General features: G+C 41.1%; 2 protein-coding genes across 2 annotated transcripts in view; one reads left to right on the top strand and one right to left on the bottom strand.

Annotated features, from left to right (window-relative positions):
- Positions 1 to 805: 805 nt before the first annotated feature.
- Positions 806 to 46,305, top strand: LOC101831958 (lithocholate 6-beta-hydroxylase-like). The gene is made up of 13 exons (XM_005079909.4): positions 806 to 946; positions 5,729 to 5,822; positions 7,012 to 7,064; positions 9,997 to 10,096; positions 23,940 to 24,053; positions 24,290 to 24,378; positions 24,614 to 24,762; positions 27,056 to 27,183; positions 28,033 to 28,099; positions 36,596 to 36,756; positions 38,120 to 38,346; positions 43,514 to 43,676; positions 45,786 to 46,305. Exons 1-13 carry the CDS (start codon positions 876 to 878, stop codon positions 45,879 to 45,881), a joined length of 1,512 nt encoding a protein of 503 aa, XP_005079966.1. The 5' UTR covers positions 806 to 875; the 3' UTR covers positions 45,882 to 46,305.
- A 5,468-nt stretch (positions 46,306 to 51,773) lies between these two features.
- LOC101836914 (cytochrome P450 3A31-like) overlaps positions 51,774 to 60,948 on the bottom strand; it is an 18,257-nt gene continuing 9,082 nt past the window's right edge. The window contains 6 exon segments of the mRNA NM_001281600.1: positions 51,774 to 52,277; positions 53,390 to 53,552; positions 54,979 to 55,205; positions 56,000 to 56,160; positions 58,113 to 58,176; positions 59,160 to 59,287. Coding sequence (NP_001268529.1) covers positions 52,182 to 52,277; positions 53,390 to 53,552; positions 54,979 to 55,205; positions 56,000 to 56,160; positions 58,113 to 58,176; positions 59,160 to 59,287 — 839 coding nt within the window. The 3' untranslated portion in view covers positions 51,774 to 52,181.

Below are 60,948 nucleotides of genomic sequence, written 5' to 3'. Positions count from 1 at the left end.
TGGACCAGATGTTCTTTTCGATCTGACCTTGTTCCCTGCCTAGGGGACCTTGGGGAATTTTCCACTGGGGCGATCTTCTGAGTCTCCAGGGGGGTGTATTGAGGTCTTTCAGGGGAAAGAGTGTAAGAGCTGGAGGATGGGAGGGAGTGCTGTGAAATGCCACAAAGAGAAAAATACCGTTAGAGTATGGAGAAAAACAATTGAGTTTTGTGCCAAGGAACAAAGTAGTGCAGAGTGGGAAGTGATTTTTAGATGTGGGTTTCACATCTTCCAGAGCACACAGAGGCCTTAAAGGAAGAGAGCCTTGCTGGACGTTGGTGGCGCACACCTTTAATCCCAGCACTCGGGAGGCAGAGGCAGGCGGATCTCTGTGAGTTCAAGACCAGCCTGGACTACCGAGCGAGTTCCAGGACAGAGTCCAAAACAATACAGAGAAACCCTGTCTCAAAAAAACAAAAATCAAAGGAAGAGGGCCTTGCATAGACAAAGATTAGTAGCTATAGTTTTGTTGTATGGACTTAATGTTTTTGGAAAGAGAACAGCCACGGACACAACTGCAAATAAGAAGAAAGTAGTTCCAATCAATATGAGTTTCTGAAAGAACAAATATAGGCAGAATGTAAGCTCAAAGTTCAGATTAGGTGAATTCATGAACCTTTTGGCATTTTAACCAATACCAGTTACCCAAGTTCCTGGAAGCGTGCAAGAGGCCCTTCTACTGGCTGCAGCCCTGACACCTCCTTCTTTCCCAGCACATAAACTCTGCAGTCTGGACTCACTGGGTCTCAGCTGAGCACAGCAGGGGAGCCCTGCAAGACTCTCAGTTGGGAGGGAAACTTGGAGCCAGACCTGCTGAAGGCTGAAGAAAAGCTGCAATGGAGCTGATCCCCAACCTTTCTATAGAAACCTGGGTGCTGCTGGCTATCAGCCTGGTGCTCATCTACATGTGAGTAGCTGTTCCAGCTTCTCCCCTATCTGTTGGGGTGATATGCAGGCTCCCCTTTCATTTTCAAAGAGAACATGGAGGAGAAGTTGAAATCAACACATAGGTAGTGCAGGCCCTACTGACGTTATTGCCACTCCCTTGAGCTCTCACCCTTAATGGCTCCCATCCACTCTTATGGCTCAGAGTTTTGGAAGAGACTTATTCCCATAGTAATAGTGCAGTTGGCTCTCAGTTTGCACCTAGACTAATCAACAATTGTGAGGTATCATTAACAGTTGGCTACTGTACTGGTTAGTTTCTAACTACCAACTTGACAGACACAACCTAGAAATACCTAGGAAGAGAGTTTACATTGAGAAATTGTCTAGGACAGGTTGACCAGTAGGCAACCCTGTGGAGGATTGTTTTGATGGCTAATTGATGCAGGAAGACCCAGCTCTTTGTGGGTGGCAGCAAACCCTATGCAACTATAAAAGACAAAAGAAAACTAGATAAAAACAAACAAGTAAAGACATGTCTATTCTCTCTGTGATCTTAATTGCAACTGGCTACTTGACTTTCTGCCTTGACTTCCCAGAGACAATAGACTGCAACCCAGAGTTATAAGGAAAATAACATTGCTTCCTATGGAGTATTTTAGCACAGCAACTGAAATAAAGCTAGCACTTTAGTAGTCACGGCCATTCCAAGCTTTTGAGAATCCAACATCCTGGTTACTTAGTTTTTTCTCATTTTCTTTTCCTTCTCTCTTTTGTCAGCATAAGTGATGTGTGTATGACTGGTTCCCTGTGAATATGGGTATTTCCTGATTCCAACGAAATTTACACAAAGTCACACAGTGCCTCTGTTCTAATTTGCTTTATACTCCTGTGATAAAGAGCATGCATAACCAAAAGCAACTTGAGGAGGAAAGTTTATTTCACTCTACAGCTTACAGTCCATCATGAAGGGAAGCCAGGACAGGGACTCAAGGCAGGAACCCGGAAGCAGGAACTAAAGTGGAAGCCATGGAGGAACACTGCTTACTGGCTTCCTTTCCATGGCTCACTTAGCCAGCTTTCTTATAAAACATTCACATACACAAAATAATACATTTTAATTTAAAAATAAGGGATGAGGGATTAATTTGCATATCTGGAACATGTACTGTTTCATATTTTGTGTCATTTGCTTCATCTGTCATCAATAGAGAGTGACTTGAAATTCTGAAGGTCCTTTGTCTTGAAAATCAAAGAATTCCTGGTTCAGGCCAAACCTTTATACAAAATATCCATTTCGTCTATAAGTTCTAAACTTTCTGTGATCAGACTCCCCTTGTGTGACTGGCTTGTGAAAGTTAACAATGGTCTCCGGAGTCAGCTTCCATCAGTCTTGCATCTTCTCCCACATCTGGTATGTGTCAGCCACATTGGAGTTGGGAGGTCTGTAGCATCATGAACCCTCATCTATAGGAATCAGGATATGACGTATCATCAGTGATAGTAGCCCTGCCTTAGTAGAACTTTGTACATGCTGAGTTGACACACACAGGTCATAAACTTTCTCCTTTATGATCAACTGTCTTAGCCACTGTTCTACTGCTTTGAAGGGACACCATGACCATGACAACTCTTATATAAAAAAGTATCTAATTGGAGCTGGCTTACAGTTTCAGAGGTTCAGTCCATTATCATCATGGTGGAAAGCGTGGTGGCATATGGGCAGACATGGTTCTGGAAAGGAGCTGAGAGTGCTACATCTTGATCTACAGGCAGCAGGAAGAAAGAGAGACACTGGGCCTTGTTTGAGCATCTGAAACCTCAAAGCCCACCCCTAGTGACAATAAAGTCACACCTACTTCAACAAAGCCACACCTCATAACAATGTCACTCCCTATGCTTCTATGGAGGCTATTTTCATTCAAACCACCACATTCAACTCCCTGGTCCCAATGGTCCAACTTCAAAAGTTCCCAAAATCTGATATCACAATAGCACAGGATAGTGTTGATATCACAGTATCAGCACTATTTTAAAGTCTCCTCTGAGACTCATGTAATCTCTTAACTGCAATCCCCTGTAAAAAGCAAAATGAAAAACAGATCACATACTTCCAACATATAATATACATTACCATTCCAAAAGGGAAGAAAGGGAACATAAAGAGGAAACACTGAACCAAAACAAGACTGAAAACCAGCTGGGAAATCTCCAAACTCTGCATCTCCATGTCTGAGGTCAAAGTGCTCTTCAGATCTCCAACTCCTTTCAGCTTTGTTGACTGCAACACCTTCTATCTCTTGGACTGGTTCCACTCCCTTTTAGCAGCTCTCCTAGGCAGGTATCCCACAACTCTGGCATCTCCAATATTTTGGAGTCCCCATGGCAATCCAGGCTTTACACTCACAGTTTCACAATGGAATCCAGGCTCACACTCACAGTTTCACAATGGAATCCAGGCTTTACACTCACAGTTTCACAATGGAGTCAAAGTCCAAATCTAGCAGGGTTCAGGTCCCAAAGAGGAGGTGTGGAGTCAGAAAGGGTAAAGAGGGGACTGGTGTGATCTGAGAGTGAATTGGGATGGCTGCCATTTTGTAGATTTTCATCCTTTGAAGCCTGAATGAAATTTGCCAAAGGAAAGGCATAAGGGAACTCCCATAATACACCATGAGAATCATTAAAAATGAAAGAAAAATGGTGCTGGAGAATTGTGATCTTCGAAGTAGAAATGCTGGAACTTTGTCAAGCAACAATGGTGGCCATGCAGTCCACGCCGCAATGGCTTCTCTAAACCTCCATGCAGGGACACAATTGACACACACCTGGCCTCAGTGGCTTTCCTTAGCTGTAGAGGGAGATTCCATAACCCTTCTCTTCTATCCTTGACTCTAAAACTAGAACCACACCACTGAAGTTGCCAAGTTCTGTTGCTTCCTGGGGCAGGAACATGGCCCTCTTATTCAAATACATCTTTACCAGCTTTCTGTTTTAAGCATTTTCCTTCACTGCCTAAGCTGTCCTGGAACTTGTTCTGTAGACCAGGCTGCCCTCAAACTCAGAGATCCACCTGCCTCTGCCTTTTGAGTGCTGGGACTAAAGTTGTATGCCACCATGCCTGGCCATAAACTTTTCTTCAATTCCTTTTCCCAATTGGAAGCCTGTCTTGGTGGAATCTTGCTCTGAGGTCACCACTCCCTTTATTCCACTTAGCGTCAGGCTTTTTGTTAACCTGTTTGCACAGCCTGGTGTCCCTTTTCTCCTCAAACTGTACATTTTGTATTTTTCCTTTCTCAGCTTCTTCTTTTTCATTATAAATCTGTGTGTGGCCTCTAATAACCAAGCAACACAGTAAATACTAGGCTGTCTGGAAACTTCCTCTGCCAAAGCTGTTAATACACAACTCTTCAATTTAACCTCAGGCAGATTTTTCAGACAAGTGCAGCCACATTCTTTGCCAAAACATAAGAACAGCCTCTAGGCCATATACTAATATTCTTCTCCTCTGAAACATTTTGAGCCAGACCTCCACAGTTCCAATGACCCCAGTGCTACTGGCTTCCATGTTCCTAGTATGGCCCATTAAGGTCCACTTAAAACATTCAGCTGCTCTTCTAATCCCAAATCCCAAAGTCCATGTGCCTTCAAAGAAAAGCATGGACAGGCCTATCACAGTAATACTCCAGTCCCTGGTATTGATTTCTGTATTAATCAGGGTTTCTATTGCTGTGAAGGGACACCATGACCATGGTAAAAACATTTAATTGGGGCTGGCTTACAGTTTCAGAAGTTTGGTGGATAACCATCATGGTGGCAAGCGTGGTGGAATGCCGGCAGACATGGTGCTGGAGAAGGAGCTGAGAGTTCTACATCTTGATCTACAGGCAGCAGGAAGAAAGAGACACTGGGCCTTGTTTAAGCATCTGAAACCCCAAAGCCCACCCCCAGTGACAAACTTCCTCCAACAAGGCCACACCTCCTAATAGTGCCCCTCCCTCTGGGCCCATGGGGCCATTTTCATTCAAACCACCACACAACCATCATGATAAATAAGAATCTCCCTGATACGCACCCACCAGATGAGCATCACCAGTTGGAGGTCCAGATTAACCTAGGAGGGGAATGGCCTGGAAATGATGCCTTAGTCATTAAGGGAACATACTGGAAGCAGCCTTCCTTATAGCATAAGCCTACCAGATTGCAAGACAGAGAATCTTAGGAGTCTCTGAAAGTTCTCTGAAGCCAGTGGCAGCCTCAAACTTGGTTGTCATTATATGGACATAAGAACTCCATGATGTTTCCAGATTTTTCTAGGAAGGAACTTTTCAGAACAGTTAGAGCCTCTAACAAGCTCATGGCTTAGAGAAAAGGAAAAACACGTCTCTGGCCAATGTGGAAGAACAACACTGTAAGGTCTCCAATGCCCTATGCTGTTAACTGCATTCAGTTATGCAAATAAAACCCATTAGCTAGTGAGAGTCACTGCTTCATGGAATTTTCTAAATGGACAGGAGCAAATGAAACACCCTGGTCGTTTTCATCAATTGTGCTCCCTTGGACTGGAAGCAAGAAAGCCTCCATTGTCCTGACCCCATCGTATAACTAGGGTAGCCTACTTAGAGGACACTGGGAGGAGGCGAGTGATTGCAATTGTAGTTGTTTGGGTTTTTACTGTTATTTGTTGCCTAGATGTTACTTCTGTGGTTTGATTCTTGCAGTTCCTGAGTCAGTGACTGACACGTGTCCATCTGTGTAAAGTTACAATCTCAATCCCAGCATCTTGAACTTCTCTGTTACTTTACAGATATGGTACCTATTCTCATGGGACTTTTAAGAAGCTTGGAATTCCTGGACCAAAACCCCTGCCTTTTTTTGGCACCATTTTAGGCTATCATGATGTGAGTAGGATTTAAGCTCTTTTATTTATTTCTTTTCCTCTTTTTGCTTTTTCAAGAAAGGGTTTCTCTGTGTAGCCTTGGCTGTCCTGGAACTCTCTCTGTAGAGCAGGCTGGCCTCGAACACACAGAGATCCACCTGCCTCTGCCTCCCAAGAACTAGAAGTAAAGATGAACTCTCTGATAAAAGTTCCCCCAAGAGCTAGAACACACTTCCTGTTATGAAACTTCCTTTATTTCCTTAGAGGGTCTCATGTAGCTGAGGCTTATCCTGGAACTCCCTGTGTAGGGAAGGATGACTTGAATTTCTAATCCTTCTACCTCTACCTCCCAAATGCTGGTATTACGGTCAAGAGCCACTATGCCTAGTTAGTGCCATGCAGGAGATGCAAACCAGGGCTTTGTGAGCATGTAGTGGGCACTGTGCATCACAGCTACAACTCAGCTGTAGGAAGTCTGCATCTCTCATCTGTAATATTGAAAACTCAGAGCTAGTGAATTTCCACTCTGCCCTCCACTTTTCTACTATGATTTCCATACTGTCATCATTCATTCTCTCACATTCTGACGTTCTCTGTTGTTTTTTTTCACCTCTTTCTAGAGTTGTTGTTTTCCCTGTTATAATGTTTATTGATCGATTTATTGCTAGTTTATTGTTTATTTATTTATTTTTAATTAATTTATTTATAGTTGTGGGTTCCAGATCTCACTATACAACCCATGCCAGCCATCAAATTTGTGATGCTCCTGCCTCCTCTGAAGTGCTAGGATTTGCAGGCATGTGCCACCAAGCCTGGTTCCACTTTTGCTTTATTTTTAGATGAGTGTTTGCCCGACGCATGTCTGGGCACCATGTGTACACTGCCTGAGGAGGCCAGAAGAGGGCCGGGGATCCCTGGAGCTGGAGTTACTGATGGTTGTGAGCCACCATGTGGGTACTGGGAATTAAACCTAGATCCTCTGCAAGAGCAGCCAGTGCTTTTAACCACTGAGCAACTATAAGAACAGCTTTAAACTCTTTATTACAGACAACTCCTCTTAGTCTCTTCAATCCTTCAAATAAGAATTTGCCTCTGATTTCCAGTGGGATGGGAAGTCTGATTTTGTGAGACTTGAGTCATTTGTGCCCTAGTTAAGAAGGGGTCAGTATGTAACAGAACAATAATGAATTTAATTTTATTTCTCTTCACAGGGTACATGGAAATTTGACGAAACGTGCTATAAAAAGTATGGGAAAATATGGGGGTGAGTCTTCTGAAATCTTCCATTCCGCATACTTAGGCTAATGCACCCCTCCATATGAGAACAACATCAACACACAGTTCTTGGGGTAAAACCCTTGCAGGTTTGTCCTGATAAAGGTGGTACATGTCACAGGCAACAAGCTAAACAGGGTAAATTCAGTTGAGAGTGTTGCTTGTTGTGGAATCCTCTGGGATTTGGTGACCTAAGAGCCCTTAGGCTTGGCTCATTGCCTCTTGCTTCTAATACATCGAGTCTATTATTACAGAACCCTGTAGGCACATGCTCAAAAACACACATCATTTCCTTAGGAAGATTCACTCTTAGATATCGAAAGCCCTATACATCCAGTCATGCCAGTGTCAGTTCAAATGCAGAGCTGCACTGTTGTAACCAGAAAACAGTTTCACTGGAGTAATCCACTGCCTCTGGATCTTACAATCCTTCCACTCCATCTTCCAGGATGACCCCTGAGCCTTGGAGGAGGAGGGGATGCTGCCTAGTTTTATAGCAACTTGGTACAAACTAAAGTCTTCTGAGAGGAGGGAACCTCAATTAAGAAAATGCTGCCATACGATCAAACCGTGTGGCATTTTCTTAATTAGTTATTGATTTGGGAGGGCCCACCCCATTATAGGTGGAACCATCCCTGGCCTGGTAGTTCTGGGTTCTATAAGAAAGCAGGCTGAGCAAGTCAAGAGGAGCAGCTCTCCTCCATGGCCTCTGCATCAGCTCCTGCCTCCAGGTTCCTGCCCTGTTTGAGTTCCTGTCCTGACTTCCCTCAGTGATGAACTGTGATATGTAAATTAAACCAAATAAACCCTTTCCTCCCCAGCTTGCTTTGGCCATGGTGTTTCATCACAAAAGTAGAAACCCTGACTAAGATGGTATGACAGAGATGCCCCATTTAGGAATAAGAGCACTCTACAATATCTTATTCTATGCATGCTGACCAGTTGTGAGTTTCTATGCTAATCACTATCGCCTACTAACAATTCAGTTCTCAACCTGTGGCTCATGACATCAGAAAATATATATTTATGATTGCTTAGGAACCCCCAACCATAGATTTATTTTTGTTGCTATTTTATAACTTTAATTTTGCTACTGAGTGGTGTATCGATTCCTAAGATAATCGGAAATGAGTGTTTCCCAATGATTGCAGCTCATAAGTTGCTGTGCTAAAAGGAGTTTCTCTGATGAGGGTTGAGCCTCATGCTAATCTATGGGAGTAATAAGTCTTTGGGAGTTGGCTTGTTATTATGTCCATTTAGAGCCCCTGACCTCCCTAGCAACACAAGATCAAGCCAGACAAAATCCCAGCATGGAGTGGGGAGATGGTCAGGAAATTCCCATTCCTAGCTGAGAAGTTGGAAAATCATGGCTGATAGGATGAGCTTTCTTCAGGGATGGGACCCCTGAAATGGCTACCTATGCTCCAGGAGATGCCCTACACACATGGGCATACTGGCATCAGTAAGTAGACTCAGTGAGTGTAAAAATAAGAGAACACATGAAATTTGAGGGAAACCGTGATGATGGGGACTGGAGGGGAAGACATGAAAGTGGCCTTCACCCATCACCAATGTCTGGTCGTCAGGGTGGGGCTTCCTGCCCATCTCCCTTCTCCATGTTGACCCCTTTTTCTGGCTTCAGCTTACAAAGGTCTTGTGCATGCTGTCACAACCACTGCAAGTCCATATGTACAACTGCCTCATTGCATTCAGAAGACAGTTTCCTTGTCATCTTCTGCCTCAAGCTCTTAGAATCTTCCTCCTCCCTCTTCTGCAATGATTGTTGAGCCTTGGGAGGAGGATCAACGTCTATTATTCTTCAAAATAGACATAGTATTGAATGGACTCCAGATGACTTGTGGTCAGGCCCAGAGATTAGTTCGCATCTCAGTGCTCATCATCAAAACTCCGTCCTTCAGTAGATCATAGCTAACCCTGGAGATGCACAACTGGCCAACACACAGACAGCAGGAGACTATAGATTGCACAGCTCTAAGGGGGCGTCTGTATCCCAATTTCGCTTTTTGTCCATTATTAATTTCAAGATAAGAACTTTTGCTAGAATATATGGGTATTCCCTGTCCACCTAATTCTGCTTACACTGAAGAAGAAATGCAGGGAATCATTAAGCTATTGTTTACTCCTACAGGGTTAATTCTTCAGCAGTTTTGCTAATGGCTGAGCCTATCACATAGCTCTTCTCTGTCAGAGGCTTGAAGGAGGTGTTACCATTGTGATGTGAGACACAATCAAATGGGAGGAGGCTCTGCCTCTTCATCCCATCTCATCCATCCTCAGAAACCACAGGCCTGGCCACTGGGTCTGCTGAGGTGACACAGCCCATGGAGACCATGTGACCCAATGACAAGCATGCGCTGTGCTATCCTCTGGTGGCCCCAAAGCAACTCCTCTTGCAACATTATCGTGAATACTGAATGGTTTATTTCTAAGTTTCCACTGATACATTTTGTTTTGACTTTGGAATCATTTATTCATTTTCTCTGTATTTTATATATATCTTGGGGGTCAAACTCAGTGCCACACACTTGATAGACAAGGACCCTAACACTGAATCACAGCTCCAACCCAGATATTGAAATATGTAACTATGAAGGATGGTATTAGCAATAACCATGTACATTTGCCTAGATTTAACAGATGTTCCCGTGTTCATTCTTACTAAGGACGTCTTTGAAGAGCTGTGTCATCCACAGTGTCTCTTCCCTGCTTTAGCTCCATCTTATTTCACAAGACTCCAGTGGCTTCTGTGGTCACAACTTGAAATGGGGTTCATGTTCCTGTGATTTCTAGAGCTGGGGGCGTGGCTGTGCAGCCTCAGAGGTGGAGTCTGGAGTGCTGGGTGTAATTCCAGGTGTAGAATCTGGCTGCTGAGGATCAGTCCACCTGTCTTCCCACCTCAGGTTTTATGACGGTCGAGTGCCTGTGCTGGCTATTGCAGATCCAGAGATCATCAAAACAGTGCTGGTGAAAGAATGCTACTCAAACTTCACAAACCGTCGGGTAGGTGTCCTTTTTAGGAAACAAATCTTTACTGTTATCTTAGTAAATGTTTTATTGCTGTGAAGAGACACTATGGCCATGGCAACTCTTAATAAAGAAAGCATTTATTAGTTGGGGATGGCTTGCACTTTCAGAGGTTTAGTTCATTATCATTATGGTGGAAAGCATGGCAGCATGCTGGCAGACATGGTGCTGGAGAGGTAGCTGAGAGTTCTACATCCAGATCCACAGTCAGCAGGAAGAAAGAAACACTGGGCCTGGATTGAGCTTCTTAAACCCCAAGGCTCACCCCTAGTGACATGCTTCCTCCAACAAGGCCACATCTCCCAATCCCTGTCAAACAGCACTGTTCCTTAATGACCAAGTATTCAAAGCTATGAGCCTATGGAGCCCATTACTATTCAAACCACCACAATTATCCACTGTTGTAGAATATTAGTTAAAGATGTGTTACATTTGTTTATACTGTGGAACATTTGTTTAATGATGCAAAGATGTGTTACATTATTTTATGTTGCATTTGTTTAATGTGAAGCTGTGTTACTTTGTCTAAAACACCTGATTGATCTAATAAAGAGCTGAATTGTCAATAGCAAGACAGGAGAAAGAATAGGTGGGACTGCCAGGCAGAGAGAATAAGTAGAAGGAGAAAAAGAGATATAGGGAGTTCAAGCAACAACACAGGAGGAGAGGAGGATGCCAGGAGGTCATCCACCCAGCTACACAGCCAGACACAGAATAAGAAGGAAAGAAAAGATATACAGAAACAGAGAAAGAGAAAATCCCAGAGACAAAAAGATAGATGGGATAATTTAAGAAAAACTGGCAAGAAACAAGCCAAGCTAAGGCCAGTCATTCATAAGAAAGAATAAGATGGGCAGTGGTAATGCTTAGCTTCAATTAAAGCACTCAGGTGGCAGAGGCAGGTAGATCTCTGAGAGTTCAAGACCAGTTTGGTCCACAGAGTGAGTTCCAGGACAGCCAGGGCTACACAGAGAAACCTTGTCTCAAAGAAAAACAGGAAAGAATAAGACTCATTGTGATTTATTTGGGAGCTGGGTGGCAGGGCCCCCAAAAGACACAAAAAGCCAAAAAAGTAAAAATAGTAAAGAGTAAAAACAATCAACAATCCACCACAAAAATGTAAATCTAAATTTTAAAGAGCCACCACCATGCTCAGAGAAGTTCTTGGTGCTCTTCTTGCCTTTTTAAATATAATAGTGATGTCTTGTATAAATATAACATAGTTCTCTTTCTATTCTCATTCCTATTGCTTTGAAGAGACCCTCTGAAAGCAATTTAGCAGAGGACAGGGTTCAGTGGCTGACACTTCCAAGTCACAGTCTATGACTGAATGAAGGCATCACAGGTGCTCAAGCAGGATCTTGAACCAAAATCTGTGAGGAAAATCTACCCGCTGACTTGCAAAGACTCACTCTTAGCTAACTTCCTTATAATACATAAGGCCACCTGCCTGTGAATAGGACTACCCACAGTGGACTGGACCTTACTGCATCAATTTCTAATCAGTACAGTCTCCCACAGACATGCCTGCAGGCCAGTCTGATACAGGCAACTCCTTCTCACACGACTCTAGGCTGTGTCAATTTGACAGGCAAAGTTGCCTACAACTGATACACTAAAAAATAATTGACATGAATACCATCCACAGTTTGTTTATATTTCTCTGATTTCTGTGGGTGTGTGTGCAGCTCTCTGCAATTGTCACATATCTAAATCTGTGTGACACCCACACTGTCAGGACACAGGACTGTCCCTTCATTTGCATGTATGTTACAGTGGCCATGAATCACTTGTCTTTCTTCCTCACAGAGTCCGATCCATTTTTCTTTTTGTGGATGTGCTTTTGGGGTCAAGTCTCATTATATTTTGTTGACAATCTCCTTTTAATAAGGTTTCATATGTCCTCTCAAGTACTGCCGTTACAGGCATATGCCATTCCACCTGACTTATGTAGTGTTGAGGATCAGGCGCCCGGCTTCATGCATGATACGCAAGCACTCTGCCAACTGAACTACATGTACATATCATTTTATACTTTATGTTGACATCTATGATGTGTTTGGAATTTGAGGTATAAAGTATGAAACTTGGGTAAAGTTTCATGATGCGCCATCCATGTCCAGTTCTTTATGTATTATTGGGGCAAACTGTTACTTCCACAGAATTCTTCCTATAGTATTATCAAAAATCTATTCATGGCTAAAAGAGATGACTTAGTGGTTAAGAGCACTGACTGGGCACAACTAGTCGAGGCCAGGGTACTGCGCACTGCAGCTCCCATCCCGGCAGGAGCCCGCCCAGAGACTGCCAGCGTCCAAGTCCCATTCTCCACCAATGGGACAGGCAAGCCTAACTTCCAGTGCCCTGAGCAGAACCACCGGAGACCTGGGGTCTGTGCAAGGTGATCCTATACCAATGGGATTCAGCCCGCCCAGAGACTGCCAGCACCATAGTCACTTTCTCCACCTATGGGGCTAGATAGGCCTGGGTCTGTTTAGAACCCGCCTTCTGGTGATCTGCACACAACTAGCCAAGGCCAGCTCCCATCCCTGCAGGAACCAGCTTGCCCAGAGACTGCCAGCGTCCAAGTTCCACTCACCAACCACAGGACAGGCAAGGTAAGCATGGGACTATTTCCAGTGCCCTGAGCAGAAGCACCAGCGACCTGGGCACACTGGGTGTCCCATCCCAACAAGGTCCAGTACACCCAAAGATTACCAAGGCCCTGGTACTAGGACCACCTATATCCAAGCAAAAGGAAAGCCACCAGAGTATTGGACCTGCTCACACCCACCAGAAAGGAACTGTGGTCACATACCCACCAGGAGAGAAAGAAACTCCTTCTGCACCCAGAGGAAGAAATGATGGGAAGGAGACAATATAAAAACACACCCAGCAATAGAAAAACCAATATGACACCTCCAGAGTCTAGAGAATCTACACCCACAGGACCTGAATAACCCAATGCAGATGAAGCAGATGAGAAACACCTTAAAAACAACTTCATGAAAATGATAGAGACCCTCAAAGAGGATATGAGAAAATCCCTTAAAGAAATGAAAGAAAAAATACCAAAAATCCAACAAATGCCAGAATGAGAGGAAAAAACAAAGCAAAAATTACAAGAAACAATTTAAACAGAGCAAGCGTTGAAAACTGAAATAGAGAAAATTTAAAAAACACAGTCTCAAGGAATACTGGAAATAGAAAAGCTGGGCAAATGGTCAAGTACTACAGATGCAAGCATAACCAACAGAATATAAGAGATGGAAGAAAGAATATCAGGTGTTGAAGATACACTAGGAGAAATGGATTCATCGACCAAAGAAAATCTTAAGTCCAACAAATCCCTAGCACAAAATATCCAGGAAATATGGGACACCATGAAAAGACCAAACCTAAGAATAATAGGTATACAAGAAGGTGAAGAAAACCACCTCAAAGGGGCAGAAAACATATTCAACAAAATCATAGAAGAAAACTTTCCCAACCTAATGAAAGACATGCCAATGAAAGTACAAGAAGCCTACAAAACACCAAATAGAGTGGACCAAAAAAGGAAGTTCCCTTGCCACAAAATAGTAAAAGCCCAAAACATACAGAATAAAGAAAGACTATTAAGAGCAGCAAAGGAAAAAGGCCAAGTAACATACAAAGACAAACCTATCAGAATCACACCTCACTTCTCCATGGAAACTCTGAAAGCCAGAAGGTCCTGGATAGATATTGCAACAACACTAAGAGACCACAGATGCCATCCTAGACTGCTATGCCCAGCAAAGCTTTCAATCACTATAGATGTAGAAAACAAGATATTCCATGACAAAACCAGATTCAAACAATACATATCGACTAACCCAGCCCTACAGAAAGTTCTGGAACAAACACTCCAACCCAAGCAAGTTAACTACAACCAGAAAAACATAGGCAATAGATAATCCCACCTTCCCAACAGCGAAAAGAAAAAAGAGGTGGAAATCCACATACAAGACCACCAATAACAACCATTCCAAAAGAAACAAGAATGAGCAATCAATGGCCATTAATATCCCTCAATATTAATGGTCTTAACTCACCATAAAAAGACACAGGCTAACAGAATGGATTCGAAGACAGAACCCATCCTTCTGCTGCATACAAGAAACACACCTCAGCCTCAAAGACAGACATTACCTCAGAGTTAAGGGTTGGGAAAAATTTTCCAATCATATGAACCCAAGAAAAAAGCTGTGGTAGCAATCCTAAAATCTAACAAATTAGACTTTAAGATGAAATCAATCAAAAGTGATGAAGGAGGTCATTTCATACTCATCACAGGAGAAATCCACCAAGATGAAGTCTCAATTCTAAACATCTATGCCCCAAATAAAAAGGCATCCACGTTTGTAAAAGAAACATTACTGAAACTCAAATCACACATAAAGCCCCACACACTTATAGTGGAATACTTAAACATCCTATTCTCAGCATTAGACAGGTCCATTAGACAGAAACTTAACAAAGAAGCAAAGGAACTAAAAGAAGCTGTGACCCAATTGGGATTGATGGACATCTATAGAACATTCCATCCAAATAAAAAAGAATATACCTTCTTCTCAGTGCCACATGGAACCTTCTTAAAAACTGACCACATACATGGCAACATATCAAAACTCAGCAGCTACAAAAATAATTGGAATAACTCCATGCATCTTATCAGACCACCATGCGTTAAATCTAAAATTCAACAACAATACAAATTGCAGAAACCCTAGAAACTGATGAAAATTGAATAATGCACAATTACACCATCCCTGGGTCAAAGAAGAAATAAAAAAGAAATTAAAGACTTCCTGCAATTCAATGAGAATGAAGACATAATATACCCAAACTTATGGAACACTTTGAAAGCAGTGCTAAGAGGGAAGTTCATAGCACTGAGTGTCCACATGAAGAAACTGGAGAATAGTTACATTAGAAAATTAATAGCACAACTGAAAGCTCTAGAACATAAAAAGCAAACTCACCCAGGAGGAGCAGAAGCCAAGAAATAATTAAATTGAGGGATGAAATCAATAAAGTAGAAACTAGGAAAACAATACAAAGAATCAATGTGACGAAGAGCTGGTTCTTTGAGAAAATCAACAAGATAGACAAACCTTTATCCAAACTTACAAAATGGCAGAGTGTGAACATGCAAATTAACAAAAAAAGAAATGAAAAGGGGGATATAACAACTGACAGTGAAGAAATCCAGAGAATCATCAGGTCATACTTTGAAAGCCTGTATTCCACAAAATTCAAAAATTTAAAGGAAATGGACAATTTTCTGAATATATATCACTTGCCAAAATTAAATCAGGAAGAGATAAGCAATTTAAATAGACTTATAACACCTAAGGAAATAGAAGCAGTCATCAAAAGTCTCCCAACCAATAAAATCCAGGTCCAGATGGCCTCAGTGCAGAACTCTACCAGAAATTCAAAGAAAAGCTTCTACCAATTCTTCTCAAAGTATTCCATGCAATACAAGCAGAAGGGTCTTTGCCAAACTCTTTCTATGAGGCTTCAATAACCTTGATCCCCAAGCCACACAAAGATACAACTAAGAAAGAGAACTGCAGACCAATGTCCCTTATGAACATTCAGGCAAAAATACTCAGTAAAATACTGGCAAATTGGATCCAAGAATACATCAAAACAATCATTCACAATCAAGTAGGTTTCATCCCAGGGATGCAGGGATTGTTCAACATAAGAAAATCCATCAATGTAATCCACCATATAAACAAGTTGAAAAGCAAAAATCACATGATCATCTCACTAGATGCTGAAAAAGCCTTTGACAAAATCTCATTCATGATAAAGGTCTTGGAGAGATCCGGGATAACAGGAACTTACCTTAACATAATAAAAGCTATATACAGCAAACCAACAGCCAACATCAAACTAAATGGACAGAAACTCAACACAATTCCTCTAAAATCAGGAACAAGAAAAGGCTGTCCACTTTCTCCATACCTCTTCAATATTGTACTTGAAGTTCTAGCTAGAGCAATACGACAACAAAAGGAGATCAAGGGGATACAAATTGGAAAGGAAGAGGTCAAACTTTCACTATTTGCAGATGATATGATAGTTTACATAAGTGACCCGAAAAACTCTACCATAGAACTCCTACAGCTGATAAATACCTTCAGCAAAGTGGCAGGATACAAGATCAACTCAAGAAAATCAGCAGCCCACTATATACAGATGATAAAAGCACTGAGAAAGAAATCAGAGAAACATCACCCTTTACAATAGCCACAAACAACATAAAAACCTTGGGGTAACGCTAACTAAACAAGTGAAAGACCTGTATAGCAAGAACTTTGAGTCATTACAGAAAGAAATTAAAGAAGACACCAGAAAATGGAAAGATCTCCCATGCTCTTGGATAGGTAGGATCAATGTATTAAAAATGGCAATCCTGCCAAAAGCAATCTATAGAGTCAATGCAATCCCCATCAAATTCCAGCACAATTCTTCACAGACCTTGAAAGAACAATTCTCAACTTTATATGGAAAAACAAAAAATCCAGGATAGCCAAAACAACCCTGTTCAACAAGGCATCGTCCAGAGGCATCACAATCCCTGACTTCAAGCTCTATTATAGAGCTATAGTCCTGAAAACTGCTTGGTATTGGCACAAAAATGGACAGATAGACCAATGGAATCTAATTGAACACCCCGACATTAACCCATACACATATGAACATCTGATCTTTGACAAAGAAGCTAAAATTATACAATGGAAAAAAGATAGCATCTTCAACAAATGATGCTGGCATAACTGGATATTGGCATGTAGAAGACTGCAGATAGATCCATGTCTATTGCCATGCACAAAACTTAAATCCAAATGGATCAAAGACCTCAACATAAATCTAGCCACACTGAACCTCTTAGAAGAGAAATTGGGAGATACCCTTGAATGAATTGGTACAGGAGACTGCTTCCTGAAAATACCTCCAGTAGCATAAGACACTAATATTGACAACTAATAAATGGGACCTCCTGAAACTGAGTAGCTTCTGTAAGGCAAAGGACACAGTCAACAAGACAAAAAGGCAACCCACAAATTGGGAAAAGATATTCACTAACCCCACATCTGACAGAGGACTGATCTCCAAAATTTACAACGAATTCAAGAAGCAAGTCACCAAAATACCAAAGGTCCAATCAAAAAGTCAGTGTAAGCATGAGCCCATAATACTATCCACGCCCCTTTAGGGCATTGGCAGGTGTACGGGGGGGGGGATGGTGAGGATATAAGCGAAAGAGAAAGCAGAAGCGCCCCTTTTTTTTGGAAGCTGGCCACGCTTCTCATCTAAGAGGTTCAGTGTGGCTGGATTTATGTTGAGGTCTTTGATCCATTTGGACTTATGTTTTGTGCATGGCGATAGACATGGATCAATCCGCATTCTTCTGCATGCCAGCCTCCAGTTATGCCAGTATCATTTGTTGAAGATGCTATCTTTTTTCCATTGTATATTTTTAGCTTCTTTGTCAAAGATCAGATGTTCATACATGTGTGGGTTAATATCAGGGTTTTGAATTCGATTCCATTGGTCTACCTGTATATTTTTGTGCCAATACCAAGCAGTTTTCATGACTATAGCTCTATAATAGAGCTTGAAGTCAGGGATGGTGATGCCTTCAGACGTGCATTGTTTTGATTATCCTGGATTTTTTGTTTTTCCATATAAAGTTGAGAATTGTTCTTTCAAGGTCTGTGAAGAATTGTGCTGGAATTTGATGGGGATTGCATTGACTCTATAGATTGCTTTTGGCAGGATTGCCATTTTTAATACGTTGATCCTACCTATCCAAGAGCATGGGAGATCATCCCATTTTCTAGTGTCTTCTTTAATTTCTTTAAAGACTCAAGTTCTTGCGATATAGATCTTTCACTTGTTTGGTTAGCATTACTCCAAGACATTTTATGTTGTTTGTGGCAATTGTAAAGGGTGATGTTTCTCTGATTTCTTTCTCAGTGCTTTTATGGTCTGTATATTAGGGCTACTGATTTCTTGAGTTGATCTTGTATCCTGCCACTTTTCTGAAAGTATTTATCAGCTTTAGGAGTTCCCTGGTAGAGTATTTTGGATCACTTATGTAAACTAACATATCATCTGCAAATAGTGAAAGTTTGACCTCTTCCTTTCCAATTTGTATCCCCTTTATCTCCTTTTGTTGTCGTATTGCTCTAGCTAGAACTTCAAGTACAATACTGAAAAAGTATGGAGAGAGTGAACAGCCTTGTCTTGTTCAGAATTTTAGCAGAATTGCGTTGAGTTTCTGTCCATTTAGTTTGATGTTGGCTGTTGGTTTGCTGTATATAGCTTTTATTATGTTTAAGTATGTTCCTGTTATCCCAGATCTCTCCAAGACCTTTATCATGAAGGGCTGCTGGATTTTGTCAAAAGCTTTTTCAGCATCTAGTGAGATGATCAAGTGTTTTTTTTTTCAGCTTGTTTATATGGTGGATTACGTTGATGGATTTTCTTATGTTGAACAATCCCTGTATCCCTGGGATGAAGCCTACTTGATCATGGTGAATGATTGTTTTGATGTGTTCTTGGATCTGGTTTGCCAGTATCTTATTGAGTATTTTTGCATCAATGTTCATGAGGGATATTAATCTGAAATTCTCTTTCTTAGTTGTGTCTTTGTATGGCTTGGGGATCAAGGTTATTGAAGTCTTGTAGAAAGAGTTTGACAAAGACCCTTCTGCTCCTATTGCATGGAATACTTTGAGAAGAATTGGTATAAGCTGTTCTTTGAATTTCTGGTAACATTCTGCACTGAGGCCATCTGCAGCTTGGCTATTTTTTTTTTAGTTGGGAGACTTTTGATAACTGCTTCTATTTCCATAGGGGTTATAGGTCTATTTAAATTGCTTATCTGTTCTTGATTTGATTTTGGCAAGTGATAGCTATCCAGGAAGTCATCCATTTCCTTTAAATTTTCACATTTTGTGGAGTACAGGTTTTCAAAGTATGACCTGATGATTCTCTGAATTTCCTCAGAGTCCGTTTTTATGTCCCCCTTTTCATTTCTGATTTTGTTAATTTGCAAGTTCACACTCTGCTGTTTGGTAAGTTTGGACAAAGGTTTGTCTATTTTCTTGATTTTCTCAAAGAACCAACTCTTCTTTGCATTGATTCTTTGTATTGTTTTCCTGGTTTCTACTTTATTGATTTCAGCCTTCAGTTTGATTATTTCCTGGAGTCTACTCCTCGTGGGGGAGTTTGCTTCTTTGTGTTCTAGAGCTTTCAGCTCTGCTGTTAATTCTCTAGTATAACTATTCTCCAGTTTCTCTATGTGGGCACTTAGTGCTGCTTTCAAAGTGTCCCATAGGTTTGGGTATGTTGTGTCTTCATTCTCATTGAATTCTAGGAAGTCTTTAATTTCTTTTTTTATTTCTTCTTTGACCCAGGAATGGTGCAATTGTGCGTTATTCAATTTCCATGAGTTTGTAGGGTTTCTGCAATTTGTGTTGTTGTTGAATTCTAATTTTAATGCATGGTGGTCTGATAAGATGCATGGAATTATTCTAAATTTTTTTGTTGCTGCTGAGGTTTGATATGTTGCCAAGTATGTGGTCGATTTTTGAGAAGGTTCCGTGTGGCACTGAGAAGAAGGTATATTCTTTTTTATGTGGATGAAATATTCTATAGATGTCTCTTAATCCCAATTGGGTCATTACTTCTATTAGACCCTTTGCTTCTTTGTTGAGTTTCTGTCTGGTACTCCTGTCTAGTGGTGATTGTGGGGTGTTGAAGTCTCCCACTATAAGTGTGTGGGGCTTTATACGTGATTTAGTTTTTAGTAATGTTTCTTTTACGAATGCGGATGCCTTTTTATTTGGGGCATAGATGTTCACAATCGAGACTTCATCTTGGTGGATTTTTCCTGTGATGAATATGAAATGACCTCCTTCATCTCTTTTGATTGATTTTATTTTAAAGTCTAATTTGTTAGATATTAGGATTGCTACCCCTGCTTATTTTTTGGGTCCATTTGATGGGAAAATCTTTTCCCAACCTTTAACTCTCAGGTAATGTCTGTCTTTGAGACTGAGGTGTGTTTCTTGTATGCAGCAGAAGGATGGGTTCTGTCTTCGAATCCATTCTGTTAGCCTGTGTCTTTTTATGGGTGAGTTAAGGATATTAAGGTTGAGGGATATTAATGACCATTGATTCATCATTCTTCTTTGATTTGGAATGGTTGGTGGTGGTGGAATTCCACCCCCTTGTTGTTTTAGCTGTTGGTAAAGCGGGATTATCTATTGCCTATGTTTTTCTCGTTGTAGTTAACTTTCTTGGGTTGGAGTTTCTGTTCCAGAACTTTCTGTATGGCTGGGTTTGTGGATATGTATTGCTTGAATCTAGTTTTGTCATGTAATATCTTGTTTTCTCCATCTATAGTGATTGAGAGGTTTGCCGGGTATAGTAGTCTGGGTTGATCTCTTAGTGTTGGTAGAATATCTATCCAGGACCTTCTGGCTTTCAGAGTTTCCATGGAGAAGTCAGGTGTAATTCTGATAGGTTTGCCTTTATATGTTACTTGGTCTTTTTCCTTAGCTGCTCTAAATATTCTTTCTTAATTCTGTATATATCGGGTCTTGATTATTATGTGGTGAGGGGACTTTTTTGTGGTCCACTCTATTTGGTGTTCTGTAAGCTTCTTGTACCTTCATTGGCATGTCTTTCTTAAGGTTGGGAAAGTTTTCTTTTATGATTTTGTTGAATATGTTTTCTGCCCCTTTTGAGGTGGTTTTCTTCACCTTCTTCTATACCTATTATTCTTAGGTTTGGTTTTTTCATGGTGTCCCATATTTCCTGGATGTTTTGTGTTAAGTATTTATTGGACTTAAGATTTTCTTTGGTCGATGAATCCATTTCTCCTAGTCTCTTCAACACCTGAGAGTCTCTCTTCCATCTCTTTGTATTCTGTTGGTAATGTTTGTATCTGTAGTACCTGACTGTTTGCCCAGCTTTTCTATTTCCAGCCTTTCTTCAGATTGTGTTTTTTTATTGTCTCTATTTCAGTTTTCAACCCTTGCACTGTTTGAATTGTTTGTTGCAATTTTCGGTTTATCTTTTTGTACATTTGTTGCATTTTATGAATTTTTTGGTTTGCTTTTTCTTCCATTTCTTGCAATTTTGGGGGGTTGCTTTCTCTTCCATTTCTTGCCTTTTTTGGTTTGTTTTTACTTCCATTTCTTGCATTTTTTGCTTTGTTTTTTCATCCATTTCTTTGAGGGATTTTCCTATATTCTCTTTTAGGGCCTCTATCATTTTCATGAAGTTGTTTTTAAGGTGTGTGGAGTCTCTAGAATCTGGTGGTGTCATATTTGTTTTTCTGTTGCTGAATGTGTTTTTGTTTTGTCTCTTTCCCATCTCTTCTTCTAGTGGGTGCATAAAGAGTCCCTTACTAGTCTTGTGCTTAGGGGACCAAAGTTCCCTTTCTGTGGGTGCAGGAAAGTTCAATAATCTGGTAGTTCTTTTATTCCTCGTCCTAGTTCTGGTCCCATGGGTGGAGAAGAAGACCAGGAATCTGAGGTGCTTAGCCTCCCACCTGGTCCCCTGGTCCCTTTGCTGGAAGAGAAGACTTGGGATCTGGGGTGCTATTGCTAGGATGGGAAGCTCTGTGGCTGTCCCCAGTCGCTGGAAGGCACGCAGGGATGCTGGGCCTTGTTTACCTGGATTTGCTGGTTTCCTGGTCTCATTGCTGGAAGAGAAGACCTGGAATCTGGGGTTCTTGGCTCCTGCTGGGATGGAAAGCTCTGTGCAGTTCCCAGGCAATCCCCAGGCACTGGAATGCAGGCCCGGATGCAGGGCCTGTTTTTCCTGGTCCTGCTGGACCAGCTGGTACCTTGGTCTCCTTGGTGGTAGAGAAGACCTGGGATCTGGCGTGTTTGGCTCCCACCAGGATGGGAAGCTCTGTGTCCTTCCCCAGTCACTGGAAGGCAATCTGGGATGCGGGGCCTTCTTTACCTGGATCTGCTGGTGCAAGCTTGTTTCTAACTTAAATAAATAAAAAGGAAGAAAAAAAAGAAAATAAATCAGTAAAATAAAAAGAGCACTTATTGATCCTCCATGGCACCCAGGTTCAATTCCCAGCACTCCCATGACTGCTCACAACATTCTCTAACTCTCTGAGTTCCAGAGATCCAATACTCTCTTCTGAACTCTGGTGTCACTGTGTACATGTGGTGCACAAACACACATACAGACAAGCACACAGAAAAATATAAAAATAAATAGTTCCAAATTGTTTTTAGAATATTGGCCCTATTTGTATGGAACCCTTTTCTTATTCTGTAATTTCTTCCATTGAGCACAATATCTTTTTCTATTCTAGTGCCACACCCCCTAGAGAATTGAATCTTTACCTCATGTGGACTAATTCTATTCACTTTTTCCTAGAGTTGATAGAACTATTCTTGGCCCTTTATCTTTCTAGCCAAAATCAGAACAAGCTTGTCTGTATTGATAATGATATCAGTTTGTTGAAAATTTGAAATTGACATGAGAAAATAAACACATTTCTGTGTTGAAACTTCTAATCCATGACTATTGTGTGCTTTACCCTTCTTAGATTTCTTTTGATTGCCACACAGAAGTTTTGTAGGTTTCATCTGAAAGACCTGTACTTCTTTGTTAAGCTTATATCTTAAGTTTAAATTACTTATAACATTTCCGAACATGGTTGGCTAGTATGTAATTATTCTTGTGATTTTTTCTAATATAATTGATGTGTAGTACAAACACAATTGATTTTGAATTGCTGTTGTATTACAGGACAATTATTATTCCTATAAATTATTTCCATGTGCTATTTGATATGTTCTACACAGACAATTGTGTTGCCTGAATATAAGAATACTTTTGTTTATTAGTTTGTAATCTATATCCTTTCTTGCCTTGTTGCACTTGCTGGCACTTCTAGGATAGTACTGAAAACAGTGGTGACAATAGATTTTTTTCTTGAGGCAGGGTTTCTCTGTGTATCTCTGGCTGTCCTGGAACTTGCTTTCACAACTCAAGAGTCAGAGGCAGGAGGATCTCTGTGAGTTCAAGGCTAGCCTGGTCTACAGAGAGAGCTCCAGGACAGCCAGGCTACATAGTGAGACCAGTCACAAAGCAAAATTAAACATCAACAAAAGAACTGTATGTATGTGTTTGTGCATGTGTGAGTTCCATTGATCCAATGCTCATAAATATACATGATTTAATAATGTTCCTAATAGGAATAGAATTATTTCTCTTTTTTTCTTGTGTCATTGTATAGAAATTAAGACAAAACAATTTCTATACCATTTCATCATTTCTTGAAATATCAAAAATCATTTTATAGCATCTATAAGTGTTTTAAAAAATTTAGCTTCAAAGAATCCAATTGCTTGTACTGTTGACAAATGTATATAAGGAACTGGCTTGAACTAATATTTAACCAAGGCCAGTTGCTTTCTATTACTAATTCATTTTTGTCTACACAGCTTTGAAGGATGCTGTAGGGCTATCCCATCTGTTCTTGTGCACTCTGCAAGGGTGACTTTCATTTAAAATGAGACAGTCATAGAACGATGTGAAGCTACACCAGGTGCCACCTCCATGTATAGCAACTACAGACAATTTTAAAAAAGATTGTTGAGCATCTAGCAATGTTCAGACACTTAACAATCAGTTATATTTGTTAAGCAAATGATGCTTGTTTAATCAACTTCCTAAAACTGTGAAGATAATAACTTTAATAAGATACATTTTCTTTCTGTTTGAACCCTAGTCTTTTGGGCCAGTGGGATTTATGAAAAAGTCAATCACCATATCTAAGGATGAAGAATGGAAGAGACTTCGAACACTACTGTCTCCAGCTTTCACCAGCGGAAAACTCAAGGAGGTGATAATGGAGAGGGCATTTACTTATTGGATGAATCCAGATAGAAAATGAGCCCACCGTCCCTTTTCTAGGATTGTTCCTCAGAGTTACAATTTGTATAAGATGATTTTTTTGTCTTCATGACCAACTATAAAATCCACTGTAACATCCCACCCTTGCTTCCTGGATGGGCATGAGATGTCTTTCTGGGACCTGAGTTTTCACATTTAGCAACAGATGCTGTTCTTTGTGCTTAGATGTTCCCCATCATTGGACAGTATGGAGATACGTTGGTGAAAAACTTGAGACGAGAAGAAGAGAAAGGGAAGCCCGTCAATATGAAAGAGTAAGTGTTGGTAGAGTTGTTGGGACTTTGAGTATCTTAGTGTCCCCTCAACTCTAGTAAAAGACCATTTGCAAACCGACCACAGGTAAAGGCCCCATGTGTGAGTGTGATAGGAGTCTTCACCCCACAGATGATCCAGCAGGTGGTTCTGACTCTGTGGATCACTGCCTGGGTAGCTTGGAAACATGAGCTGCCTCAAATGCAGATGCTGATTCCCACGTCTCTTTCTCCTCAGAATCCTTGGAGCTTATAGCATGGATGTGATCACTGGCACATCATTTGGAGTGAATGTCGATTCCCTCAACAACCCAGAGGATCCCTTTGTGCAGAAGGCCAGGAAGATTTTAAAGTTTAATTTTTTTGATCCCTTTATTCTCTCCATAAGTATGTAAATTATTTCTTCTCTGTTTATATTCCTTCATTCTACACACCAGTCAAAGAAACACCATAGTTGAGATATCATTCACATGCAAAAAATTCAATTTCTTAAAATGTGCAATCCAATTTTTGTTCACCAAAGGCACATGTACCCATCACCATTGTCAACCAGGAAATGCACTTTCCATGAGAAACTACACCTTTTCATTCTCATTTCCCATTTTTCCTTACCATAAGAAATATCCATTTAGCTGTGTGTTCTTTTTTTTTTTTTTAATCATTTTTTATTTTAATTTTAAATAGCTTGTTTCACATGTCAATCCCAGTTCCCTCTCCCTCCCCTCCTCCTGCACTCCCCTTCCACCCTCCCTCCCACCCTATTGCCAAATCCCTCCACATAGGGGATGTCTAAAGTCTATCATTTCACTCTTGGTAGGGTCAAGGCACTCCCCTAAGAGTCCAGGCTGAGAGAGCATCTCTCTTTGTGCCATAGGCACATGAAGACAGATTGTATACCAGGGATAGACACTGATCCACAGCTCAGAGCCCCATAGGTTGCCCAGGCCTTCTCACTGACACTCACATTTGGGGGGTCCAGATCAGTCCCATTCTGGCCTCCCCACTGTCGGTCTGGGGTCCAAGAGCACTCCCCTGTTCAGATCAGCCGTCTCTGCTGGTTTTGCCAGCCCATTCCTTGCCAATTTGCTCAACCAGGAAATGCACTTTCCATGAGAAACTACACCTTTTCATTCTCATTTCCCATTTTTCCTTACCATAAGAAATATCCATTTAGCTGTGTGTTCTTGTAGATCTGCCTATTCTTGGCATAGCATTAGAATACAATACAAATATTTTATAGACAACTTGGAATCTGACAACTAGTTTCTTTCATTTAATGTCATATATCCAATAGAACCATTTGTTGCCACTCCCACGTTCCACAAACGAATAACATTCTGAACTGTCTGATGAGTGAACATTTGTTTTCATGTTTTCTTGGTAGGCAATTGGTGTGAAATTAGTGAATTAAAGAGGAATTCTATGTTTGACTTGTTGGGCAACTGCAATTTTTTAAAAGGAGTTTTTGTTTGTTTTGCTGTCAGTAGTTCCCAAGGGCTCTGTTTTCCCCACATCCAGTCTGAAACTTCCTTTTTTTCATCATGAATTTTTTATTACTACCACCTTAGGGTATATTTAGGAGTCAAACATTATGGGGGATTATTTAAATTTTTTAAGAATTTTATACATGAGCACTATATTTACATTATTTCCTTCCTTCTCCCCCATCTCCTTTCATATTTCCACTTCCTTCTCCTTTAACTATAATAGTGATATATGTGTGTATATATATGTATGTATATATATGCGTGCACATACACACATATATCCTGCTGAATCCATTTAGTGTTTGCTCTCTCTTGCATACATGTTTATGGCCAACTACTTGGGATTGGAGCACCTATCAGGGCCCCATCCTTGGAGAAAACTTATTCTTTCTCTAAATAGCCATTAATTTCCTGTGGCTCTTCATCTAGAGGTAAGAGCTTGTAGGACATCCCCATCCCCATTGGCATATCAACCACTGTTATCATTACACATTTCTTATCTGGACAACCATATTGTTGAGCTTTCATGCACCCAGTGTCAGAGCCTGCTCCAACGAGTCAGCTGGGTTGCCTGAGTAGGGGGCATGAGGATTGAGAAAAGGCAGATAAAGAAACAGAGACAGAAACACAGGATAGATTCTGGAGGACTGCCCAGTCGATGCCTTTCAGCACACCAGACAGCCCGAGTTTAACTTATATCCTGTTTATATACATACTAAAGGCAAAGCAGAATAAAGAACAGCATAGCCAATTAACCAGCTCCCTGCACTGTTCTTGAATTTAGGAGCAGCCAGGTTCACTATCCATCACGTGAGTCCTGCTAGCAGCAAACAGCTTCATTCCCTATCTCTATGTGCCTTTCGGCTCACCAGAAGCTTGTTAGTTAATCAGAACTTTCTGGAGGCTCTTAAGGAGACTGAAACAAGCAAGCTTGAACTCTAATATCTTGAAAGTTAGAATAGACTCCTGATGGAAACTGAGTCACTGTGGGCTCCCACAGCCCAGTTTCCCTGCCATGTCTAGAAGATGCAATATTGCAGCAGGCCTTCTCATCTTCTTGTTTTTACAATCTTTCTACACGCTTATCCATGGTTTTCCCTGAGCCTTAAGTATAGAGATTGCATTGTAGGGGTATCAGTTGATTTCGGGCAATATGTAATCACTTATTCTCTGCATTTATTTTTTCTCTGTAGTACTGTTTCCATTCCTTACCACAATATATGACTTGTTAAGGTTCTCCATTTTTCCAAGACAATCAACAAACTTTTTCAAAAAATTTATAACAACGATGAAGAAAAATCGCCTTCATTCAAACCAGAAGGTAAAATATGATGCTACTTTCATGGTGCTAAAAGTTTGGCTATGGTGTTCATGATTTGGTCATGATGGTCAGGGTTTGGTCATGATGATTAGAGTTTGGTCATGATGATCAAGGTTTGGTTATGGAGGCCACAAAAAGTCTCTATAAACCAGGAAGAAGGATACCTGAGACGACACTTAGAGTTTTGTAGTGTCTGGAGTGTGGAGTATCAGAAGACACTCACACAAAACTTGACAGTAAGTACTCGAGATAGAATTAATCAATGAGGCTGTTGGTTAAGCATTGTAGTAAGCGAACAGAGAGAACTGGAGTTCGGGACTTCCCTGAGCAAGCATGATTAGAGAAGGAGGCAGCAGCTCTTTGGCCAGGAATCTTCTCCACAGTCAAAGAAATTTAAGTTGGGTGAACAAAGACCAAAAGCTTCATTTCTTCCAGAGAACTCTCCTGTTCCCTAAGGCTTGCTGGTAGAGGCTTTAATTTTCCTTTATTTTTATTGTAAGTGTGGGTGTTTTGCCCAGCTGTATGCCTGTACACCACATGTGTACAGTGCCTGCAGAGGCCACAAGAGGGCATCAGATCCTCTGGAACTGGAGTTACAAGTGGTTGTGATTCACCTTGTGACTGGTGGGAACTGAACCCAGGACCTCTGCAAGAAATATCATTCAGTGCTCTTAACTACTGAGCAATTTCTCCAGCCCCATAGATGCTTTTATTCATTGGTGAGTCAAGCCACACTTGAGAACTTCAGATGGTCATATTCTCAGAAGGGAGGTGAAGTTCTGAACCTCTGGTTCAAGTATTGCCTCTCAACTAAATGACCATCTCTGACCTTGCTCTTTCTGCTTCCAGACCCGAATGGATTTTTTTCAGCTGATGATGAACACTCAGAATTCCAAAGGCAAAGAGTCCCAGAAAGGTAACCCAGGGCTCTTCACTGTGTGTGGCTCAAGAATCCCAGAGAGCAGAGGGTATCAGGACATGTGCATGGAGGGGGGTCCAGGATGGATGCTTCTGACAAACTTCACAAAGATGCACATGGATGGTATCTATGGTGTCCACAGGAGCCTTCTAGAAGTGCCCTGGTGTACACGAACCATAGCCTCTAGGGCAGCCACAGAGAAGCATTTTGTACCCAGAAGTCCTCAGTGGTGCTGGGTCGTCTATCAGAGCAGAGTCAGGTTTTCAGCCCCTTCCCATCACACTGATTCTGGATCTCTGCCTGGGAATGTGCATCTGGGCCCGATAAGGAAGTTCACTGTCCGGAAGTGGGGATGTTTCCTTGGAGTGAGTGGTGGAATCATGTTCAACAGCTTCATCTGAATTTACTCTGCTCTGTGTAAATAGCACCTGGGAAATGGAATACCCTGATATTCTTCATTTTTCAATCCTCTGTTTCATATCATTCCAAGTTTCCCCAGATATAAAAGGACCAATTCTGATGCTGTTCAACTGACATTTTTCTTGGATTTCATACCTAGTACTCATCCATGTACAGACACAGCCATTCTATTCCTCTGGTGCTAGGCACAGTCTCCACTCTTCTAGCATTTTCTTTTTCTGTAGATTATGTGTGTACTGAGATAACATGCTGTGAAGATGAAACCCCAGGCACAATCCCTTCAATTGAGGCTGTGCACACAAATGTCCACACATAGTAACACTTCAGACACTACTGGCAGAGTTAGGGAGGCTTGGAATTTGTGTGTTTCTAATAAGCTCCTAGATGCTACTGGTCCACAAACCACATTTGACTACCAGGAGTAGTCACGTAAGGTGTTTAATGATTCCTATTTTTAAGATTTATTTCTATCTTATGTGTGTAAAAGTTTGCATGTATGTATATGCACCACTTGGTGCTGGTATCTGTGGATGCTAGAAGAGGACATTGGATGCCCTAGAACTGGAGTTACAGGAAATATTGAACTGCCATGGGGGAATAGGATCTAACCCAGTCCCTCTCCAAGAGCATCAAGTGCTCTTAACCACTTAACCATCTCTTCAGCCTCCTCAAAGGTGTTTAGTTAGAAGATATTTGATTTTTCATTCTGTGAAGCATTGACGTAACAAACACTCAACATTTGCCACCTATGCTTTAATGAAAATCACATAAATTTTTTTCCTGGGCAACTAAGCTATTCCATATTTTGCTTACCTGTGGTATTTGGATTAATCATTTATCTTGTCACTGTGGCAAAGATAATTGACAGAAGAAATTTTAAGGAAGGTTTTTTTCTCTGACTTTGAGGGTATAGACCATCATGATGGAAGGATCGTGGCAGCAGGAGCATAAGGTACCCCACACCCCACATCTAGGGTCAGGAAACACAAACGCCAGGCCTCTGCTCTCTCCTTTTATTCAGTTCAGGAAGTTAACACATGGAATAGTGCCACAATCAAGATAGGTATTCTATGGCTGGAGAGGTGGCTCTGCAGTCATGAACCCTTGCTGTTCTTCCAGAGGACCTGAGTTTGTTTGATAAAACTCATGATAGGACTGGTCTTCTTCTCCACCCACGAGACCAGTGCCTGGGGACTGCCACAGAGCTTCCCTTCCTGGCGGGAGCCTATGCACCTCAGATTCCTGGTCTTCTTTTCCACCAACAGGACCAGATAAACTGGGCCCTGTATCTGGACCTGCCTTCCAGTGCCAGGGGACTGCCACAGAGTTTCCCTTCCTGCAGGAGCCTACGCACCATAGTTTCCTGGTCTTCTTCTCTACCCACGGGACCAGGCAATTTGGGGTCTGTTTCTGGGCCCGTGCTCCAGTGCATGGAGACTGCCACTGAGTCTCCCCTCCCGGTGGGAGCTTATGCACCCCAGATTCCTGGTCTTCTTCTCCACCTACAGGACCAGGACTAGGACCAGGAATAGAAGAACTACAAAGTATTGGAATTGCTTGCACCCACCGAAAGTGAACTCTGGTCCCCTGACCACCAGGCCAGTAAGAGGCTCTTTATGCACCCACTAGAAGAAGGAATGGGAAGGAGACAATACAAAAACACACTCAGCAAAAGAAAAACAAATATGACACCGCCAGATTCTAGAGACTCCACACCACCACGACTCCAACATTCCAATGCAAATGAAGCAGACGAGAATGACCTTAAAAACAACTTTATGAAAATGATAGAGGCCCTCAAAGAGGATATGGGAAAATCCCTCAAAGAAATGGAAGAAAAAACAAACCAAAAAAATGCAAGAAATGGAAGAAAAAACAAACCAAAAAAATTCAAAAGATGCAACAAATGGATGAAAAGACAAAGTAAAAATTGTAAGAAACAATTCAAACAGAGCAAGGGTTGAGAACTGAAGTAGAGACAAAAAATCACAATCTGAAGGAAGGCTGGAAATAGAAAAGCTGGGCAAATGGTCAGGTACTACAGATGCAAGCATAACCAACAGAATATAAGAGATGGAAGAGAGAATCTCAGGTGTTGAAGATACACTAGGAGAAGTGGATTCATCGACCAAAGAAAATCTTAAGTCCAACAAATCCTTAACACAAAATATCCAGGAAATATGGGACACCATGAAAAGACCAAACCTAAGAATAATAGGTATACAAGAAGGTGAAGAAAACCACCTCAAAGGGGCAGAAAACATATTCAACAAAATCATAGAAGAAAACTTTCCCAACCTAATGAAAGACATGGCAATGAAAGTACAAGAAGCCTACAAAACACCAAATAGAGTGGACCAAAAAAGGAAGTTCCCTTGCCACAAAATAGTAAAAGCCCAAAACATACAGAATAAAGAAAGACTATTAAGAGCAGCAAAGGAAAAAGGCCAAGTAACATACAAAGACAAACCTATCAGAATCACACCTCACTTCTCCATGGAAACTCTGAAAGCCAGAAGGTCCTGGATAGATATTGCAACAACACTAAGAGACCACAGATGCCATCCTAGACTGCTATGCCCAGCAAAGCTTTCAATCACTATAGATGTAGAAAACAAGATATTCCATGACAAAACCAGATTCAAACAATACATATCCACTAACCCAGCCCTACAGAAAGTTCTGGAACAAAAACTCCAACCCAAGCAAGTTAACTACAACCAGAAAAACATTTCCCAACAGCGAAAAGAAAAAAGAGGTGGAAATCCACATACAAGACCACCAATAACAACCATTCCAAAAGAAACAAGAATGAGCAATCAATGGCCATTAATATCCCTCAATATTAATGGTCTTAACTCACCATAAAAAGACACAGGCTAACAGAATGGATTCGAAGACAGAACCCATCCTTCTGCTGCATACAAGAAACACACCTCAGCCTCAAAGACAGACATTACCTCAGAGTTAAGGGTTGGGAAAAATTTTCCAATCATATGAACCCAAGAAAAAAGCTGTGGTAGCAATCCTAAAATCTAACAAATTAGACTTTAAGATGAAATCAATCAAAAGTGATGAAGGAGGTCATTTCATACTCATCACAGGAGAAATCCACCAAGATGAAGTCTCAATTCTGAACATCTATGCCCCAAATAAAAAGGCATCCACGTTTGTAAAAGAAACATTACTGAAACTCAAATCACACATAAAGCCCCACACACTTATAGTGGAATACTTAAACATCCCATTCTCAGCATTAGACAGGTCCACTAGACAGAAACTTAACAAAGAAGCAAAGGAACTAAAAGAAGTTGTGACCCAATTGGGTTTGACAGTCATCTATAGAACATTCCATCCACATAAAAAGAATATACCTTCTTCTCACCACCACATGGAATCTTCTCAAAAATCGACCACATACTTGGCAACATATCAAACCTCAGCAGCTTTAAAAAAATTGGAATAACTCCATGCATCTTAGCAGACCACCATGCATTAAAATTAGAACTCAACAACAACACAAATCGCAGAAACCCTGCAAACTCATGGAAATTGAATAATGCACAATTGCACCGCTCCAGAGTAAAAAAAGAAATAAAAAAAGAAATAAAGACTTCCTGGAATTCAATGAGAATGAAGACACAACATACCCAAACCTATGGAACACTTTGAAAGCAGTGCTACGAGGGAAGTTCATAGCAATAAGAGTCCACCTGAAGGAACTTGAGAATAGTTACACTAGAGAATTAACAGCACAGTTGAAGCTCTAGAACACAAAGAAGCAAACTCACCCAGGAGGAGTAGACACCAGGAAATAATCAAACTGAGGGCTGATATCAATAAAGTAGAAACTAGGAAACCAATACAAAGAATCAATGCAATGAAGAGTTAGTTCTTTGAGAAAATCAACAAGATAGAAAAACCTTTATCCAAACGTACAAAACAGCAGAGTGTGAACATGAAATTAACAAAATCAGAAATGAAAAGGGGGACATAACAACGGACTCTGAGGAAATCCAGAGAATCACCAGATCACACTTTGGAAACCTGTACTTCACAAAATTTGAAAATTTAAAGGAAATGGACAATTTTCTGGATAGCTGTCACTTGCCAGAATTAAATCAAGATCAGATAAGCAATTTAAATAGACCTATAACCCCTATGGAAATAGAAGCAGTCATCAAATTTTCCCAACCAAAAAAAGCCCAGCTGCAGATGGCCTCAATGCAGAACTCTACCAGAAATTCAAATAACAGTTTATGCCAATTCTTCTCAAAGTATTCCATGCAATAGAAGTAGAAGGGTCTTTGCCAAACTCTTTCTACGAGGATTCAATAACCTTGATACCCAAGCCACACAAAGATACAACTAAGAAAGAGAACTTCAGACCAATATCCCTCATGAACATTGAGGCAAAAATACAGGCAAATTGGATCCAACAACACATCAAAACAATCATCACCATGATCAAGTAGGTTTCATCCCAGGGATGCAGGGATGGTTCAACATAAGAAAATCTATCAACGTAATTCACCATATAAACAAGCTGAGAAACAAAAATCACATGATCATCTCTCTATATCTTGAAAAAGCCTTTGACAAAATTCAACATCACTTCATGATAAAGGTCTTGAAGAGATTCGGGATAACAGGAACATACCTAAACATAATAAAAGCTATATACAGCAAACCAACAGCCAACATCAAACTAAATGGACAGAAACTCAACGCAATTCTGCTAAAATTCTGAACAAAACAAGGCTGTTACTCTCTCTATACCTTTCAGTATTGTACTTGAAGTTCTAGCTACAGCAATACGACAACAAAAGGAGATCAAGGGGATACAAATTGGAAAGGAAGAGGTCAAACTTTCACTATTTGCAGATGATATGTTAGTTTACATATGTGATCCAAAATACACTACCAGGGAACTCCTACAGCTGATAAATACTTTCAGAAAAGTGGCAGGATACAAGATCAACTCAAGAAATCAGTAGCCCTAATATACAGACGATAAAAGCGCTGAGAAAGAAATCAGAGAAACATCACCCTTTACAATTGCCACAAACAACATAAAATATCTCGGAGTAATGCTAACCAAACAAGTGAAAGATCTATATCGCAAGAACATGAGTCTTTAAAGAAATTAAAGAAGACATCAGAAAATGGGATGATCTCCCATGCTCTTGGATAGGTAGGATCAATGTATTAAAAATGGCAATCCTGCCAAAAGCAATCTATAGAGTCAATGCAATCCCCATCAAATTCCAGCACAATTCTTCACAGACCTTGAAAGAACAATTCTCAACTTTATATGGAAAAACAAAAAATCCAGGATAATCAAAACAATGCAGCGTCTGAAGGCATCACCATCCCTGACTTCAAGCTCTATTATAGAGCTATAGTCCTGAAAACTGCTTGGTATTGGCACAAAAATAGACAGATAGACCAATGGAATCAAATTGAAGACCCTGAGATTAAGCCACAAACCTATGAACACCTGATTTTCGACAAAGAAGGTAAAATTATGCAATGGAAGAAAGAAAGCATCTTCAACAAATGGTGCTGGCATAACTGGATGCTGGCATGTAAAAGAATGTGGATAGATCCATGTCTATCACTATGCACAAAACTTAAGTCCAAATGGATCAAAGACCTCAACATAAATCCAACCACACTGAACCTCTTAAAAGAGATAGTAGGAGGTACCCTTGAATGATTGGTACAGGATACCACTTCCTGAACATAAAACTAGTAGCACAGACACTGAGGTCAACAATTAATACATGAGACCTCCTGGAAATGAGAAGCTTATGTAAGGCAAAGGACACAGTCAACAAGACCAAAAGGCAGCCCACAGAATGGGAAAAGATATTCATTAACCCCACATCTGACAGAGGACTGATCTCCAAAATTTACAAATTACTCAAGAAGCAAGTCTCCAAAACACCAAAGGATCCAATTAAAAAGTGGGCTACAGGACTAAATAGAGAATTCTCAATAGAAGAGTCTAAAATAGCTGAGAGGCACTTGAGAAAGTGCTCAACATCCCTAGCCATCAAGGAAATACAAATCAAAACAACTCTGAGATACCATCTCACTCCTGTCAGAATGGCTAAAATAAAAAACACCAATGACAGTTTATGCTGGAGAAGATGTGGAGAAAGGGGAACACTCCTCCACTGCTGGTGGGAGTGCCGACACATACAACCACTTTGGAAATCAGTATGGAGATTCCTCAGAAAAATGGGAATCAGCCTACCACAAGACCCAGATATTCCACTCTTAGGCATATATTCAAAAGATGCACATTCATACAACAAGGACATCTGTTCCACTATAGCAGCATTATTTGTAATAGCCAGAACTTGGAAGCAACCTAGATGCCCCTCAACCGAAGAGTGGATATAGAAAATGTGGTGCGTTTACACAGTGGAGTACTACTACCCAGTGGGAAAAAACAATGGAATCTTGAAATTTGTAGGCAAATGGATGGCCCTAGAAGAAACCATCCTGAGTGAGGTAACCCAGTCACAAAAAGAGAAACATGGTATGTACTCTCTCATATATGGATTTTAGACATAGATCTGGGGAGTGCCAGCCTACAATCCCACAGACAGAGACTCTGATATACAAAACCTTCATCCAGTGACTGATGGAAGCAGAGGCAGACTCCCACAGCTAAACACTGTACTGAACTCAAGGAACCCAGTGACAGAGAGGGAGGACTGATGAGCAAGGGGGTTAAGACTAGGTTGGTTTAATCCCCAGAAACAGCTGACCTGAACAAGGAGTAGCTCTTGAATCCCAGACTGATGGCTGGGAATCCAGAATGGGACTGATCATGACACCCTGAATGTGGGTGTCAGTGAGGATGCCTAGGCAATCTGTGGGGCCTTGGGTAGTAGATCAGTATTTATCCCTGGCATACAAATGGACTTTGGGTGCCCATGCCACAGTGAGAAATGCACTCTCACCCTGGACTCTTGGGGGAGGGTCTAGGTCCTGCCCTGGATGAAATGACAGACCTTGGACACCCCCATGGAGGGCCTCACCCTCCCTGGGGAAACAAGGAGGTATCAGGGGGTTGGAGGGAGGGTATGGGAGGAGGGGAGGGAAAGGGAGAGGGACCTGGGATTGACATGTGAAGCAACCTTGTTTCTAATTTAAATTTAATAATAAAAAATAAAAACCACAACAACAACGAAAAACTCATGATAGGCAGCTCACAATTACTGGCAACTCCAATTCCAGGGGCTCTGACACCATTGTTTGATTTCAGTGTGTTTATACGCATGCACACGCACGCATGCGCGCGCGCGCGCGCACACACACACACACACACACACACACACACACAAAGTTAATTTTAGAAACAAGATGGGTCTTCCCATAACAATTAACATAATCAAGATAAACTCTATGGGCCTATCAGGAAGTAAGTTGGTTTTGATGACACCACAACACCATGCCTGGGAACTTATCTCCTAGGTGATTCTGGATCCTATTAAGTTGTCAGTCACTATCAACTACCACAATACTTTTGTTTTCATTCCATACTAATATAACATTCTGTCTCTTGATACTGCCCAGTTGTGATGATATTAATTTGGCCTAATATTTGGTCACCAATAATGTAGTTCTTAAGTCATCTTGAACTAAAATAATTTGACCATGGGACTGGAGAGAAGGCTCAGCAATTAAGAGCACTGGCCACTCTTCCTGAGGACCTGGATTTGATTCACAACACTCATGCAGCAGCTCACAGCCATTGTAATTCCAGTTGCAAGGGATCTGATGCCCTCCCCTACCCTCCATGGACATCAGGGATGCATGTGATACACAGGTGTACATGCAGATAAAACACCCATACACGTAAAATATGCTTAAAAATAATTGGACCTTCTTCTGGTATGTCAGACAAACACAAGAGTGGAACTCAGTCCCAGTGACTCTGGACCACCTTTTTCTGTTCTTTCCTAGACAGCTGGGGGCACCATTTGAATTTATTTTCTTGTCAACTCTGATATTCTGCTTTGATCTTCCTTATCTACAATGTTCTTTTCCTTTTAGCTCTTTCCGATCTAGAAATGGCAGCACAAGCCATTATTTTCATTTTCGCTGGTTATGAATCCACAAGCACCTCCATTTGTCTCGTATTGTATGAACTGGCCACCCACCCTGATGTGCAGAAGAAACTTCACGATGAGATTGACAGCGCTCTGCCCAATAAGGTGAGAGGATGGTACCCAGAGGGTGGGCAGAAACTCCAGGATGAGATTGACAGCTCTCTGCCAAATAAGGTGAGAGGATGATACCCAGAGAGGGAGGGCAGAAACTCCAGGATGAGATTGACAGCGCTCTGCCCAGTAAGGTGAGAGGATGGTACCCAGCGGGAGGGCAGAGCAAAGGACTGGCAAGAACATGTCTCATCACTTGCAATGAGAGTGTTCACAGAGAGCCACACAATGGTTCTTCCACCGAGCAAGAGTCTAAGAGAAACAAAGGGAGGGACATAAGTGATAAATGTGATGCAGAAATGCACAATCTTTAATACAGTGCTGGCTCTGGTGCATCTGTTCTCCTTTATGACAATAATACCAAGTAAGAGATGCCAGGAAACCTTTGTGACACTTGAGAATAGGCACCAGTTCCTTAAGTGTCTGCACAGATATCTCTGCTGATGTCCTCAGGATGCTGTCCAGGCTATCTATGGTGCTGGTAATTTTACAACAATAAGTTTTCTGAGTCATGCTGAGTGACCATGGGACCCTCTCTCTGTCATTGAAGCAATTGTCTCACCCAGACCTAATTGGCTCCAAAGTTCATGAGGGCTAGGAGATTCTCTTCAAGGTAGGACGCCAGTTTCTTTTGATCAGAACGTTAACTTTTGGAGTACCCCTGACTTATCTTCATCCCCATGCTAGGGCACAGGACAGCTGGAGCCAACTTCAGCTTGGCGTCTTTCCCACGAGTTCATTCATCTTTTCCCCATGCTTTTCAGCTGGCCTGCCACTTCCTCTGTGTATTTCAGTTCTTCCTCTCTTCCTTTATCTAGAAAAGGTATTTTTTTTCTCCTTCGAAATCGTCTTCACCAGCTCACACAGAGGCAGCTTCTAGTCTGTCATCTTACCCAGAACCCTTAATTGTACCTTTCACTGAACTAATCCCATAATCTAAGGATATACCAAGATGTGGCATTGTCAATTTCAGCCTGGTTGGGCCAGGAGTGGGGAGTTCGTTCTTTGCAATGACTGATGGTCTATGGAGATGAGACAATCACATTTTTGTTCGAGAGTAACTGTCATAATATACTGGTAATATATGCTCACATGGGAAAAATCACAGCAAAACAATGCTGAGGATGAGGAGATCTGGACAGGGGAGTGTCCCAAGTTGATCCTATGATAAAAATTATACTTTACATCTTAATGGGCCATAATCAGAACAAAGATCATCACAGGTATAGAATGATTAAGGACAAGGTCTACTAATTGAGGTTAGCTCTTAGAGCTTCTGACGTGTTTGACAGGACATGACAAACCGAATTGAGGAGCCAGTCCAAACCTCATCTGGAAACATGTTTTCTCTTCCCAGGCACCTGTCACCTATGATGTCCTGATGGGCATGGAGTACCTGGACATGGTGATAAATGAAGGTCTCAGATTGTACCCAATTGCTAACAGGCTAGAGAGGATCTCGAAGAAGGCTGTAGAAATCAATGGACTGTTCATTCCTAAAGGGATTACAGTTATGGTACCAACCTATCCTCTTCATCGGGACCCTGAGTACTGGCCAGAGCCTGAGGAGTTCCGCCCTGAAAGGTACAGAGACTCTGTAAGAAGAGAGAAGCTCTGGGCTTTTGACATCTCAATGCTACACCCAGTGACACTATTCCTCCAACAAAACCACACATAATAATCCTTCTAATCCTTTCAAATGGTGCCATTCCCTGGTATTCTATTCAAAAATAGAAGCCTATGGGGGCCATTCTTATTCAAACCACCACATTCCATTCCCTGGCCTCCACTGGGTTATAGGCATAACATAATACAAAAATGCATTCAGTCTCAACATTGTTTAAAAGTCCAAAGTACAAAGACGTTTCTGAGACTCAAGTCAATCTCTTAACTGTAGCCCTCTGTAAAATTAAAATAAAGAAAACTGATCACATTAACTACCAACATACAATGGCACAAGATATGCATTACCATTCCAAAAGGGAGGAGAGGGACCATAGTGAGTAAATACTAGACCAAAGCAAGACCAAAACCTAGCAGGACAAACTCCAAGTCCTGAATCTCCAAATCTGATGTCAAAGAGGTGTTCAGATCTCCAACACCTTTCAGATCTGTTGACTGAAACACACTTCTCTCTCATGCTGGTTCCACACTTCATCAGCAGCTCTCCTTGGCAGGTCCCATAGCTCTGACATCTCCAACATCTTGGGGCCTCCAATGAAATCCAGGCTTCACCTTCACAGTTTCACACAGTGGCCTCTCTGGGCCTCCATGTAGGGATGCCCCTGACACATGCCTGTCCTCATGATCTTTCCTTAGTCATGTAGAGAGATTCCATAATACCTCTCCTGTATCCTTGACAGTAACACTAGACCACATGGCCAAAACTGCCAAATTCTGCTGCTTGCTGGGGCTGGAACTTGGCCCCCTCATTCTGTTACATCTGCATCACCTTTCTATTTTTGATAGTTTCCTTCACTGCCTAAGCTTTCCTTTACTTCTTTTTCACAAGTTGGAAGCTTAGCTGGGTATGGTCTTGCCATGAAGTCACCACCACTCCCTTTATTCTATTTAGCATCAGGTTTTTTCTTTAATCAGTTTATCTCCTTGAACACAGAACTGGCTGCATTGAGCTTCCTCCCACTCATTTTCTCCTCAAACTACATTTTCTATTTTTCCTTGTATGGCCTCCTCATTTTCATTATGCATAAGAGTGACCACTAGTAACCACATGACACAGTCAATACCAGGCTGTGTTGAAATCTCTTCTGCCAAAACCATTAATCTAAAACTCTTCAATTTAGCCTCAGGCAGATTTTTTTTGACAAGGGTAGAAAGCAACCAATTCTTTGACAAATATCACAAGAATGATTTCAAGGCCAGTGACTAATATTTTCCCCTCTGAAAATTCTTGAACCAGCTGTCACAGTTCACATCACCCTCAACATTATTGTCCATGTTCCGATACTAAGATGGCCCATGAATCCCTACTTAAAGCATTCAACCACTTTTTTAGTTCAAAGTCCAAAACTTTTCCATGTTCTTCCAGGAAACAGCATGGTCAGACCTGTCACAGTGATTCCAAGTCCCTGGTACTGACTTCTGTCTTAGTCACTGTTCTATTGCTATGAGAAGACACCATGGCCCAGATAACTCTTATGAAGGAAAGCATCTAATTGGAGACTGGCTTACAGTTTTAGAGGTTTAGTTCATTATCATCATGGTGAGAAACATGGTGGCATGTAGGCTAGCACCAGAGCAGTAATGGAGAGATACATCTTATCCTGATCCATAGGCAGAGAGACTCTGAGATTGGCATGAGCTTTAAAAACCCCCAAGTCCACCCCTAGTGACATACCTCCTCCAACAAGGCCATGCTTCTTAATCCTTCTAATTATTTTAAATAGTACCACTCCTTAGTGACTAGGCATTCAAATATATGAGCCTATAGGGGCCATTCATATTCTTTTTTGTCTTTTTTATTTTTAAATTTAAATTAGAAACAAGGTTGCTTCGCATGTCAATCCCAGCTCCCTCTCCAAATATCACAATGCCTCTTGCAGGAAATCACATACTTCTGTACCTTTTTACATCTATATATCCTTTTGGAAGTGTGTGTGTGTGTGTGTGTGTGTGTGTGTGTGTGTGTGTGTCAGAGAGAGAGAAAGAGAGAAAGAGAGAAAGAGAGAGGTGTGCCAGTATACTCAGAAGCCAGAAGACATCAGATATCCTAGAACTTGACTTATGAGGTTGTGAGCTGTCCATTGTAGGTTCTAGGTATTGAACTCAAGTCCTTTGCAAGAACAAGTTCTCTTGAACACTGAGCAACTTTTAAAAATTATAAAGTGATGATTAATGTTGAAACCATACAAATGAACCAGAAAATAAATAAATCAATGGCCATTCAGAGTACTAAAATGTAAAGGGAAGCTTTTTCCTTGAGTGAAGCCTTCCCGCCAGCCTGGTTCTAGATCCGCATCAGTCCCAAATAAACACACAGGATGCTGGATTAATTATGAAGCTGTTGGCCTTGCTTGTTTCTTACTGGCTAGCTCTGACTTAAGTAATTACCCCATAATTGTTAATCTAAGTATTTCTCTTACCAGAGAACTTTCCGGGCTTCCTACCCCATGGCGTTACATCTCGACTCTCTGTCTTTCTCCTTCCCAGAGTCCTTCTGGACTCCTAGTCCCACCTATCTTGATTCCTATTGGCCAGCAGTGCTTTATTGACAAATGCACAGGACTTCCCCCCCAACACTAAAATATTAACATTAACCTCATTGATAAGGTGATACTTGCCCTTGTAGGTGCACATCTGTGTGTGCATGTGAAGACTTAGAAAAGCTGGTGTAGCATCATTTCAGTTGTATTTTGAGTAGCCATTTACTTAAATAAGTCATGAACTATCTGCTATTTCACAGTAGATATGTCTTTTTAGTTAACTATACACTACTATAATTTAGTGAAACACAACATAATTTTAGAAATGAGGGCTTGTTTTTTGCTCCCTTTACCTCCCTGAATTTATTACTAGCTTTGAAATATTTTATTACATTTGTGCCAAGAGGGTATGTACATAACACAGCATAGGTCAGAGGACAACTTATGGAAGTTGTTTCTGCTCTTCAACCATGTGGGGCCTGAGGATTGAACTCAGGTCATCAGGTTTAACAGCAATCACCTTCATCCACTGAGCTATCTCATTAACTGTATAATCAGGTTCAGGAAACAGTTCCATTATCCATTTGGTTAGCCTCCTCTGGGTCCTCTGGTGTAATTTTAATGGCACAGAGGTCTGAAAGGCAGGGCAATTGCCTTTCTAAGGACAGTGGTGACCTCAGAAACTACCAGCCCTGTCTTGGGCTGCCATCTTGGGCCATCTTCTTCACAGTTTCCATGACTCTAGAGCCCAAGTCACCTCTTTCAAGATGTCTAAGGTAGTCCTCCCTGGAGATGGCTTGAGCATTCTAGTTAGTGTGAAGGTCAGGGGTCAGGCATGGTTTGCAACTTAAAAATAGATGGTGTTGCATACTATGTTAGAAAGCAAAATCAGTAATTTAAGGCAGTGACTAGTAAGAGAACGAGCCCGACACCCACACTCCATTTGCCCATTCACTACACACTTCCTTATAGCTGGGACCTTGTCTTGTCAGCAGTGGTGGCCCTAGTGCCATTATTATATCTGCACACTGGACATATGGAAGGAGTCTATCAGAGTTGATTGATTCCTCTGTTCTCTTGACCAGAGTATCTGTCTCATCAATTCTGCTTCCTGTAGTTCACAGTCTGTCACTTTACTTTTGTTTGATTCACACAGTCACCAAACAGTTAGTGCAGACCATGTGCCAGGACCAAGTCAGTCTTTGAGAAACCTAACTGTTACAAAGGCAGTGGAGGATTTGACCTGTAATTCAGTACAATCTATGTCATAAAGCTATATGATTCTTTATGTGGGGATCCATGTGTGTACATGTGCTTGTGTGGGTGCACATGTGTGTGTGTGTGTGATTGTGGGAGTACACATTTGTGTTTCTCTGTGTGTATATGTGTGTTGGAGGTGTATATATGTATAGGTGTATTGCATGAGTGGGATGAGTGCATGTGTATATATGTCTGAGGCATGGAGAAACCTCAGATGCCGCTCTCCAAGAGCCCACCACTCTTGTGACGGGATCTCTCATTGGACCAGGACTTCTCTAAGAGCAGCTGGACAGTGAATTCCAGGGATCTGATCATGTCCATCCCCCATCTTGCCACTGCTAGGATTACAGGCACACCCCACCATGTCCAGCTTTCCGTGCAGGTTCCAGGGATCAAACACAGACCCTCACACTTGACAGAGAAGTACTTTACTGCATAAGCCACCTCCCAAATCCCATGTAATTATTATAATGCATTTTTTGTGTCCACCCCTGTGAACTTCTTATCCACACATGGCTCAATTTATCCACACTTCTATGGTACTTCCTAGCATATCACATGTAAATACTTCTCTTTTTCTTGCAAATTATCAAAAACAGTTTTAAAACACTGATTATTGTTGTTCTTGTCACTTCCTCAGGATCATTTCTTTGTCACCTAAATAGTCAAATAATGAAAAAATAAATCTGAATACATTCAGCTCTACATGTTCAGTAGATATTTTCTAGCTTAGTGGATAAGGTAGACATAGACGTCTTTCGTGATGCTACGGTAGAGACTCACTCTGTGTCCCAGAAAGATATTTGGCTTTGGCTATTCTTTGGAGGGAGGGGAAGAAAGCAAAAGCAATTCCGAGAAAAAAGAAGAAGCCCACAAGGAAAATACAGGTGAGGAGAGCTACAAAGAAGGAAATGAAACGAGAGGAGAAGGAGTAATGGAGGAGGGAAAATGACCCTTTCCCATAGTGACAGAATTTTTTGTCTTCTCCTAAGTGTGAGGCAGGAGCCTTCAGTGTGGACAATCCCAATATGTCTTTTGAGAAGAACACTTCACCACCACAAATGGGATACTTTGTGTTTAAGGATGTGTTTTCTCTCAAAAAGCATTTGTTTCCACTTGTCTCAGCAACACAGAAAACGCCTATTCTTTGGTGTGAGTAGGAAGGATCCTTAGCTCACAGTTAGTCAGATGCCTGTAGCAAGGCTTCGATTGCAAGTCCACAAATGTACGCTGCACCTTCCTGGTGGAGGGGTGTGAGAACTCCAAATGGGGAGCTTTTGGGGTCTTTATGTCCCGTAGCCTCGTCCTCACTCCTGTGGTGTCTCCAGGTTCAGCAAAGAGAACAAGGGCAGCATTGATCCTTATGTATACATGCCCTTTGGGAACGGACCCAGGAACTGCATTGGCATGAGGTTTGCCCTCCTAAGCATGAAACTGGCTGTCGTCAGTGTCCTGCAGAACTTCACCCTCCAGACTTGTGAGCAAACAGAGGTGAGGCCAAACGCTGTCTCAATAAATACTTCAACTTGCATTTTTAAAAAGTTTAGAGCTTTGCATATAGAAAATAATTGCTTGTCTTGGTTACTTTTTTTTCTGTTGTTGTGATAAAACACCATAACCAAGACAACTTAGTTTTAAAAAGTGTTTAATTGAGTTTATGGTTCTAGAGGATTGAGGTCCTTGATGGTGAAGGGAAGGCATGGCAGCAGGTAGAGCTGAGAGTTCACATAGGAGGAGAGGCTGGAAATGAATGGCATTAATCTTTGAAACCTCAAAGCCCACCCCCAATGACACACCTCCTCCAAAAAGGCCACACCTCCCAATCCTTCCCAAGCAGGTCTATCAACTGGGGACCAAGTATTCAAACATTAACCTGTGGAGCCATTTTCATTCAAGCCACCACACTGTTCTCTGACGTTTTAATAATGTATGGAACAAAGAATGTATTTATAGTCTGATATGAGCTTTAAAAGTCCTTCCATCCTAAGCTGTGTCTGAATCAAGCGCAAATAAGGAATTCACTTGGAGTCAGTGCAGGTTAGTGGGACATGATTATATGAAATCTCCTTGAAATTGAGCCCAAGTTAACTGGAGATGGGGAGACATTGTGCACATAGCATATGATAATGGCTTCATCATGGTTTGTGACTGGTGGGTGTCACTTGGACTTAAGGGAAGTTTCCGGGTGTCAGGGGCTCCCAATCACCGGCTGTGCTTTAGAACTTTTAAAGAGTTTTAAACACTCATGTCTGGTGATATCAGGTACGTTGAAATAATTCACCTAGAGTGTGGCTTTTAAAGATACAAGTTAGTCTTCTGCACGACCAAAATTGAGAGTCACTGATGTGACACAGGATATGCGTGTCATTAAGGGTGGCCTTTGAAGTTTCCAAAGCCCACACTAGTCCCAGTGTTGTTGTTCTCTCTGCGTGTGGATCAAGATGTAGTTCTCAGCTCCTTCTCCACCACACCCACCATGCCTGCTTCTGTGCTCCCCACCATGATGACAATGGACCAAGCCTCTGAAACCGTAAGCCAGCCCACAGGGAAATGCTTTCTTTTGTAAGAGCTGCCATGGTCGTAGTACTGCTTCACAGCAATGGAACAGTGACTAAGACAATGGAGATACTATGTAAATCACTGCCCAACAGTTGAGTTCTAACATACATGTGAAGTATGCAGCGCTTGATTTCCTGTTGGTTGCTTTTCTTCATGGGAGGCCAGGAGGATATAAGTGGCCTATGACTGCAATGTAGCTGTCCTGTCAACACATGCAGGGGTTTATTTGGATGGACAGACGGACAGAACATTTAGTCTTGGAAGGAAGCAGGACTCTGAGACACCAATCAAGCTCCCTTCACCCACAGTTTGACACCTTTTTCCGTGGCAATTTTCTTTCCCTTTTCTGTACTGAGATCAAATCGTTATGTTGGAAGCATCCCCATGCCCTCAAGACTGAAGCACAATGATTGTGTAAACATTGAATTATGCAAGATAACCTTTCAAACTACCCTTGGAAGCTAAGATAACAAGGGGATGACAAGGGTCAGTGATTCCTGGAGTCCTTGCCCACCATTGAACTGAATGGGCAAAGCTGGTGCCTAGATACTTTGGTAACTGAGTCACTCCATATGGGTGAAATGTGCTCAGGATATCCTTATGCTTCAATGAGTGTAAAATTAACTTTATATTGCCTTCAAAATTCATTTTCCATATACTTAAGACATGATCTAAAATTTTAACTTGGAGGGCTGGAGAGATGGCTCAGCCATTAAAGGCTAGGCTCACAATAAAAAATTTTAACTTGGCCTTTGACCTAATATTTAAATCACTAAAGAACACAAACCAACATATTTTTTCTAGCTGTGTACACACAATAGGTGCTCAACTAATACTTTCCTTATAAGAAGATAGATAAGTGATTTTACCATCCAGTCTCAATGAATACGTAGGTATAAAGAACTCAGGATATAGGATACTGATATAGAGTGTGTTTGTGTGCATAAAGTATCCTGGTCCTTAATGTATCTGTTCTCTTTGCTACATTCATTGCTGATGCTTCACTCATTGCTTCTCATTGTAATGGTTCAACTACTGCAGAACCACCTGAAGTTCGCCAGGCAAATAATTCTCCAGCCAGAAAACCCCATCATCCTGAAGATCATATCAAGAGATAAACCCATAACCGGAGCATGAATTTCCCTCAGGAATTATGCTATATTCTTCAATGGGACTGTGTCACAGAACACCAGCAAATTTAATTTAGCACAGAATGTAGCACAGATGAAATTGGCTTACTGAACTTTCATTGATGATTGAGAACTCAGTACTTCACTGAATGTGTTCAGTGTCTATAGGGAGTATTATCTATTGTGTAATTCAATGGAAATAATTAAGTCAATGATAGTTGTGGAGATTCATCTTCTGATTCTCTTGTAACCATCTACACTAATTGCAATTAGTTCCATCAATTCTGAGCTCCAACTGTAGTAACTGTTTCTTTATAGTTCTATCAATAATTTTTATGAAAATAGAAACTATTGTGTTGACTGTTAGTAAAAATATATCAAACTGTTTCTTTGTAAAATTTTATGATATTGAGGATATAAATAAATATCTCCTTCAAAAAATGTGATGTCATTATACACATTAATGGGAAAAACACTGAATCAATAAAACAAGATGCTAATCCTTTCCAATCACCATGATCACCCATTGCTTCCTGATTGTGGATGCCACATGACCTATCTTCTAGCTCCTGCCCCCTGGTTTCCCCTCCACAATGGACTCTCCACCAGAACTCCTTCTCCTTAAACTAGCTTTTCTCAGAGTTTTTATCATAGTAACAGAAAAAAAAACCAAGACAGAATCCATCTTGAGCTCCCCCTGTCCTACAACAATGAACATAAAATAGAAATGGCCGACTGGTTAATGGATTGGGCAACAAAGGCTATCACATTCCAGTCTTATCCAGTATCAGAGACTTCACTGGGGTTCTCCCACTTTAGTTTCCAACCTTCCATTCTCTTCCTGAGTCATTTAGTCTAAAACCATTGTGTGGGGCTCACGAAGGAGGCCAATGCTGATTCCAAATGAGACTCAGAACTTTGGAGAAGATGTCTGCATGGAAGGCAGCCTGGTGGGTGTGCGAGTTCAAGCCAGCAATAAAGCCTCCACTAAAGTGTATCCTTACACAAGAAACTTGTGCTTCAGTGAGTAGAGAGCCCACTGATGACTTCAGCACCAGAGTAATCTGTCTCTTCTGGCCTCTGCAAGCACCTGTTCAGGCATGCACAGACCCACACATGCACACACACACAATTAAAATAAAACAATTTTTTGAAGGGATGGGTATTTGTTTACTGGGGAAGGTTTTTTAATTGAAAACATATTTTTCCTCACATAACATATCCTGCTTATGGTTTTTTTCCCTCTACTCCTCCAAGCCACCCCACACACACACACAATACCTCTATCTAGATCCACTCATTTTCTGACTCCCACTAGAAAACAAACAGGCTGCTAAGGGTTAATAATAAAAATATAATATTAAAACAACCAGAAAAGCTGGGTGTTGGTGGCGCACGCCTTTAATCCCAGCACTTGGGAGGCAGAGGCAGGCGGATATCTGTGAGTTCTACAAAGTGAGTTCCAGGACAGCCTCCAAAGCCACAGAGAAACCCTGTCTTGAAAAAAAAACAGAAAAAAGAGCCTGAGAGAAAGCATAGGAGATTCTTATTCCCACACTCAGGGATCCCACAAAAACACTAAGCTGGAAGCCATAATACATATAGAGAGGCTCTAATACAGAACAGTGCAGGCCTGTGCATGAGGCCTCAGGCTCCGTGAGCTCACATGTGGATCTATCCTGTTGGTTTAGAGGGCCCAGTTTTCTTGGATTCCTCTGACTCTTACATTCTTTTTGCCTTCTCTTTCACAGGGTTCTCTGAGCCCTAAAGGGAGGGGTTTGATATTCCATTTAGGGCTGAGTGTCCCAAAGTCTCTCAATCTGCATAACATCTGGCTGTGAGTTTCTGTATGTGTTCCCATTGGCAGCAGGAGGAAGCTTCTCTGATTATGGCTGAACAAGGCACTGATTTCCTTGCCTGGCTAGAGGCAAAAGAACTTTCTAAAAAAGAATTGATCATGAAAGTAGAAGATGAAATGTCTAGGAAAATGAGGTAACTAAAAAGAAGGAGAAGAAAGGAGGATATAGCAGTAAATGTCATCAAAGTACATTATTTGTTTGCATAAAAATATTACTAGAAAACCCAGTGCTATTTATAATGAATAAATGCCAGTAAAAGATGTCAGGTGTCATGACCCATGCCTTCAATCCCAGGACTTGGGAGCCACAGGTGAATTTGAGGCCATTCTGATTTACAAAGTGAGTTCCAGAACAGCCAAATCTATTATACAGAGAAGCCCTGTCTCAAAAAAAAAAACAAATCAAAAACAACAAAAAGTGAATTCACCAAAGTACTAAGACTATCGAGAATAATGGAAGCCTAACCTCTCAGTCTTGGTAAAAGGAATCAGTTGCAGAACAGAAGAGGACTGATTCCTAAGAAGCCAGGGTGCAATAGGCTGTTTTGAGATAGATTCCTATTTTTCTAATAGGAATAGGTGATATATAAAAATGAGAGAGGGGGGTAGGAAGATATTTCCACATCTCTGAAAGAGTTAGGAAGCTGATATTCTAACCACCATGAACACTCTATTTACGAATAACATTTTTCTGGTTCTTTAGAGAAAAGACAGATTCCAAGGTTGAGAAAGTCCAAGAGGACCTCAGAATACCTTTTTGTGCCAGAAAGTACACACATGCCCAAATGCAAGATGTGTAAGAAAATGTCACAAGGGCCTGGAATTGTATCTGAGTTGATGGAGTGCTTACCCAGGGGTCATGTGGTGGTGCCTGCCTATAACCCAGCACTTGGAAAGTGGAGGCAGAAATTTCTGAAGTCCAATGTCAGTCTCACAGCAAGTTTGAGGCTAGTTTGAACAACATGAGATGTTGTATCAAAAGTGTTATTTGCCTTCTGGAAACATCAGGGAATGCTATGATAACCAAGAATAAAGTAACCAGTGATTCATAAGTTTCATTTTTTAAAAAATGGCTCAGGGTGAACACCTAACATCAGATCCCCATCACCTGCATAAAAGCCAGACAAGGTGGTGCATGCCTGTAATCTTATGGTACAGAGGCAAAGACGGGACATCCCTGGAGCCTGCTGGACAGGTAGTCTTGCCAAGAAATGAGCTCCAAGTCACTGAGACACACCATCTCAAAAGGTAAAGTGGAGGTTCAACAAGATTGGCTCAGCAGGTAAAGGTGCCAGCTGCCAAGACTTACAACCTGTGTTCAATCTCCAAGACCCACATAGTAGGAGAAAGCCAAACCCTGCAAGTTGTCTTATGACTCTAGACAGGCACTGTGATGCATGTGCATGTGTGTGCACACACTAAAATGTAAATGAAAATACTAACAGTGAATGGGAGAGCAGTTGTGGAAGATGCCCTCTTATCACACTCTGGCCTACGCACATATGCCCACATGTGAGCACATAAATACATACATAAGCATACAAAATACAAATAATGACAGAATGAATGGATATATTTCCAAGCAATAGGAAAATTCAACAAGGATTAGCTCTCACCTGTACTAATAGGAGCAGATCTCAACCAGACCCACACACCAGTGACTACAAAGATCAAAAGGATTTAGTTTCTTGGTATCTCCTGTATATGACAAGACAATTACACTCATGTAGTCACAAAAGCTCTGGTTACCTGTACCTGTACAAGACCCACACAAGAACAACCAGTCAACATTCCAGCATGGATGTGGAGAGGGTCATGAGTCCTCACCACATAGAGGAAGAACTCATGATAGCTGATGGCTGCCAGAGGAAGGAGAGTCAGTTTTTTCACGGGGGTGTAGTCCCAGATAGTAGCCTCTGCTCCAGTGTGTGATCCCACACTATGCACATATGGGCAGCACTAATTAGACTCAGTGGTTTGTAAAAGAAAAGAAGCTGTGAAGTTGGGAGGAGGCTTTGGAGAGCATCCAAAAGGATTTGAGCAATGAAGTAAGAGATGTATATGAACAAAATATATTGTGTACATGTATGAAATTCTCAAAGAATAAAAATTTTAATTATATTTTTGAAAAGTATTTTATTTCTGGTTCTTCTCCATTCAGATTTCTATCTTCCCTCTTAATATATATGAAAACATCAGTTCACAGGGTAGTGTTCACAGTACTGGAAAGTGTAATACACAATACTGGATGAGAAAAGTAATTAACAGTCTCATCAAGGTGTGAACCACGTAAGCTACAATAATGACCTACCTGAAAGTTATGACAACTGATGCAATGGCACAAATGTCATGGTAGTAATAAACCACATTTAAAATTGGATTTCAGGCCCTTTACATGAGATGGAACCCATACTGTCAGTGAGGTCGGGAACCTGAGATGAGATAATGCATGAGTCCTAAGAGGATGCCTACTACTGCTAATCTATGAAATGACTATAGCACTAATGAGGTGCCTAATGACATATTGCTATGTCCACTGAATAGTGCATCACTCAACCCTCATCAAAGAAGCTGCTTCTTGTAGTAGGTAGTGATCAGCAAGAAAATCTACACCTTGTCAGCATGAAGAGAGGAAGAGACTTTGGAAAGCTCAGCTCAGACGAGATTGTCTATATCATACCTGTCCCCTCACAGCTCAGGGATCTATGTGGAATGGAAGGCAAAGAGATTGTAAGAGCTAGAGGTAATGGATGACTTCAAGGAAACAGCATTTTCCAGAAACAGCATGGCAGATGCACATATGAACTCACAGAGACTGTGACAGAACTCACAAGGTCTGCACAAGCTCACACCATGCAAAATCTTAGTGTAGAGGAGCTCAGAGTCCTACCCCCAGCCAAGGAGGTATTGTCAAGTGATAGCTCCTGAGATAAGGAAAGTCAGTTTTCATCAATGGGGTGACACTGGGTTTGTCAGCTACACTCCAGGGCAGGTCTTACCCTCAGGAATAGGTATCCAACATGAACTGGACCCCATGGTTTAGTTTGGTTTGAAAGAGCTGGAGGAAATATAAAGTTATGTGGGAAGGAAGATGGAGGAGAATCTGGATGAAATAAATTATTATAATCAAAATATGAAGCTCTCAATTATTGTAAAAATTTTTAAATAAGTGTTTATAGGGAAGATGCCCAGATCTCCCTGGGAAGGGGAAATAGAAGAGAATTTGTGAGTAAGCTGAGGGTGGGTGGGGGTGGGAACATAAGTGATCAGGCTGGGGGAGGAGGGAGCTGGGGATTACTGAAAGAAACTATCGGAAATGGGGGGAGGGCATTTCAGGGTCATGTAAAAACCTGGCTCAATGGAATCTCCCAGGAATATACAAGGATGACCCCAGCTAAGACTCCTAGCAATAGCAGATACATAGCCTGAACTGGCCATTGCCTGTGACCACTTTGGTGCCTAGCCCAATTGTCATCAGAGAGACTTTGTCCAGCAACTGATGGAAACAGACACAGACCTACAACCAAGCATTTTGTGGAGTCCAGGGAATACTGCAGAACATGGGAAGAAAGGATCGTAGGAGCCAGAGGGGTCAAGGACACCACAAGAAAACTCACAGAATCAGCTAACCTGGGCTCATAGTGGCTCACAGAGACTGAACTGACAACCAGGGAGTCTGCATGGGACTGACATAGGCCCTCTGCATGCATGTTACAATTGTGTGACATACATGCATGGTGGTCCTCCTGTGGAATTCTTAACAGTGGGAGCAGGGGTTGTCTCTGATTCTCTTGCTTGCTTTTGGAACCATATTCCTCATTCAGCCCAGCCTTAATACATAAGATGGTGCTTAGTCCTACTGCAACTTGATGAGTCATGTTTTGCTGACACATAGGAGACCTGTCCTTTCCTGAATAGAAACAGAGGAGAAGTGGAAACAGAGCAGGGCAGTAGGGGAAGGACCTGGGAGGAGAGGAGGGAGAGTAAATTGTGGCCAGGGTGTAAAATAAACAAATTCATTTTTTAAAAACAGAGAGGTTTACATGCTTAGTGTACATTTATTGTGGAATATTTTTTACAATAAGAGTTGTCATGATGGTTCGTATTTGCTTTTAAAATTATTATTGATCAAATTGCAGAGGCATGGCTACTCTCAAAAGAGCTCAAAAGAAGTTGATGGAGCCAATCAGATGTGCATGGACATGGTCCCATGAGCACCATAGAAGATGAATTTCTCATTCTGTCACTGACTTATTCATTTTACATTAGATGGTACTCTGTGTTAACACTGAGAAAGCTCAATGGGTATACTGAATCCATAACCATGCATCAGAGTCAGTTGATTAAGCCTCATCTTCATTTGCATTTTATTCATGAAGTAAGTTCAAGGTTCCAATTTTCTTAGACACCACATTCTCAAGGAACACAAGAGAAGTCCTTGAGGGAAAGTCACGCTCCAGTTATGATTGCATCCCGTGGCACAACCTTTAAAATAATGGGTTTTTCTGGTTGAAGCATTGCTTTTCGGCTTAATTTCATTGGGATCTGCAATAGTATAATAAAGGTATTGAAAATCAATGAGTGAACCAACAGCAATCCAGAAAAAAGCTATAAAAATTCATGATGATAAAGATTTGTAGAAACATAAAAGTTGCATTTTACGTCATATATTTCAACTTCCTTATTCTCCAAGCTGTGTCAATTAGATCATGAGATACTACATCCAAACCCTGTATTGGGTAAAATGTTGATTGTGAATCTCCTGCATACAGGGCCTGAGATGAAATCATGTTGGTTTATATTATTTCTGTTGTGTTGATTTAGAGTAAAACAGGTATGTTTAACATGTTTGGACCTGGTTATTAGTTATTATGCCATATTTTAAGCCCTGAAAAGCTGTTTTTGGTTTGTTGAAACTTTTAAGTTAACCCTGGGAAGATACATTTCAAGTCAGAGATGAGCTTTTAAAGTCAGACTCCAGGTAAATTAATTTAGGATTTCAGAAATGACCAGACATCATGAGTTTCAGTTTTTGCTTTTTATATGGATGTCATGTAGCCAATGCTGGCTTCAAATTTACTAAGTGGTCAAGGATTACTTAAACTTCTGACCCTCTTGCTTTTGCTTCTTGAGTGCATGGATTTCATGTATGCATCACTACAGCTACTTCTTGCAGTTCTGGGGGGGGGAACAGGGCTTTGTGCATGTTAGGTAAGCACTTTGCCAACTGAGAAATTTCTCAGACCTCATATATGAGTTGTAAATCTCCTCAGTGATTCTAATGTGTAGCCAGTGGTCGACAAGACTTTCAGAGGAGAGCTTCTGTGAGTTCTTGAAGAAGAGTACACAAACATGACAATCACTGCACCTATTGATGGCACATGACATATTCAACCTCCAATTGACAAGACTGGAACTTCAAACAGGATGCATATAATCCTGTCATGCTGACCTTCACTAACTCTTCATAATGATAAAGTTGTATCCTATATTGACACAGAACCAAAGGCCCCTTAGCTCATGTATACAAAATAACTCATTTGCCCATAAAACAAATTATTAAGCCTCAAACAATCATATTTGTTTTTATACACAGAACTTTCAGTAGGAAAAAAGGCTCTCAGAACATTATTTACAAAGATAGTTTTCTCCCTCACCTGTGTTTCTTTACAAGGCTGTAAGGAGAAATTCTGTAGGACTTTAGTGAGAGCAAGTTTCATGTTCATAAGAGCAAATCTCATGCCAATGCAGTTCCTGGGTCCATTCCCAAAGGGCAGGAATATATAAGGATCAATGCTGCCCTTGTTCTCCTTGCTGAACCTGGAGACACACAATAATGATAGGTCAACAAAAGATAGAAGCATAAGAGCTACATACATGAACTTGCTTTCAGACATCTAAACTAGTGACATACAGGTAATTTGGGAAAGGTTCACTGAATTTCTGCTCTCAGAAATTTGGCTCTGAGAATTGTACACTAAAGGTTCTTTCTACCCCCTTTCTCTATAATAGTTTCCATATGTTAGATAAGACAAATGCTATTTGAAAGAAAATGCATCCCATGTGCCCACTAGTGTAATAGTGGTGTCATGGGATAGAGGAAACCAACCACTGTCTGATTGAATTAGAGTTCCAATTCAGAGGAAATTAATGCCTGGTACTATAAATCTGGTCAGAATCCAATGTCTAGGGAGGTCATAGGCTCTAAGGGAGAATGTACTACTGTTGTTTTGCTAAGTGGATATGTTATCAAACTGCCTTATAAATATTTATGTATATACACAAAAATTTGTGCTGATCTCAGCCTTGATCAGAGAAGCTTCTGATTGCAGTGGGAGACAGAATCCCATAACTGGTCAAAATACTGAAAATGAGTGACGGTGGAGTGTTCACTGCTTAATAAGATATCTATATCACCCCTGCAAGGCTCAGGGAACATCTCAGAAGAGAGGGCAGCATAATTAATAGTTGTGGAATGAAAGGGGTACTGTTAAACACTATCATCTAGACATGACACATCCATTGTACTCATGAACTCCCAGCAGCTGTGGTTGCCTACACAAGACTAGACCCATGTTGATTCTTTCCATCATGGATGGGAGAGGGAGCTCATGAGGTGCCACCTCCCTAAAGAACTATTGACAATGAATGATTCGTGGGGTGGGAGGAAGTGAGCTTTTTAGTCTCCAGGAAATAATCTTATACCCATGCTTATGCAAGCAACCCTAATTAAACTCCCAAGTCACAAGAAAACAGGAAGACATGAAAAGAGGAGGAAGACTTGATGGGGAGAAGTAGGATTGAACACCAGTGGAGGGAGAAGAGACAGGGTAATGCGAAGTGAAAATGACCAAAACACATTATATATGGCTGCATTTGTCAATGGATAAAAAAGAAAAAGCAACAGGATGCATCTCTAAACGCTAAAGTCTATTCAGGATAATGCTAGGTTTCATATCTGAAAAGCACATGCCAATTAGACTGAAGGAAAATGAGTTCTTGCATCACACTTAAGTTCATCATTTGCTACTTGAGGGAGAAAGAGAAAAATACTCTTTATTTAAATTCTCATATTTTCTTCTGTCTCTCTTCCCGTCTCCTCCTTTTTCTTCACTTTCTCTGTCATTCTCCTCATAGAATGCAAATGGATGAAAAATCACATTTAGATCATCTTTCCATAAGAGATACCATAGCATATAATACCAGCATAGTTCAGAGTGAGCTCCTACTCCTGTGATTCTGGTACCTTTCAGGGCGGAATTTCTCAGGCTCTGGCCAGTACTGTGGGTCATAGTGAAGAGCAAAAACTGGTACCATCACTATGGAGCCTTTGGGAACAAACACACCATCCATTTCCACATCTTGTTTACAGACTCTCTCAAGTCTACTACCAATTGGGTACAATCTGAGGGTTTCATTCAGCACCATGTCCAGGTACTCCATCTCCATCACCTTATCATAGCTGGGACGTGCCTGGGAAGAAAGGAAAAGATTTGTGCTGAAAATTTACATTAACTTTCAATAGGTCTGCATCGTTCTCAGTAGTATTGAGTTCTCCATAGCTATAAAGCTGCGCTCAGCATTGCAATGGTCCAAGGCACTTATGAGGCATTTTAAAGGGTTTTAAAATTGTTTTATTTTATGTGTGGAGGTGTTTTGCCTACATAAGTATATGTCCACCACATGAGGGCAGTGAGCACAGAAGTCCAAAGAGGGTGTCAGATTTCTTGTAACTGGCATTACTGTCAGCTGAGAGTTGCCATTTAAATGGATCCTCCAACAGAGCATCCCTTACAAAGTGTTTACAATAACTATCACTTGGGGATGGGAAGATATCTCAATTACTGAAGTGTCTACTATGCAAACCTGAGGGACCTGAGTTCAGATACACACCATTCATAAAGCCAGACACAGTGGCACACATCTGTGAGGGTAGGAAGACAGAGAAAGGGCATTGGTCAGATAGCATAGCCAAATTGATAAGCTCAAGGTTCATGGAGAACGCCTGTCTAAAAACATGGTGGAGAGTGATTTAGAATAATCCCGTGTTAGGCCTAAGACCTATATACAAGCATACAAACTTGTGCCTGCACACAGGCACTCACATTCTCTCTCTCTCTCTCTCTCTCTCTCTCTCTCTCTCTCTCTCTCTCTCTCTCTCTCTCTCACACACACACACACACACACACACACACACACACACACCACGCTGTGGGTGATGAGAAGGTGTCTCCTTCTCACTCCTGTTCCAAGCATCATTCAGTCACCTTATTGGGCAGAGCAATATCGATCTCCTCCTGCAGTTTCTTCTGTACATCAGGGTGAGTGGCCAGTAAATACAGGGCGAAGGAAAGTGTGCTGCTGGTGGTGTCGTAGCCAGCAAAAATAAAGATAATTGACTGGGCTATGATCTCCATGTCAGAGAGAGCTGAAAGTAAGAAAATATTTCAGGAAAGTCAGAATGGACCATCACAGAAGAGATGAGGAGAAAATGAAATGAGGCTCCTGTTTCCCTAGAGATAAACATGGAAGCAGTTCAGTGACTATGGGACTGTTCTCACTCTGACATCCATGTGACACATCCAGAGAAGGGGAAGACTGCTTCAGTCAGGATGTCCCATGGTTTATGCTCTGATCCTCATCATCATCAGTGGGGAACTTCAAGACATGGAATTCATTCTGTTTCTAAGATTTATTTCTATTTTTTATTTATGAGTATTTGTGTCTGTCTGGTGGGTTGTTGTTGTTGTGTGTGTGTGTGTGTGTGTGTGTGTGTGTGTGTGTGTGTGTGTGTGTGTGCAGGCATGGTGCCCATGGAGTCCAGAAGGAGGTATATAATCCCCTATAAATGGAGTTTTAGAAGGTTGTGAACTTTCAGAAGTAGGTGCTTGGAACTGAACTCCAGTCCTCTGCTAGATCTTAAGATATTTAATTTTATTTATTTATGTGTGTATGCACATGTATACAAGTGCCCATAGAGGGTAGAAGATGACACTTGGAGCCTATGGAGCTAGAGCTACAGGCAGTTGTTACCCTTTTGCCACGAGTGCTATGACTTTGTATTTGGAAAATTCTTTCTCCCAATTAGTGTAAGTTCTTGCTACTAAATTGAAACTTAAGTGTAAACCCAAAATCAGTGGGTATTTTTAAATTAATAGCTATCTTAGCTATCAAAAATGAAATATAAGGAGAACTAGCTGGGATTCATGAAGCACTGGGTTCAATCCCCAGCTCTGTATAAACTAGGCATGGTAGCATAGAAGTTAAAAGGCAATCCTCAGGCACATCATGAATGTGAGATCAGCCTGGACTACAGGAGACCCAGTCTCAAAAGGAGGAGTATAGACCAATTTGAAGTTAGCTGATCACATGAAAGTGTTTCAAATGGACAAACTGGAGACATTTTGAAGTACAAAATACACGAAACTAGAAGATCATATATATGCAATTATATGTACTAGAAATAAGCAAATACGAAAGAATGCAAGACTCCATTTATATTAGCTACTGATACACACAGGTAGAATAAAGTCTGGAACTCAGATGTCATCATTTTGCAAACACAGCAGTAATAATGATTTTAAATTAAAACAACCATAGATAGGAGACTACAGGGATGGCTCAGTTGGTAAAAGCACTTGCTACACAAGCATGAGGACCTGAGTTTGAATCCTCAGTTCCCATGTAAAAAGTCAAATGTGGCAGCACTCCCCTGTAGCCCCAACTCTGTGAATCACTGGAACTGGCTGTCTGTCACCCTAGCTCCAGGTTGCATAAGACACCCTGTCTTGAGGAAATCGGGCAGAGAGTGATCAAGGAAGACACTTGGTTCCTTCCTCTGACATCCACACACACATAGGGGTATACACATGTGCACACACTCATGCACACACCTGAAAAGGATAAAAATCTATATGTAATTTTTAAGTGTGTATAAGAATTAAGAGAATGTGTTTGTACAAAGAGGCATTCACCAGATGCCACTTATTCAACACACAAAGAAAAGCAAATTTTTACCATAGAGAACACATGTCCACCAGGGGTTCCCACAAAGCATCACTACTGTGTGGGCGCATGTGTCCTGCCTCGATGAGGGATATCTAGGCAGAGTTCCTAGTCAGTGTGCTGGGAAAGACAGAAACAGCCCAGACCTAGATAACACACAGAGACCACTGATGTCTTTCATCATGGCTACCCTTCATGTTTGGAACAAACTTGTGCCCAAGTGCTTCTAGAAAATTCCATGTAGATAATAACCATGTCCTTCATTCAGCAACCCAACAGAGATATTCTGCTAGAAAACCTTCCCAAAGATTTTCTGAGCAACCCGACTACTCCTCAAGAGCTTCCTTGTCCATAGGGCAGGGAGTCCTTGGTTACCTTTGTGGGAGTCTTTGGAATTGTCATGAGAGTTCATCATCAGCTGAAGGAAATCCACTCGGTGCTGGAAGCAGGAAGAGAAGTTGCAAAAATAGAAGGTCAATGGTGAATCAGGGGTGCAGAAGCTTAATGTCGTTTCTGAGAATGTAGCTCCCTTAAATTCAAAGACATGCCTAGTGTTGCTTGAGTCATCAAAGAACAAAAGCAACAGTGGCTAAACCAGGAAGCAATCCAGCTACCATATCAGCTACTTTTAATATAAATTACAATAGAGATAATTTTAAACTATAACTTTGATTTACTGAAAATGTTTTTGAAAGAGATTAAAATAGTATTTCCCTCCATTTTAATCATTTTTATCTACTCTTAGAGAATTTCATACATGTTTATAATGAGATATGGTCATATCCACCCCACTATTTTCTCCATTTGATTCCTTCTATATCCCTTGTAATATTTCTTTCTCCTAGCCTCATGACCTCTTCTTTATAAATAACCCACTGAGTCCAACTGGTGCTGCCCATATATGCCTGGTTGTGGGGCCATCCACTAGTGTACAAGAAACCTACTGGCGGCCATACCTCCCCGCTTTGCAGCCATAAACTACCAATAGTTTCTCAGCAAGGGGTGGGACTTAGAGAGGTCCTCTCTCACCTATGCTGGAGATTTGGCTGTCTTGATCTTGCATAGGCCTTGATCCTTGCCATTTTTTGTTTCAATCCTTATGCAGGGCATTCTAGTTTTCATTCATATTGCTAAGAGTTAATTCCTGGATTATTATCAATCAATTTTTCAAAACTCCATCATCTCTTCTCCCAGAAAAAACAAATGTTCTCTCTCTCCCTCTCTGTCTGTCTGTCTGTCTCTCCCTCTCTCTTCCTCTCTCTCCCTCTCTCTCTCTTCCTCTCTCTCTCTCTCTCTCTTTTTCTCTGAATCTAGCCTTTTCTATCTATCTTTAGTGACAGATGAAGGGAGCACACTGCTCTCATGTTCACAGTCCAGCATGTTATCAAAGCCTGAACGTCTCATGAGACTACTACTTTTTACCTTTTGGTTATAATCCAGGCGATTTTCCTTCGTTTTGTCCACAAATTTTCTGAAAAAACTTATGGAATCCTTTGGGAACATGGAGACATTTAACTTCTCATATATTGGGATGAGGAACGGAAAGAGTACTGGAAAGGATATATTAAAAAATAAGCTTTAGTGGAAAGGCAAGTTTCTTTTAGAGAACTCATGAAGCAATCTAAAGAATAAGACACCAGTGTATCATCCAGAAGCCATTCTTTCTGCGACCTTGTTCACACTGGGCTACCATCATAACGCCCCTTCTGCACTTTGGAGTAGACAAAGGAGCAAATCTGACTCTTGGATTTATCTCTGCTCCTGAGTCTTTGTAGATCCAGAAAGTACAGATAGGGGCCTTTGACATGGTTCAACAACTAAAGGTCCCTGAAGACGAGGCTAACAACCTGAGTTTGACACCTGCATCCCACTCTGTGGAAGGAGAGAACCAACTACTTTAAGTTGTCCTCTGATCTCCACATGCCACACAAACATGAATGGATAACAGCCAGGCAGAAGAGAATAAGCAGGACTTCCAGGGAAAGAGAAGCAGTCTGAGAAGTGAGGCAGAGAGATGCCAGGGAGACCCCAAATAACTCTGACACATGGTACAGAGGAGAGGTAACCAATCCACGTGACAGAATATAGATTAAAGGAAACATGTTAATTTAAGTTGTAAAAGCTACTTGGGAAAAAGCCTATGCTAAGGCCAAGATTTCATAATAAATAATAAATAATAACTATTTGTGAGCTGGCAGCCCAAAGAAAACTTTGATCACATACACACACACACACACACACACACACACACACCACACATAAATAAACAAATAATTCTATTAGCTAATAAATAAGTAATAAAGGAAGAACAGTCAAGATAGCATTTGTTTCTCAACTGGCATGATGTAAAACAAAACTAGCAACAGAAAGGACATGAGGAAAGTCAGAGGTATGTGCAAATTAATCAATACATTAACCAATGGGTAAAAGAAATCTAGGAGGTGATTAAAAATTCTTTTTGATATAGTTTCATAGTACAGTACTTGCCTAGCATGCATGAGATCTTGGGATCTCCTCCACAGAGCAAGGAAGTAGAAATGTCTTGAGAAAGTAAGAAATGAAGATACACAAAGATAGTGCAGAAAGAAAGGCAATGAGGCTTACAGCCTTCATTTTTTTAATCTCAAATAATCAAACTTTACCTTAAAGATACAATTTTAAAACAACTAACAACTAATGGAGAGGTGACTCATTGATAAAACACTTGCCATACAAGCACCTTTTTTGGTACCCAGCATCCTTTTAAAGCCAGGTTCAAAGACAGGAGACCCAAACTCAAAAGGAAAGAAAAATCAAACAATCTCCCTCACTTCCAGAGTCTAGCCTCTAATGAATAAATGTAAATATGTGAACACATATAAGTGTGGATATGGAATTATTCTTCTTTATTATTAAATTTTTTTATTTTTAAGTTTAAATTTAGATTAGAAACACGGTTGGTTCACAAGTCAGTTCCAGGTCCCTCTCCCTTTCCCTTCCCTCCTCCCATGCCCTCCCCCCAACTCCCCCATTATCCCCTCATTTCCCCAGGGAGGGTGAGGCCCTCCATGGGGGTGTCCATAGACTGTCATTTCATCCAGGGCAGGGCCTAGACCCTCCCCTGGAATGATTCTTAAAAGGAGACCAGGAGAGGATGATATTAGGTGTTGAAGAAGCATGGATGTAGGCAAAAGGATAATGAACTGTGTATAGAAAAGATTTGACAGAGAAA

Source organism: Mesocricetus auratus, unplaced genomic scaffold (genome assembly GCF_017639785.1).
Source record: "Mesocricetus auratus isolate SY011 unplaced genomic scaffold, BCM_Maur_2.0 Super-Scaffold_100008, whole genome shotgun sequence".
In the NCBI taxonomy this organism is placed as follows: domain Eukaryota; kingdom Metazoa; phylum Chordata; class Mammalia; order Rodentia; family Cricetidae; genus Mesocricetus; species Mesocricetus auratus.
This window is presented reverse-complemented; position numbering and strand designations above follow the sequence as displayed.

What these genes read in the sequence shown, in the direction of transcription:
- LOC101831958 (XM_005079909.4), top strand. Translation starts at nt 876, where the DNA reads ATGGAGCTGATCCCCAACCTTTCTATAGAAACCTGGGTGCTGCTGGCT. An exon ending in CCATTTTAGGCTATCATGAT is followed by an intron (nt 5,823 to 7,011) that starts GTGAGTAGGATT and finishes TTCTCTTCACAG; the next exon opens with GGTACATGGAAATTTGACGA. An exon ending in CAAACTTCACAAACCGTCGG is followed by an intron (nt 10,097 to 23,939) that starts GTAGGTGTCCTT and finishes TTTGAACCCTAG; the next exon opens with TCTTTTGGGCCAGTGGGATT.